General features: G+C 43.3%; 1 long non-coding RNA gene across 1 annotated transcript; it reads left to right on the plus strand.

Annotated features, from left to right (window-relative positions):
• Window positions 1–4,423: 4,423 nt before the first annotated feature.
• LOC136838034 (uncharacterized) lies at window positions 4,424–18,403 on the plus strand. Its single transcript, XR_010852840.1, has 4 exons — window positions 4,424–5,495; window positions 13,695–13,940; window positions 14,846–16,009; window positions 17,257–18,403. It is a non-coding gene; the product is annotated as an uncharacterized lncRNA (long non-coding RNA).
• The last annotated feature ends 39,097 nt before the right edge of the window (window positions 18,404–57,500 follow it).

The following is a 57,500-nucleotide window of genomic DNA, read 5'->3' on the forward strand; positions in this document are numbered from 1 at the left end:
AGAAGCCCTGTACTGTAGGCCTCTGCAGTTCATGCTTGAGCATTTTGTACTGTCAGCTTATAACAATGTTAAAAATGTAACAAGCATCTCAACTATGCTTGTGTGTGCAGGGCTCACTCATTCAAGAAATAGTTAGTATGGCGTACGGAAGTGAACGGATTCTCACATTGTGTTCGTCACATTTCGTTTTGGGATGTTCGCCTTGGCAGATATTGGTCTAAAGTAACTCTGTGTTATGAGAGAGAGAGAGAGAGAGAGAGAGAGAGAGGGAACGTTCAACCAGACCTGGTGTCACAGTGTGAGTGGTCAACTTCCCTCTCATCAGCAGGCAGCGTCTGTGGGACTGGTGGTGAGGCAGGAAGTTCCTCTCTCCCTCGAGGAAGCCACCTCTCTGAAGCCTCGGAACCATTATTGGGTCGATGAGCTGAGGAATTCTGCTGCAATGAATGTGTGAAGACACCAAGCCTTGGCTGATTGTAGCATTATAATAATGAGGATGTAATATGTACTTGGGTCTCCTTATTACAGTTTATCCATTCACAGTAGTCTGTGTATTAGGCTCTGTGTGTGTGAGAGAGAGAGAGAGAGAGAGAGAGAGAGAGGAGTGTGGTTAGTTTCAACATGTTCCTTCTCCACAATTTTCAGAATTAATTAGAAACCTATAAGTTTTGAATTATTTGCGAGTAACGACGTCGATATATATATATATATATATATATATATATATATATATATATATATATATATATATATATATATATATATATATAATCAGAAAGCTACAAACGTCCTTTAATATCAATTCACTCTACCTCCCGGAGGTAATATATTTTCATATATGTTACCAGAGAATTTTTAGTTGATAATAAGTCCACCGTCGTGGGGTCGACCCCTGGACGGTGGACAATATCAACTAAACTCCCCTTCGGCTTCTTATATATGTCTGTATGAGTAAGTGAGTGAATATTAAGAAGACGTTTATGCTTTCTGATGTATATATGAATCACGGTGATGTGATAAATAGTCATATATATATATATATATATATATATATATATATATATATATATATATATATATATATATATATATATATATATATATATATATATATATATATATATATATATATATGACTATTTTTTTATCACACTCACACACTTATAATAAAATTTCTCTTAGGATGGCATTCGGGTATTCTTGAACATTTCCTTAGACTAAGACTGAAGTTGTGGTGAGGAGGTTGGGGGAGGGTTGTGTGGAGGACTGTGGGGTTGGGGGGAGGGTCTATTATTCCTCCATAGTTTATTATTTGCTGATCTCGGCGCCCCGGGACACTGCTCATTCACCCCCTCCCTCTCCCCTCCCCTAATCCACCTCCCAGAATCCCCCACTACCCCTCAAAGCTCTCTGCCTCAAAGTGTCTGGGATGTGACATTTCCGGCCTCCAAACCTTCTGCCCTAAAAATAGCCACATTTTGTTTCGGGTTTCATTTTAGTAATAAAAGATCCTTTCTTGCATCTGTCGTCTCCTACGTTTTAACTTTAGACTGAATTGTTGTAATTTAACGTTTTATCTGTTCAATTCGAGAGAGAGAGAGAGAGAGAGTTGATATACACAGGCTGATTCATCACCATTCGTTACAAGATTATGCTGTATCTCTCTCTCAGGCGGCCATTGTTTGAAGACAAGTGACTGATATGTCTCAAAACACTGTTTCCTTTGCGCTGTGACTCTTCTGCTGCAAGTAGTCTGTCTGGCTGTAATGAATGCGCTGTTCTTGATGTCATCTTTTCCCCGTCAGTTGCTGTTAAAACCTGTTTAACCCAAGTTTTGAAGTTTGTATTTCCAAGTACGCCTACAAGACATATTTACGTTGATGGCTGTCTGAATGAGTGTTCCCTACGTCGTGACTTGAATCCTTCTCTCTATTCATTACGGCAGTCGCTGATTGATTGATTGATGAACTGAATGCCTTTCAATCAGCCTTCCTCCGGCTGAAGCCTCTTCATCGTCCCCGCAGCCAAGATCCGAAAGTCCCTAGCGTTCTGTTATATAAATTCAGGGTTAACCCTTTCGTGAATGTAGCGAAAAAACATTGAAAACTGCAAATAGGAGGAGTCGAATGTTCGGTAAAGCGTAGATAAATGGCTCGAAAGAACAATAAGAAAAGGGGGGAGGGGGGATTCAAATGATCTACATGGTGTTACTGAGCGAAGCGTTATACGATAAATGACTTATGGCGTACGGACACATTAATTTTGTTAAATATAAGAGTATACAGCAGAGTGCGACAGTACTTTAACTTAAAACCAGATATGAAAGATTTCAGATCGTGTCGACAAAATCTTCTGCAGGGTTTTGAAACCTCCTGTCAAGTCCAGTTCAACTGTCAGCAGAGTGAGTAACGTGATTATTTGTGTGAAATGAACTGACGTGGAGACTTCCGCGAGGGTTCTCATTTGGAGAGCTTCTTCTTCTTCTTCTTCTTCTTCTTATTATTATTATTATTATTATTATTATTATTATTATTATATTTCATTTATTACGTGTCTTTTCTTCCGGAGGAGTGCACTGTACGTTGCACCTTTGATTAATTAGATTTGTGGAACTCAAAAGTTTGCTGAGGGTACCGTAGTTAGAAACAAGATATTTCTGAAAGGACTCTTTCTTTGGCGACCCAAACTCCCCACTCAGCACTTTCTTCTAGGCACGCTATAATCTGAACGCGTTTTGTGTGTGTGTGTGGGTGTGTGTGTTTGTTGGGCAAAGCCACTCAGCGCTGAATCAGGTGCCCATGCTGTCCCCAGGGCATAGTGAATCGCTGGATGCCCATCTCAGGCACTGCCTTGAGTCACCTGCCCCTTGTGGCGAGGCCTCGGCAGGGCGTCGGTGAGCCCCACGGCCATATGACTCTGTATATTCTCGACTCGATTGAAATTGCCGTATGAATTCAATCAATGATTTTGTCACAAACTTAACGTCGTTTTAAATAGCTTGGGTAAGTTTTTGTGATCTACAGTAGTTTATTTTTGTAATAATAAAATTTAGAAAATGGACTCGTGTCTTAGTGTATCTGCCACCCTGTAGTGCTGGTTCGAGGCCGTTGTCTCTTTGACTTCGTATCCTCGCCCAGAACACCGGCGCGAACCTCATATTATAATGTCACATCAGGGACGATCTCCGCAAATCACGTCGACGTTTTCGGACGTCGGTACTCGGCCTAGCACTCACCAACTCGCGCATGACCGGCTTACACCGGTTTCTTTTTCTTTTCTTTTTATGATTTTCATTTTAATGGCTTCCCGAATGGAGCAGTGTCTTTTGAAGGCTACAGTAATAGTTGGTGGAAGGAGGAGGAGGAGGAGGTAACAACCTGAAGCGGCCAAGAGCTTTGTAGATGAAGGCGCTTGTCTCCAGGATATTAATTTTTACACTTGGTCTAATTGGGTCACGTGTGCCCCATGACAGATCTTGAGGGGGAGCCTCTTAAGGTACTGAATACAGTGATGAACTCAACACTGCATTTAGTCGTATCGAATAAGAAAAAAAATACTGCATGCACAAAGAATAAGAGCAAGACAAGCACATTAGGCCTATGCACTGCACGTGAGAGTGTCTGTGCATTTGATTTTCAGCAGCCAGAAGCTGCTGCCGTTTTGTACCGTCGTCACAGCTTCTTTCAGCATTAGCGATCTAATGAGCATTTCAGTTATATGTGCATGTGCAGGGCTTATTAAAGATTGTCCAGACCGTCCGAGGCTCGCACGGTAGGTAGGTGGGCAGTAAGTAAGAACCTTATTATAGGCTGCTGTCACGTGACATGGGATGACACACTAGGCAACAAACGGGCGCTTTCGTGCTTTATAGCTACGGACTCGCGTTATTGTGTTAATCCCAATTTAATTTAGGGATGTTCGCCTTCTCAGATATTGGTACAAAATGAGAGAGAGAGGGAGAGAGACAGACAGACAGACAGAGAGAACGAGAAATGATAATAATCTTCGTTTTTGGTCTAAAGGGTTTCACAGCGTACCATGGTTGGGGTTACCGTGTCTTCTGTCTCGGTACCTGGAGGGAGCTTGGTTTGAATACTGGGAAAAGTGAACGGAACCGTACGAACTGATGTACTCAAGTGTATAAGTAGGCACAAGGGGGTGAGGATTGAGTGGTGCATATGAGGCCTCCCGTGCCAATGCTTGAGACGAGTGCTGTTTTGAAGTGTTTTTAATTAAGGACAGACGATGTTTATAAAGTTCAAGCTTAAGGCTGTCGCTGAGAAACCTTGCGGAACTGGTGCGTGCCCTCTTGGGTGCTTGTTGAGTTAATATAGTTTAAACTTTTTTTTTTTTACTGTAAACTTAATTATGATAATTTTGAAGGTGAAATGATGGTGCTATTCCTGCTGTAAAGATTTCATGAATCATTTCAGGTCTTGGCAGTTTGTGTGTCTTTTTCCCGCTTGGGAAAACGCCATGAGATCCACACTGCCTGTAAACTCTACTGTGCAAATTTCGGCCGAAACAACAAGGTTTTGAAAAGAAGGAGTCCTCCTCCTTGGTGGTAACACCTTTTAAGTTTGCCGATTTTTGCGCTTTCCAGCTACTCTATCATTATTCTTTTTTTTGTTATGTGCTGCCATCTTAGATGCGATACATTATTAGATAAATCTCTTTAAATGCTGCAGTATGAAGTACAGGTTAGTTTATCTTAGTAATTATGCAGAATTTCTGTTAGCTGTAAGATGTCTAGAAAATAAGTAAAGCTGCGATAGGACACTGTTGCTTATCAGCAAGCCAGCCAGACCCCAAAGGATCTGTTAAGTGAGAAATGAGATCTGCCTTTGGTTTGGCCCGGAGACAAATTCAGTCTATTAGTAATGGGCTGTGGGCTTGAAGGATCCCTGCTTGCAAGCATTCCTCCCGTTAGTGGTTAAAGTATTTGATTCCTTGTGCGTGAGATGAGCATCCATGGTTTGCTCTACTGTTGAAAAAGGCTTTGGTTTTGTAGAGGCGTCTTTCTTTCAGCATTGCTCTCCTTCAGGTATCCCAGGGTCATCCAGCCTGTTCAGATGTTCTTGAAGTGGGTTTGTGTGGCTCTCGAAACAGACTGCACGCAGTTGTCCACAACATTATGAGGGAAGCTTTTGTCTCTTTATTTATATGTATTTTAGTGTGAAAATGGCCCTTGCTCTCACTTGACCTTAAAAAAAAAAGGATTTCCCTGTGAGGTTTTTTGTTTATGAATATTATAAAGCATTTACGTATTACTGCATTTGCAGCTCTTGGTGGATTAAAAATTTGTGTGCACTAAATGTTTGAATAATGACCTCTGCCTTTTACTGAGAAATTTCTTGAAAGCTAACAAGGGTTGATCTTTTCAGGCGTGTTTGGCCTTCAAATATTTTGGACACCCTCCCACCTTCGCCCGGGCCAAGTCCAAATGAGTACTGGAAGAACAGTGGGGGGAAACTGAAGCAAATCGAGATTTAAAGGTATGTGTCAAGTTTGTCTGGTTTGACTGGTTCCTCCTGTTATGTTGTTATTGCTTGCTGTGCTTCACCATTTGGGATGTGGGACATTTTTAACAGATTTTTCAATATTTGAGTTCAAATTACAGGTTAGTTCAGGTTATGAACTACATGGAATTGCTGTTACCTGTAAAATATCAAGAAATGTTCAGGTGCAGTTGGAGTTTGTTGTGGTGTTGTTCATTTTTGGGAATGTGTGCAATCAAGGAGTCACCTGTTTGCAAGATGAAATTATATAAGACAGTTACATGGATTGCTTTCTGCTTTTGTGTGGGTGTGTGTATATATGTCTATATATATATATTATTATGATTAGCAAGAATTCGCTAGCAAATTACCTCCCCCCCCTCCTTTGTTGTTGTTGGTTGTTCGTTTACTGCCCGCCGGCCGATCGATAGACCATCTGTCTATCGACTTAAAACAAGGGTTTAAAAGATTAAAGACGCTCCCATTTTTTATAAGGATCTTTCCTTCGAGGCAAAAGTAATCTGGCTTGGGTGTTTCTCCTACAGGCAAAACCTCCCTGCGGGCAGCAAGTGCAATGAGTCAAAGCATCTGTGATGGACGCCCCCTGCCCCATAGGAGGGATAAAGGCAAAAGCCCACGAGGTCTCGAACACGCGGGCTGGAAGATGGAGTGAACTTGTGAAGACGTCCCTCAACACCTGGCCCCATCCGATGCCCCCTTGCATCCCTAACCACGTGGCCCTTTCAAAGTATACTTCTCCTCGTGTCCTTCGACCCGTATTCCTCGAGCCCACACGCCATTGCTTGGAGTTTCGAGGAGTCCCCATCGCCTTGCCCCTTTACGGAAGCCCTTGCATCTCACCGCGTGGAAGAAACTCGTCCTCGGAAATTGCAAGTCATCCACGCACCGCCTTCTACGCGCCCTCGGAAAATCTGCTAAGGTAAAGTGCCCTGGAAGAGCCCCATTTCAGTCACGCTTTGTCTCGTAATATTTTCTTAAAGAGAAAGCCAGAAATCACCCTTGTCTAATGTCAGTGCGCCTCTTGTCAGCAGTATTAATTCTTTATTACTCCTTTGGCACCCTCAGTGCAGCTTCAGATTCCATTTATTCTTTTGTCTATTTTTCATTACTGGCGTATAATGTACATCTCATTTCAGAGGGATGCTAGTTCGTGGAAGCTTCTCGGACTGTGGCTGGAATTTCCCAGTTTCATTTAACCTACTGAGTTCCTCTTTCCCGTACTAATGTCATTTATGTAAATACACTACTTTAAATGTGCCCACATGTTTTACGTAATATTTCCCTCAGTAACCAGAGCCCTATGCTCATATGAAATTCTCCTTTGTTTTCCTCTTTTTTTACGTTTTCCCACACGTACCACAGTCAGAATCACAAGGCTAAGTGCTTAAATTGTTGCTACCTCTGCAAGTATCATATTTCAAACTAAAACCTGGAAAAACGTAAAAATGGCGACTGGCCATAGATCTCATTTGCAGTTGCAGTTTCCCCCTGATGTTGCTTTGTGCATTTGCAACTTGCCAGATCAGCTAAATGTAAAGCTAAGCTGGAGTACAGAGACAATTACGAACCTTTTTGGCTGTAAAACCAGCACACAGATCCAGAAAATTCCACATCAAGTAATGTATTTAATCTTAGCAAACCTTTTTACAATCGTGACTGTTTCTAGGAATTAGAAATAGGGACGCATGTAATCACTGAAGAAAAAAGAACCGCCGTATTAGATTCGTTAATGCATGCCTTTCAAGTTGTTAGTTAGGAAATAACCAGTGCTAACCATCCTTTGCTTCGAGAATAGTGCGAAGTCCTCTGTGTTAAAATCCTTGCCATATTCTTGCTTCGAGGAATAGTGCGAAAGAAATTCCTCTGTGATAAATTTTGCGCCATTTCGAATTAGCGAACTGTTATTTAGCGCGAATAAGGTCCCCACGTGGGACCGCAGCGAAGTCAGCTTGCATTGCTAAATTCTCTCAGTGTAGTTAAATTCGAGTTAGGTGTTAGGAAAGCGAAATTTAAACTCCGCTTATAGGGAAATTACTAGGCCGTTGTACTGTTATCCTCTCAGACGACTGGGAAATTCCCCGGAATCCTAGACGGTATATAAATATGCAGGTTCATTCACCAGAATCTAAAATACCTCCGGTGTTGGCCAAACGACCTGCACCCCCACCCCATATGCCCGCGTGTGCATTTTTTCCCCATTCATTTCTCTTTGGGTTTCCCGTTAGTAATTTCTAAGTCCTAAGGGACGAATCGTAATTCCAAGTCCTAAGTGACTCCTAAAATTCTACGTCGCACGTGGCGAGAATTTCTCCAAATTCCAGTCCTCAGAGACTCTAAAATTCTACGTCACACTGGCGAAATTTCTCCAAATTCCAGTCCTCAGAGACTCCTAAAATTCTACGTCGCATGTGGCGAATTCCTCAAACTCAGTCCTCAGAGACTCTAAAATTCGTCGTGGCGAGAATTTCTCCAAATTCCAGTCTCAGAGACTCATACAAAAATTCTCTCGTCTCACGTGGCGAAATTTCTCATTCCTGCCAGGAACCCAAAATTAAGTACTTTTGAGACATTATATAGTGTAGTTCACACATCTAAGCCCATACGGACTGATCATTCTAGTTCGTTAGAACAACTCCTTAACTTCTGCCTTTACAGCCGGCCAGTCGGCGTGACAAAATCAACTCGTCTTCCGAGACATATTAAAATTCGTTCGCCAGAACACCCACGTCTTTCAAGACATATCAAATTTTAACAAAGTCTCCTCAGACTTACTAATCACCTATCGTATTCAGACAGAGCCGTTCGCCTGCAGTGGAACAATTGGGTGTTTTCAGATTCCTGCAGTTGAGTCTTTTCAGACATATCCTGCTGCCCATTATTCCAAGATGGCTAATGCAGGCCCAACAAGGCAGTTTCAAATTCTACATGTCCGCTGGGAAGGACAGTACAGGACTGTCGGGGCAAGATCTGAGAGCATGGGTTCAGAGCCAGTGGGCGATGCCAAGGCCCAGGAAGAGCAAGAGGGCAGTGAGGAGAGAAAGAGAGCGTGAGGAGAGAGGGGCAAGAATTGCCCAAGAGCAGGAAGAAGGAAAAAGAACGTGCAGAAGGATAAAGAACGTGCAGAGGAGAGAACGTGAGGAGAGAGAGAACGCCCGCAGGCTCCAGGTGCTATAGAACGACAGCGCCACCCCCGCCCCTGCCGCGGGGAATGGAGTGCCCTCAGCCAAGCTCACTCGTTCATGCCAAAATGGACAGAGTCGAACCAGTATGGCTTGAAAGGGCCGAACGAGTCCTGGAGTGCTGCGATCTCTCCCCGCGGAACTCTCCCTTGTTCTCACCCCCTAAATTCCTGGGCGGAAGGCCTCGTGCCTACCACGCCCTTCCGCGAGCGATGGAAACTGGGAAGCGATGCGCCAAGCAGTTACGAAGGCGTACGAGATTACCCCAGGTGGAGAGGCGTTGGAAAACAGCCCAGAGAAGCAGGCCAGACTTGGTCGATTAGGCGTACCATTGAAGCGGGCGTTGACAAAATGGCTCGATTCCGAAGGAATACTAACACCGCCCGGGTACTCGGCGGTTTTAAATTCGAGCATTTCCTGCGCTCGCCCCTCCTGCCTCGCCACTCACCATAGTGGAAAAAGCCCCAGCAACACTCAGCGAGTGTTGCCGAATATGCTGAATATGTGAAACTCACCTCAAGAAGGATCCATGGGGCGGAAAATAAATCCCCGCCCCTCCTCGGAGAACAAATTCCCCCCCTAAGGCTGGAAACTCGGGCAAGCCCCTAACGCCATTATTGCAAGAAAGCAGGGCATTCCTCCGAACAGTGCGAACAAGAAACGCTCCTCTCTCTCCCGGAAAACGACAAATAACTCGCCTGCGCCCTCCACAGGGGCAGCGCGGAAAGACTATGAACCTTTTGCGGCGTGCAGGTCTGCTAGCCATTATTCTCCACTTATGGGCAAAATGCCCCGCGCAATAACAAATCAACTACTCCACAATCGCCTTGGCCGTCACAGATCCCAAGTCGTTAGACCTCCGCGGCGAGAAGGGTGCCTGTCACGTGGCCCCTCCCGCAGTGGCGAGCCGGCGTAGTCACTGCTTCGAGGACTGCAGGCGCGCAAATCCCTCATCCGGAGGGACAGAGTTCCCCTACGGGCTATCGTCAATAGACGAAAACTCGTCACAATCGAGGGAGATAAATCCAATTAAAATGATACTCCCTACGGTCAATTAGGAGTCTAAGACCTCACCAATCCAAAATTGCAATCTTGCAGTAGCAAGCCATCTCCCCGGAGAGGCTATGACGTCATCCTGGGACAGGACTTTCCAGTCCCCCACGAGTCACGACAATCCTAGGGTCCCCCATTCCCGAATCATTCATGAGCGCGAGTAATCCCCTCCCCGCTTCTCCCTCAGCCAAGACTGGCGCCCCACAGGTACCAGAAGGACGTGCAGTCCCCACCAGTGCCACCTGAGTACAATGTACATTGGCCCCCTCGTCGGTTCGATCATTCCAGTGCCCTGCCTCAGTGCGATGCCAGGGCCCCAATCAAATCTCCCTCGGGAGATGCCAAATTCCTGCCGGTGCCACTTGCATGCCCGAGCAGGGCCAAGCTTCGTCGTCCTGACGACCCAGGCCCAAGAAACCTCTGATGGCGCCTGACTCTGCTGCCCTGGAGTGCCAGCGCCCAGGCGCTACGCGATCTCCATTCACGGGATCCAACTCAGGACCCCTCTCTTCCCCGGCCTGGCACGCTACCGCGTCGGTCAGAGAGCGGTTCCTCCCGACCACAGCGGAGAAGCTCACCTGCAGAGTGCGGCCTGTAACCGATGCCTGAGCTGGTCGCCGTTACCTGCGAGCGCTCACGCCACCCCCGACCGCCTCCTCTCTGCCTCAGCCGTGCGCCGGCGCAATTGCCGTCAGGATTCTGCCATATCTCACTTGGCGATGAACTACAAGAGCGCTGACGGATCATGGTAGAACCGCCGCGGAACACTCCTCGTCGGCTGTCGCATCCCAGCAGGCCCAGGTGGTACTCCGTGCGCCCTCCCGATCCTTGGGCCCTCGCTTCCCCGGCCGAGGACATTTGCCACATTAAGAAGACTCGAGAGCGAAATTACCACGGGCGTGGGACATTCCAGGTAATTTAAGGCTCTAGGCTTTCCATGGCACCTGTGCCGCCATTTCATTTTCGAAGGTCTTGGCACCCCTAATCCAGAGGACGTCAGACCCTCCTCTATCTTCCTCGTTCCTCAGGAACTTCCCATCTCTTATCACCTTCTATTAATCTTCCTTAAATTATCACCACAAAGAGGAAATTAAATACAGGATACCATTCACACAATGTATAAATCATTGAGAATAACAAGTGAGAAGTGGCGCCCTTGCCCATACCTTAGCACGGGCGTGCGTGTCAGCCTCCTGGAAGGAGTCGCCCTTCAGTGCACTTTCCCGCCCTGGGACTGAAGTGATAGTCCGGGCCGTAATTTATAGCGAAGGCGATAAATTCCGCCTAACACAATAAAACCCTCACTCTTTTTCCCTTAGCTCTTCTGCTAATATCATTTACTTTCTTTTAGTCATTTAGTTATCTTTATTTTAATGAATCGCGAGTCATAAACTCTTGCCCTTGTGATTTAAATGCCCCTTTAAATGAGCTCTGAGGACGTGTCCGCCTTTCATATCTTGGTCAAGTTTTCATTCGTAACGTCTTGGTAATTTCCTTTTGATATTATTATCCCTTTTCCCCCTTCCATTCCTTCAAGATCGCTGGTTGTCCTACCCCACGTCTTTTGTCTGCTCGCCCGTCGCAACATTTAGGAGTAGGCAGTAGGCGCATAAAGTCAGCGTGGTTAAGGTTAGCGAATTAAAACCTCGTGAATACTCTCGCCGCGTCTGGCTGTCAAAATCCGTGTGGGGCCGGCTAAACAAAATGCACGTTAAAACGAAGATAAATTATCAATGCGAATATGTATAGCGTCATTACAGTATCGTAAAGGGATGTCATTTACAAAAATAAACGCTGTTTTCATTTTACACAGCCTGCTTCAGGCAGATTGTACTAACCGCATGCATTTTATCTAAAATTAAGTAACCGTGTATTTTAATTCTTGAACAATAACCATTTCTTTTCATTTGTGGCCATAGCCTCATATACATTAGTCCTATAATCTTAATTAATTCACAATTGTTAGAGTCCTTTATAAAGGATTACAGTGGGTAACCAAATCTAAAGTAATTATTCTTTTGCAAGTGTTTAAATCACTTTGCGTCCTGTTAACGAAATTGTCCCAATGTGTTATTAAAGTAATGTCTCAGCTTCGCAAAACCCTTAGGAGTAAAGTTCATTGCAAGGCAGAATGTAGAGTAACGTAAGCATTGCAGCTCATTCTTGAATATCGTGTACACACCCGAAGGAGGTATGTACATCATCTTGTATGAGGAGAGTATTATGATTAGAGAATTCGCTAGCAAATTACCTCCCCCTCCTTTGTTGTTGTTGTTGTTCATTTACTGCCAGCCGGCCGATCGATAGACCATCTGTCTATCGACTTAAAAACAGAGGTTAAAAAAAGATTAAAGGCGCTCCCATTTTTGATAAAGATCTTTCCTTCGAGGCAAAAGTAATCTGGCTTGGGCGTTTCTCCTACAGGCCAAAACCTCCCCTGCGGGCAGCAGGTGCAATGAGTCAAAGCATCTGTGATGGACGCCCCCCTGCCCCATAGGAGGGGATAAAAGGCAAAAGCCCACGAGGTCTCAGACACCACGCGGGCTGGAAGATATGGAGTGAACTTGTGAAGACGTCCTCAACACCTGGCCCCATCGATGCCCTTGCATCCTAACCACGTGGCCCTTTCAAAGTATACTTCTCCTCGTGTCCTTCGACCGTATTCCTCAGCCCACGCCATTGCTTGGAGTTTCGAGTCCCCCATCATACTTAACGCTACGGAAGCCCTTGCATCTCACCACGTGGAAGAAACTCGCCCTCGGAAATTGCAGTCATCCACGCACCGCCTTCTCGCGCCCTCGGAAAATCTGCTAAGGTAAAGTGCCTGGAAGGCCCCATTTCCAGTCACGCTTTTGTCTCGTAATATTTTCTTAAAGAAAGCCAGAAATCACCCTTGTCTAATGTCCGTGCGCCTCTTGCATCAGCAGTATTAATTCTTTATTACTCCTTTGGCACCCTCAGTGCAGCTTCGAATTCATTATTCTTTTGTCTATTTTCATTACTGGCGTATAATGTGCATATCTCTCATTTCAGAGGGATGCTATTTCGTGGAAGCTTCTCGGACTGTGGCTGGAATTTCCCAGTTTCATTTAACCTACTGAGTTCCTCTTTCCCGTACTAATGTCATTTATGTAAATACACTACTTTAAATGTGCCCACGTGTTTTACGTAATATTTCCCTCAGTAACCAGAGCCCTATGCTCATATGAAATTCTCCTTTGTTTTCCTCTTTTTTTACGTTTTCCCGTACCCACGAAGTCAGAATCACAGAACTAAATTAGCAAATTGTTTTCCTGTCTCACAGAGCATATTTAAACTAAAACCACGGAAAAACAGTAAAATATATATATATATATATATATATATATATATATATATATATATATATATATATATATATAAAGGAGAAGAGAGAGAGAGAGAGAGAGAGAGAGAGAGAGAGAGAGAGAGAGAGAGAGAGAGAGGGCAATCCTATCAATAAATCAACTGATCAAGTCTGTGTTCTGAAACTTAGATTAGGATGTAAGGTGAAGGCACTCTTACTTACACATACATTGTTTTAATACCTTCAGTGGTGAGGAAGTTGTAGTTTGAGGTCATCTGAGATGTATTTCCTTATTCCTTTGTACATTGGTGGTAATACTTGAATGAGATTGCCCATGTTTTTTTCTAGATTTAATAAGGGAAGTTTGAAAGACTGAAATTGAAGCTTCTTGAATTTACTTATTTGTTACAGAGAGCTTTCATGCCCAGTGTCACACCACAAGGCTTCATGAAAGCGACCCTTAGACAGACTTCTTTACAGAGTGCCACAGGTTATTATATGTGTCATTTCTGTATTGGTAATTTCTGTCACGATTAGTTAGTTCTTCTGTGCGGTCAATGTTCGAATGGCTACCGCTAAGAAGTATCTTATATGACTAATGAGGGTTATTGTTTTCAGGCTCTAGTTGGACCTTGAAGATTTCCAACCATGGACCTCGAAGAATTTGGTCCACAGACCTTGAAGATTTTCGACCACTGACCTTGAGTATTTGGACCGTGGACCTTGGAAGATGTTGAACTGTAGACCTGGGAAGATTTTGGATCACTGACCCTGAAGATTTTAGACACCCCACCTCCCAGCCAAGTGAGATTAGAATAGTCATCGTAGCTGCAGGAAATTGTGAAGCATTGTCTGAAATTGAAGGTATGTGTAAATTGTCTGTATTGTCTAGTTTCTACTTAGAATGATTTATTGAAAAGAATGCTTACAAATGTGTGTGGTTCTTTGGTACTGAATTGGTACGGTAGGCTCGTTAAATTTGAGTGATGATCCAAGATTCATTTTTGATGTTAATATTTATTGGTCGTTTTGTTATTCAATACAGACAGTTACAAAGGAGAGTATGTTTTTCAATGAGACCAAAATGGTTAGAAAGCTTAGGAAAGGCCGGCTATTTTGTGGCGTATGTTAGAATGGAATCATGAGGATATTTCCTTTGGGAGGCCCAGAGGAGTAAGTACATTATAGTTAGAGATTGAAAAGTTGTAGTGGATCCTGGGAAGTTGATTGAGTTTTGTCAAATTTGTTTTAAAACATTGTGTAGGGGAAATGAACTCAAAGGAATAGTGATACTGGGCTTATGCAATTGAGGTGATCAGTTTATTTTTAGAAAAAATAATTTTATATGCCAGTTACATACAGTAGCTAGCTGCTTGTGTGTGTGTGTGTGTGTGTGTGTGTGTGTGTGTGTGTGTGTGTGTGTGTGTGTGTGTGTGTAAGCTAGGGAGGGAAATGGTTATAGTAGAGACGCTGAGCAGAGGAGTCAGTAGTTTACAGGGAAATTTCTGGAAAGTGTCTAAGGATGCTTACTGCAACAATGGTATTTTATAGTCACATGTTTTAAAGTTATTTATTAGAATTGATTTACTAATAGTCATGTATGCTGTTTAGTGTTATGCAGTTATACTCTGCAATTTTAAGGGTAGAGCTTATTCTGGTCTAAATTTTATCATAAAATTCATTAACTTTTGAAACCTAAGATCACACTTTTGTTGAATGGCTCATGATGCGTATCCAGAATTCACTGCAAGGTTTTCCCTTCTCCACAGGGTTGGTGTTTGGTGACAGGAGGACTGACTGCCTTGTGTGTTGCTGTAGAAAAGGCACAACAAGAGATAACACTCGACATGGGAGAGGAGGGAAGAACTGACATCGGTGCCCAATGTTTTAGTCCATGATCCACTGTAGGTGTCAAGTTTTTTGCAGAATCCCTCCATTAATATTCTCTTTCCATCTTACTTTCCACCTTCTAACAATTGCTTCTTAGTGCAACTGTGAAGTTTTGCTCCTGTTACACCTATGAAATTTTTATGATCAATTCCCTTTCAGTGTTGAGTGGCCTCATAGGTCCCAGCGATTGCTTGGCTTTTGGCCTAAATTTTACATTCCATTCCAGCCCACGGTGTTAGGCATATATATGATTAGTACCTTTGATGAAGAAATTTGTATTCTTTGTTTTGTGTATGGTAAGTAAAATTTAAGGTGGTTGTAGGCATCTGTAGCAAACCCTTTTTTTCTGCATGAGATAAAGTTATGTTCAATGGCTTTCACATCTAGAGAGGTCAAAACTTTACATCTGGGAGTTTGTGGTGCAACTTCTCGACCCTTGTGGGATCTTTCCCATTTTTTAAAAAGCCTATATATCACAGTGCTACTAAGAATACTACTACTTTCCAAAAGTCAGTTGGACTGACAAGTTTTCCTTTTGTCTGGAGGCAGGGAAACATTGCTACATTACCTAAGGGACTAAGTCCATCCACATACCCCTCTGAATATAGGCTGACTTCATTGACCCCTTTTTTATCTAAGGTTTTTGAGAAGCTACTATTTAAGCATCTTAATAGGCATTACAGTTTTAGTTTCGTAAAGGCCTTGGTGCTTGTGATGCACTCTTTGTCAGTATCTACCATCTTGCAGAGTTATCTTGGTGAGATACATATGCATGCATGATCCATTTAGATTTGGGTGCAGGCTTTGATTGTGTGAATCATGAAGCACTTATCTAGAAAGTAAAGTATAAACAATTGATGGATTTTATTGGGGAGATACAATGAATATTTGACCGGCTTAGAAAACCTAAGGTCAGTGTTAATAGTATAGTAGCTTAAGTAATGTCATTTAAAGTGCCACTCAAGAGATAGTGTTCTTGGACCTTTGCTATTTATGATATATATAGTAGTGAGACGTGGCAAGGTGTGGAGAACAAACTGATTGTATACGCTCATGATGCTACCCTTGTGGCTGTTGTTCTTTCACCACCTTAGGTCTGTGGTTGCAGAATCCTTGAATAGAGATGTTTTTTGCACATGAAGCTTAACCCTTCTAAGTCTCAAAGTATGTTAGTTAGTGGATCTAGAACACGTTTTCCTTTGCATTCAAATTTACATTCAAGTGCGATGGTTTTATATGTGAAAGACTTTAAAGATTATTAAGGAGTAACTTTTGATAAGAAGACTTTTGAGAAGCATGTATGTAAAATATTACTTCCTCTGTTTCTCAAAAACCTGGTATCTCGCAGAAATGTTTTCTAATGTTTCGTGATGAAGCTATATCTAAGTGTTTCTTTTTCCTTATCTGGGGTACTGTTCTCAGTGTGGTCTTCCGGTGCTGACTCTCATCTCAAACTCTTGGACAGAGTTATGTCATCATTCAACCTGCTTTGCCAAGTCTTAATATTGAGTTTTGCTTAGATGTAAAGTGACCTCGTTATGCTTGCTGCATAAAATGTACAAGGACAAAAGTTCTCTGCACTTTTCTCTACCTGACGTAGCTATTTTTGTTGGCAACAGAAGGCAGGCTGCTGTTGCAAACAGTGTGTTGTTTGCTAGTACCATGTTTAGTACTACCTAGGTTGCTGTGAGTTTTACTTTTGCTACAACTAAATGAGGAATAGTTGCCTGGTGTAGTTGCGGAGTCTTGATTTCTGTGTTTAAGAAGACAAATTCATTCTTGCTTTCTAGTGGCGTCTTCTGAGTGCTGCAGGTGTTTTGGCTTTCATTTCCCTCTCACTCACTCTGGTGGCTGCTTGGGCCTCTTGGTGACCCATGGCCGCTTGCACCAGACCTCTCCACGTTCCCCTGCTGAGTGCTGCATCTCTCCAGGTATTCTCAGGATCCTCCTCCTCCTCCTCCTCCCCTCCTCTTCCTTCTCCTCCTCCTCCTCCTCCTCCTCCTCCACTCCCAATTCTCTTTGATCACTGAACACAATCTCTACCCTTCTCATCCTCGGTCTCCCCACTGGTCTTCTCCCTTCTGTTGGTCCTTCCATCACCACTTGAGGCATTCTGCCCTCTTCCATACCAACCACTTGAACTGCCCAACGTATCCTCTGCGATCTTATAGTCATTTATTAGCGGCTGTCTGGCTAAATCTCTTATTTCTTCGTTGTGTCATCTCCAAACACCTTCATTTAATTCGTAAATGGGACTTGTTATTCTACGCAAAATGTTTAAAAAAACCAGTAGTCTCTGTTCTTGACTTCTAGTCAGCGTCCTGGTCTCACAACCACATAGTACTACTGGCCTGATAATAGTGTTGTAAATTCTTCATTTGGTAGACCTTGTGATGTTTCTTCTCTTTAAAAGATGTTGTAGACTGAAACAACATCTATTCCCTGCTGTAATTCTAGCCAGAACCTCTCTCTCCATCTCATTTCTGGATGTTAACATACTTCCTAAATATTTACAATCCCTCACATTCTCAATATCTACCATATTTTGTTGTTGCTGTTATTGGTGGCTGTTCCTTGACAATCTCATTTTGGTTTTGCTTCCACTGATCTCTAGTCCCACTCTGGCAGCAGTTTTTTTGAATGGTACATACAAATGTTCTATATTATGTACATCTGCACCTAAGAAATCAACGTTATCTGCAGATGCAAGAACTTTGGCACTTTTACCTCTCAAGATGACCCCACCCTCAACTTCCTAGATACTCCATACTATTATTTCCTCTAGAATGAGATTAAACAGCACTGGAGAGAGAAGGCATCCCTTCTCAAACCTGTTTTAATTTCAAAACATTCTGTCCTTTTCCTGCCCACCTGGACACAACTCTTACTATTCCTGTAGCACACGTTCAAAGCCAAGCTTAGAAGATCTTCTGGTATATAAGCCTTAATCTTCCATTCCTTCATATTTATTTATTTACCAGTTTTTCTTGCCAGATTGTCTGTCTGTACTGAGCTGATTTCATGGGGAGGCCTCTTGGGTTTGTATTCTGTTGACTGTTCAGAAGGGATTTCAGCTGAGGATTTATAGAAAAAGGAGAAGTCGGAAATAAAATCAGTTTACCCACTGTGACAGGCATATAGTACATGACTGACTAATGCTGTGATGGAAAAACTTATATTCTGTTTTGTGTACGACAGAATATGTATAACTACTCAAATTAGTGTAAATTATGCAAATTTTTGAGTGTCACGGAAAGGGCTGAGTACTTTCAACATCCCGTGAAGGGTACAGAAATTTTTTCTAATTTTTGCTCATACCATATGTATATGCATATCATCACTCTTTCATAATTTTTTTTGTAATTGACCTTTAAATTTTCTCAGTGCTTGCGGTATTGTTCATGTATGCAGACACCACCTACTTATGAACATTGAACACAAAAAGAGTGCAGGAAGCAAGTGTTATCACCTACATATGGCATGACAAGAATGAAAAAATTTTCTGTACCTTCACGAGATGAGTGCCAGCTCCTTCCGTGTTCCTCAAGAAATTTAACAATTATATTTAGTGAGAATATCAAACTGTCGTACGCAAACAGAATAGAACTATTTCATCAACATCGATCATGTCACTGCAGTGAGCAAACGGCCCGACTTCTCTCTTTCAAATCCTCGGCTGGCTCCTTCTGTTCAGTCAACAGAAACTCTACGAAATCGGCTGCGCAGACCAGACTGACTTTTACAGAAAAGACTGGTAAATAAACAAATGAAGGAATGGAAGGTGGAAGCATATACCGAAGATCTTCTAAGCGACTTTTGAGCTGCGTATTCTTCCCCGAAGCGTGATCGTGAGCAGGAAAAAGAGCACAGAATATTTTGAAATTGGAAACGGGTTTGAAGGGATGCCTTCTGCCGGTCTTTGTTTGTCGTTACAGAAGAGAGCAATGGTATGGAATGCAGGAAGTTGAGAATGTGAAGAAGGCAAGGTGCTTGAGGTCTTGCATCTGCGAATGTATTGATTTCTTGGAATGCGGGTATAATATGAAGACATTTATGTGCCATTCGAAACTGCTGCCGAAGTGAGACTGAAGGTCGGTGGAAGCAAACAAGTAATTGATCGAGACAGCCTGCTCTTTGTGACAACAAAATATGGTGAATATTGAAAATGTGGATGTAAATGTTAGGAAGTGCTGTTGACGTCGAAATGAACAGAGAAGAAGGTTCTAACTGAGAAGGCTACGGCGAAGGCTGGGTGACAAATCTGGCGAAGAAACATCACGGAATCACAGAAGAATTTACAACGCATTATCGAGCCGGTAATTTTATGTGGTTGACAGACTCGGACGCTGACTTAGAGAGTCAGGGCAGAAAACACTGTTTAAACATTTTGCGTAAAATAACAGGTCTTGTTACAGGTAGTGAAGGTGTTTCGGAGATGACTGGCGAAGCAGAAGACTGCCGAACAGCCGCTAACTAAAGCGACTATAGATACTTGGAAGAGTGTTGGGCTTGGTTGAGATACTCAGTGGCTGATGAGAACCAGAAGAACGATGGGAATGAAGGAGCAGGGTGTGTTCGGTGATCAAGAAAGAGTGAAGTGAAGGAGGAGGAGGAGGGAGGAGGAGAAGGAAGGAGAGGGAGGAGAGGAGGAGGAGGATACACAATTACTACGGAGGAGAACGGCTTGCGGCACGAAACGCAGAGAACAGTGAGAATGGCAAACCTGCGGCCTCGGTGATGCCAGCTGGAAGTCAGGCCCCGCTCTTCTGTTAGGCGTGAGAAATCACAGACTCCACAACTTACGCCGAGCAACTATTCTCATTGCGGTGGCTGAAGTAAAACTCACGGCAACTGGTAATTACTAAACATAGTAGCAACAAACAGCTTACTGCTGTTTGCGAGAAGCAGCAATACCTTCTGTTGCCAACAAACTCTTCGTCGAGTGAAAAGTACCGGCTGTCTGTACATTTATGCAGCAAGCCTGCTAGTCACTTACGGCATCTAAGCAAACTCAATGACAAGGCAATAGCGGGGCGAGCTGATGACGCAGCTTCTATCCAAGTTCGGATCAGCGTGAAAATGTACTCAAACCAGGAAACACAAGGTATTAACGCCTAAGTCATAAACTGACTCAAATCACGAGCCTTTGGCTTATTTCTGCAGATACTGCTGTTGAGAAGGCAGAGGGGCTGTATTTAAACGTAGTTCATAAAAATGTCTTGGCCTCGAAGAGATTACTCACTGTGTCTTTTAAAGTCTTTTACGCTGCTCAAAACCATCACTTTAGTGCAAATTTAGATGCAGAAACATGTTCTAGGTATCATAACCAACTTTATGCTTTGAACAGAAGGGTTGGCTTCAAATGTGCTCTTTATTCAGGGATTTCTGCAACCACAGACTAGGTGATGGCGAGCTGGCGGCAAAATGGCATCATGTTGTCTTACAATCGGTTTGTTCTCCTGCCACGTCACTGCTATATATCGCCAAATAACAGTCAGGCGTGCTAAGCTACTACTATTAACGCGACGCTGTTCTGCCGATCAATATTCATTGTCTCTCAGTAAAATCCATCAGTCGTTTATAATTTGCACTGAAAATAAGTGCTCGTATTCGCACAATCAAGCACTGCATAGTCTAAATGGATCATGCGTCACGCTGCTGTATCTCGCAAAAGACAACTTTCTGCGAGATGACACTGACAAAGTGCATCACAACGCAAAATTTTCACGGAAACATAGGCTATTATTGCTGAGGCCATTCTCTTTATTAGATAAATAACAACTTCTCTTATAGATAAAGAGATCAAATAGTCGGCTTATATTCAGGGGTATATGGATGGACAATCCCTTAGCTATGTGTGTTTCCACCTCCAGGCACAAGTAACATTTTGGAAAGTATCAGCATGCTCCACTGATACTGGAAAGATCCCACGAAGTTGGAGCTGCTTAACTGCCAAACTCCCAGATGTAAAGGTTGACTCTCTAGTGTGGCTCATTAGTGCAACTGTACAAAACAAAAGAATACAGAACTATTCATCAAAACGCAATCCTTCTGCCTGTGCCCCAACACCAAATGAACTGGAAATGAAATGTAAAAAATTTAGGCAAAAGCCAGATAGCTGAGACTATGAGGGCACTCAACACTGAAGGTGATCATAAAAGAAGTGTAAAATATGCGAGAGCAAAACTTCACGGTTACTACTGAAAGCATGCCGAAGATGAAGATGAAAGTATTGTCGGAAGTTACGAAAAAACGACGCACAGTAGATCGTGAACTATTACCGTGAGCTTCCCTCGATTCTTCCCTCCTCTCATATCAAGTATTATATTTGTCATACCAACAAGCACACAAGGCTGATCGTCAAATACTTAGGCTACCAACCTATTGAAGAGAAAACGCGGTAATTCTGGATTACGCATCATCATTCATTCAACTAAAGTGTGGTCTTAGGTTTCAAGGGTAATCGAACGTGACCAAGAGGCCCAGACGAAACAACTACCACACTAAAATTGCGAATATCATGACAAACGTATATGACTATTAATAAATCATTCTATGTCAACTTTTAAAACTGTGACATAAAATACCGTTGTTCTGATAAACACCTCCTTAGACACTTTCGGAAATTTTCACTGTGAGCTGCTGATATAACGCTCGGCGTCTGCTATAGTGTTTATACAGGCTTTTTACATTTTTTTTTTTGCACAGCGCAACAACTACTATGTATATTGGCATATTTTCTAAAAATAAACGATCACCTCCAGTGCATAAGCCAGTATCATATTCGCAGTTCATTCCCCCTACTGTGTTTTAAAACAAGCGACAAACTGTCAACTTCCCGAGATCACTATTTCAATCTCTAACTATAATATGCTTGCTCTCTGAACCTCCTCTAAAGGAAATATCACTAAATCTATTCATTATATATACAAAATAATGGCCTTTCCTATTTCTCTAGAATCTTGCATTCATGAAAAACATACTTCTCCTTGGTAACTGTCTGTATTGAATAACAAGAACGACAATAACACAAGAAATGAATCTTGAATCATCTTTCAAATGACCTATACCAGTCGTACCAGGCTCACGCTTAACGTGCTCAGTAAAATCATTCTAGTAGAGAAACTGAACAACTGAACACGATTTACACGCTGCCTTCGATTTCGAACGATCTTTCACATTTCACGTACGATGTTCTCGCTGGCTGAAGGTATGAAGGTAATAAAATCTTCGGAATCGTGTTTATCGAAATCTTCCCGGTCTGCAGTTCAACATCTTCCAGATTTGGTCCAATACTCAGATCGTGGTCGAAAGAAGCCTTCGAGATGCAATGGACCAACCTAGGGTCAATATTTGAAGGCATCAACTAAGTCACAACTGAAACTGCGAAAACAACAACCTCGTGTCATATAAGACTCAAAAAGCATATTAGCGGTAGCCGTCCGGTGACCGCAAACTAAATCGTGACAGAGAGTACTGTGCAGAAAATGACATATAATAACGACTCTGTACAAGAAATGCTGTCTGAGATGCTTTCATGAGCCTTGTGATATTGTTTTGAATACGTAATATACTAACAATATGAAATAATTCCGAAACTTCAATTTCGTCTTTCAAGCTTTTCCTTATTAAATCTGAAAAAATGTGAACAATCTGTTAGTATTACCACCGGTCTTGAATAAAGGAAATACATCTCAGACGACCTCAGTAACTCTCACCGCGAAGATCTTTAATTTAAAACAATATAATAACGAAGTGCCTTCATCTTACATCTATCTAGTTTCAGAACGAAGAACGATCGGACCGGTCTGTGCGACAGGTTGCCTGCTATACTCTCTCTCTTTCCCTACTCTCTCTCTCTCCTATTTATTATGTATATATATATATGTATATGTATGTATATATATATGCTATATATATTTTACGTTTTTTCCATTGTTTAATTTGAAGGCATCTTTCTGTGTGGTAACTTTAACTAATTGGATGGCCCATTGTATTCTGACTTCTAAACAGTACAGAAAACATGAGGGAAAACAAAGGAAGAGCTCTATGGTATGGGAAGCTCTATTCCTGAAGGAAGTGTACATGCTGCGTGAACTGGCTCAGTCAACTGTTGCAAATGACGATAATAGGAAAGGAGGCTCGGCAGGTTAAATGAGCTGGAGAAATTCCAGCCACGATCCAGAAGCCTTTCCGCAGTCACTACTGGCTCGAGACCATGCATACACCAGTGTGAATGAACTGAAAGTAATGAATTCAGCTACTGAAGTGAAATGATGAGGTAATACTGCCGATGCGCTGCTGGCACAGAAAACGCGGACAAGATATTCTGCTATGGCAGATTTTCGGGCGCGTGAAAAACGGTGCGTGAATGTTTTGCGATTTCGGGCGGTTCTTCCGCGTGGTGGTGCAGGGCGCTTCCGTGGGGAGCGAGGCGTGAAGGGCTCGAAGCAATGTGATCAAATCGGTCGAGACGAGTACTGCTTTGAAGGCGCGTGCGAGGCGAGACGTCTTCGCAGTTCACTCCACATCTTCCGGCCGCGTGATGTCTGAACCTCGTCGAGCTTTGCCCTCCTGTGAACGAGCATCACAGGCTCTTGACTTCATTGCACCACGAAAGGATTTGGCCTGTGAAGACGCCCAAACCAGCCTTTGCCTCGAAGAAAGATCTTTATCAAAAATGAAACGCTCAACGCACAACGTTTTCAAGTCGATAGACAGATGGTCTATCGATCGGCCGGCTGTGGCTACCGAAGCCAACAACGGCCGAGAGGGGAGGAGCGGTGCTGGCGAGCTGCTGTCATAATGCCTCCCCAGCGAATGATGTACCTGCTTCGGTGTGTATCGACTATTCAGAATGACGGCCAAAATGCGCTGCGATACTCTACATTCTGCTGCAATATGAACTCTAAAGATTTGTAAATACTGGCAACACATTGGGACAATTTTCGTTAACGAACAAGTATTTAAACGCTGCAAAGATAATTGCAGACTGATTACCATAACTAACACTATAAGTGACTCGAACAATTGGCAATTGAGCCAGATTATGGGACCCATTTGTGCTGTAATAACAATGAAATGATTGACCATTCAGAACAAACTCTGCGATTACTAATTTTTAGACCAAAACAAATAGCGGTAACACAATCTGCCTTGAAAGAAGACTGTGTAAATGAAAAACGGCACGATTTATTTGTAAATGACATCCTTTTGCGTGACTGCTGTAATGACTATGCATATTCGCATTGATAATTTATCTTTCGTTTTTAACGGCTGCTGTAGCCGGCTTACGGGTGACTGGCCGTATGCGGGCAGCGTATTCGCGAACACAATTCGCTAACCTTAAACTACGCTAATTTTGCTGCGAGAACTCTGCCTACTCTGTGTTATGACAGGGCAATCAGGCAAAATGTGGTGAAGGTAACCAGCGATCTTGGAGGAAAAGATGAAGAAGGAAAAGAAGTTAATAACTAACAGTACAGACATTGCAGTAACGACGCATATGGCGAGGACGCATCCTCAGAAGAACTTGCGAAGCATTTAATCACGAGGCTGAAGTTTATGACTCGCGTTCATGAAAACAAGATGACTATGACTAAAAGTAAATGATGTTGGCGAAAACTGAGGAAAAGAGTGAGGGTTTTGTGTGTTGAGCAGGCTATGCTTTCGCCTATAAATACGGCCCGGACTATCACTAAGTCCCGGGAAGCGAAGCTTCACTTTCGGCAGCGACTCGGGAAGGGCTTGTTCTGCGCCGATTAACTGGAAATATGGGCGCAGGCGCTACTCTCGCTGTTGATACTCGACCAATTTTACTCGTGCTGAGATGATAATCCGTATTTGAAATTTCCTCTTTGTGATGATAATTTAAGGGAAGATAATGAAGGTGATAAGGGCCGGCGTGCGACGTCCCCTTCTGGTGGGTGGAGCTCGAGAAAATGAAATGGCGGCACGGGTATGGAGCTCTGGAAACTCTTTATGTACCTGGAATGTCCCACGCCCGTGGTAATTTCGCCTCAGTGCTCTTAATGGACGGTCGTCTCGGCCGAGAGCGCGACGGAGGAGCAACGCGGTACTGACTGCTGATGCGGCAACTGGCGCGAGGTGATGCGGGTCGCGATAGCTGTGGTTCGTCGGCCAAGGAGTGGCGTGGCGAATCTGACGCAGTGCGTCGGCTGGCGGGCGCGCGAAGCGGTCGGGTGCGTGGCGGCGCGGTAACGATGACCAGCTCAGCGGGCACGGTTGCAGGCGCACCTACGAGTGGCTCGCGATGACTCCGGAAGGTGTCCCGACCGACGCTGATGTGGTGAGCGAAAGAAGTCTGGTGAATCCCCGTGATGAAGATGGCGTCAGCGCTCACGGGCGTTAGCAAGCGAGTCGAAGCTATCGAAGGTTTCTTGAAGCTCGTCGTGAACGAACAACCAACTGCTCGAAGACGTACAAAGTGACACCGGCACCAGCGTGTCTCTGAGAGAAGACGATTGAGACTGGCGCGGCGGTGGTACTACTGGTGGATCGGGAGCCGATCGAGAAGACACTGTACATTAGCTCGGAAGTGGCACTGAGACTGCACGTCTGGCCGAGGCACCGGTGTGGCTGAGAGAAACGGGAAGTCGCCCGGCAGTATTCGAGAATGAGACTGGGTGTCGTGATTCGATGGGGACTGAATCTGTCCCCAGGATGTCATGGCGAGAAATAACGCTACTGCAGATTGCAAGCCCTGGTTGGTAGTCTTCTTGACTCTCCAATGAACCGTGAAATATCATTTTAAATTGATTTATTCCCTCGGTGTGACGAGGACCACTATCTGTTAACGACTTCATCCGTGAGAACTCTGTCCGAGAAGACTGTGCCTTGTCGCGGCGACTTCGACGCGCGGCTTTCGCCTCGTGGAGGAGCCGTATACGAGCAGCTAGGCGGGAGAAACCCTGGCTGACAGGTCTGTGACGACGAAGGCGACGATGAAGCGAACGAACTGACCCGGTAGCGTGGGCGACCACCCATCAGTGCGCCGTGCTGATGCGGCTAAACCGCGCGCGGCACTGAGCAGCTAATCATTTTCGAGGAGAAGGGCGATTTCTTGTTCGGCGCTGATGGAAGGAATGCCCGTTTTCTTGCAATAATGGCAGAGTTGGGCTTTGCGAGACTCAACGCAGAAGGCTGTTCCTCCGGCTATCGATCCTTTCTTGGTGATGATTTCATATCTGCTGTTCGCGCAGCACTCGCCCCGGTGTGCCGAGGCTCACCGCTATGGTGGCGGTGCGGAAGGGGCGTGGCGCCGAGCGCTCGGTAAACCGCTCGGTACTCGGCGGTGACGGTGGCTCGCTCGGAATCGGCTGCGGCGCCGCTCCGGTGTCTGGCCTGCTCTGGGCTGCTCCGGCTCTCACCGCTCGAGGGCGTCTCGTACGCCTTCGTAACTGCTGACGTACGGCTCCCATTTCCCGATGCGTCTGCGGAAGAGCGTGTTTGGCTTTCACCAGAGAAGCCCAGTGAACGAGGAGGTTCGCGGAAGATCGCGGCGCTCCGGGACTCGATCGGCGCTTTCAGAAAGCCATACTTCGGAGTTCGAACTCTGTCCATTTTGGCATGGTGTGAAACGACTGAGAACATATTCCGCGGCGAAAGTGGCGTGCTGTCGTTCGCTGGGCTCGTGGGCGCGTTCTCTGCTCTCTCTCGCGTTTGCTGCCGCTGCTGCGTTCTTTGTACTGCCGCGTTATTTTTCGCTTCTGCTGCGAGCAATTCTTGCCCTCTATCACTCACGTTCTCTCTCTCGCATTCTCTTATGCTCTCGCCGCTGGCGCATGTCACTGTCTTGAGTATGCTCTCGAATATTCTTGATAATCCATGTCCTTCGGCGGACGTAACAATTTTGAAATCCTCACTGACGGGCTCTGTTAACCGCTGAATAATGTTGCTGAATTATGTCTGAAAGACTCGGCTACGGAGTCTGAAACGCTCAGTGTTTGCTGAAATGGCTCTGTTTGCAGTGCGACAGTGTTCAATGGTCTGGCTGTTACGGAAGGCGTGGTGTTAACGGCGAACGGAAATTTTAATATGTCTCGGAGAAGACGCTGGTTAGATTTTGTCACGCTCGAGACTGGCCGGCTATAACATTAGTCGTTGTTCTGTGTTCGGTCCCGTAGACTTTAGATGATAGTGGTACTACGCTATATAATGTCTCAAAGAAAATGCAATTTTGAGTTTCCGCAGAATGAAATTCTCGCCGTGAACGTGAATTTTGTGTAGTGAGAACTAATTTGGAGAGAAGGCTACTTGCGATCTGTTTGTCAGTAGAGTCTCCCGAACTGGAAACTGATTCTCGCCACATGCGGCATCAGGCTGAGTCTCTGAGACTGGAAACTGGAGAATTCTGCCGTCTGTTTATCATTAGAGTCTCTGAACTGGAAATTTGGAGGAATTCTCGCCGCGTGTTGTGAAGTGAGAGTCGCAGGACTGGGTACGATTCGATCCTGGGACGCAGAAACCGCAACGAAGTGAAAATGAATGAAGGAAAAAATGCTTTACGCACACGAACGACATTGAAGTCATGGCCAACTGGAGAAGTGTTCAGATTCTGGGTGGTCATTCCGTATATTTAACGCCGTCTGAATTCCGGGAATTTCCCAGATGGAGTGCGGATATTGACGACGTATTCCCTATGAACTGGAGTTTAGGCCTAAGCTCCGCACTAACTCGAATTCACAACTACGCTGAAGATTTCGGCAATGCAACTGTTTAAAATAGTGATGCGATGAATTTTATTCGCCTAAATATTTGATTCGTAATTCGAAATGCGGTAAATTTATCACGAAATTTCTTTAGCATCGCTATCAAACAATTTTAACGCAGAGGAATTTCACTGTTCCTCGACGAGATGATTGGCACTGATTGTTTCAACTACTGTCTGAAGACATGTCAACAGTCAGCCTGCGACGGTTCTTTCTTCTCGTGGTATGCGTCCTATTTCACAATTCTGGGTTTGGTCACGTTAGGAGTGGCACGTGCCGTGAATTTTCTGGACTGATTTGAAGGTAAATGGCGTGCCCAACAGCTTTGTAATGTGATGCCTGACGAGATTACGGAAATGCGAAATAAGCCCAACGCTGAGAACTGCACTGGCTTGAGGATCTATGTGGCCCGGTCATCAGTTTGAGGCTGTAACTCTGAACGAGTGGCGCAATTTAAGTTGGTGTGTTCTGACGCTCGTGAGCGAGAAAACATGAGAGGAGGAGGCTCGCTATGAGCATAGAATACGGTGTCGCCACGTAAAGGCTTGCGTGAGCATTTAAATGAATATTGTTTACATAAATGACGATGTGTACGAAGAGCGGCAGGGCCAAATGAAGGCTGAAATTCGGCACGTCGAAGCTTGCGAAATAACATCTCTGTGAAGACCAGCACGTGCTACTGAATGGCGAACGAATAATTCGAAGCTGCACTGAAGTAATACTGCCGATGCAAGCTTTGGGCTGGGCTGAGGTGATTTCTGGCTTTCTCTTAAATGATACGAGACAAGCGTGACTGTCTTGAGGCACTTTATGTCCGAGGCACGTGGGCTGACTTTATTCCGAGGCAATTTCTTCCGCGTGGGCAATGCGAAACTGCTCAAAGGAACACGAGGAACGATGAGACTCCTCGAGCTCCAGCTGTGGCGTGTGAGCTCGAGAGGCTTGCGAGGAGAAGCTGCGAAGGGCCGTGGTGGGGCATCGATGGCCGAAGTATTGGTCTTCTGAAATTCCGCTTCCATATCTTCCGGCCGTATTATCATGAACCTCGTGGGCTTTGCTATCCCCCTCACATGAAGGCGAGGCATCCGGCTCTTTTGACTCATTGCACCTGCCCGCGAAAGGACACGGCACAACGCACAGATCTTTTATCGAAATGAGGAGCATATCTTTTAACCTTGTTTTTAAGTCAGACAGATGGTGTCGATCGGCCGTAACGTAAATGAGCAACCTTTAACAACAGAGGAGTAATTTGCAGCAGTGCTAATCTGTATATATGAACATGTATACTTACACAAAAGCACGGCAATCCATGTAACTGTCTTGCTAGAACTGTCTTGCAAACGAGTGACCTCACTTTGTGCACATTCCCAAAATGATAACACACAACAACTCAACACTGGCTATTTCACCAGACCCTCTCACAGCTAACAACGAACTAACCTGAACCAACACCTGTACTGGCTCAACGACAATTCATTATGTCACATCCCAAATGGTGAAACACAACTGCAGCTGGCTGGCTGGAGGAACCGGCAACCGACACGCTACGCAAATCGATTTGCTTCGTTTCTTGCTGTTTCTTCAGTGGAAGTGTCTGTGTTGGAGACCAAACGCACGAAATTTGCTGATACTTGAAGCATTTAGTGCACAAATGCAATCACGCAAGCCAAGCGTGCATTGTCTGTGAGTAGCTTTATGTGCATGAAACAGAGCACTGCGAGAAAATCCTTTTTTTAGGCAGAAGTGAGGAGCAGAGGCCATTTTCACACTGAAATACATATGAGCTAAGCTTCCTCATGTGTTGGACGGCAACGTGTGGTCTGTTTCGAGTACACAAACCACTTCAGAACATCTGGGCTGAGCTGGATGACCTGAGACCTGAAGGAAGAGCAATGCGAAAGACGCTGCAAACCAAGGCCTTTTCAACATGGAAGCAAACCATCGGATGTCATCTCGCACGAAATCAAATAGCTGGCCGCGGCTTATGCTTACTGACGAAGATCACTCACGACGCGATTGCAATGCTCCGGGCCAAACAAGGCAGTCTCATTCACTGTGAGTCTTTGAACTCTGGCTAACTACTGATAAGCAACAATCCTGTCGGCCTTTACTTGAACGTCTTACGGCTGAAAATTCTGCCATATTAAGATAAACGGCCTGTGCTCGCTGCTGCGGCGACTAAAAGAGATTTATCTGTATTAACTGTCATCTGAATGACAGCGCAGAAAAACAGAGTAGCTGGAAAGCGCAAAAATCGACAGGCATAAGGTATTTTTCAGGAGAGGACTCCTTCTTCAAGGCGCTTGTTGTTTCGACGAAAAATTACACGGTAGAAATTTACGAGCGATATTGGATCGTGGCGTTTTCCCAAGCGAGCATTTACGCAAACTGCGGGACCTGAGCGGTCGTAGTATCTTTGGCGAAATAACGCCGTCATTTCACCTTCAAGTATCATAGTCGTTTACAGTAAAAAAAAGTTTAAGCTATATTAACTCGGCAAGCACTGAAGAACGCGCGCCGGTCCGCAGTTCTCGGCGACGGCAGCAAAGAAGACTGCAAACGTCGTTCTTGACTCATGGTAAAAACGCTGAAACAACGCTAAAATCTCGAAGCGTGACACCGGAGGCTCATATGCCATAATCCTCACCCTGATGCCTACTTGCCGCGAGCCATCGGTTCAAACACGGACTCGTTCGCCCGGTATTCAAACCACCAGTACCGAAGACACGATAACCATGAATATTGAACAAAAAGCGAAGGTATTATCATTCTCGTTCTCTGTCTCTCTCTGCTGTAAATTTGTGCGATGTGCGGAGGTGAACCTCCTAAGTGAAATTGGGGATATTTGTAACGCTGGTCCTGCTGTAAGACATGGGTGTTGCCTGGTGTCGTCATGTCGCGGCGACGGCAGCTATAATGGATTCTTTACTTGCTGTACCACTACCGTGCGGTACTCGAACGATCTGAACAGTGTAAGCCCTGCGCGTACGCATAACAGTGCTCGTTAGATAAGCGTGCTGAGAAGGCTGTGACATTGACACAAACGACGGCGGCTACGACTGCTGAAAATCTACCGAACAAATGCACTTTTACTCATGCAGTGCATGGGCTAATGTTAGCTGTCTTCTTTCTTATTCTTTGTGCGTACGTATTTTTCAACATTCGACACGACTAAATGCAGTGTTGAGATTCATCACTGTATTCTGGCCGCAAGAAACTCCCCACTCCAGGCGTCACGTCGTAGAACACGTATTGGTCTGCATCTGGAGACAAGCGCTGTCGTCTATGCTGGCCGCTTTCAGTGATACCTCCTCCTCTCCTCCTTCCGCCAACTATTACTGTGGCCTTCCAAGGCACTGCTCCATTCGGAAAGCCGGTAAATGAATCATAAAGAAAGCCGGTGTAACCTTTTGGCACAAGCTTGGTGGCTGAAGATGTAGGCGGCGTCGACATTGTTTAAGTCATCCTGATCGCTGTTTGACCATAATATGGTTCGCGCCGGTGTTCTGGGCAGATCTACGAAGTCAGGAACAACGACGCATGAGGTGGCAGATACACTAAGACGCAGTCATTTTCTGGGGCCACGGTATTACAAAAATAAAACACTGTGAATGCAAAAGCTGCCATGTTAAACGACGTTGGTGTGACAAGCTCGACCCGATTCGTTGGCCGGTGATATGGAAATGATAGCTGACCGTCGGCTCGCGACTGCCGCTTCGCCACGAAGGCAGATCAGGCAGTGCTGGATGGGCATCGGCGATTCGCACTCGGACAACATGAACACCCGATCTGGCGCTGATGTTTAACAGATGGCGACGCACACACACGCACGAAAAACGTCAGATATGGCGTTGCTTACACAGAGGAGAGTTTTGGTCGCCTGAAAAGGTCCTTTTCAGAAAATGTCTTGTTTCAACTGCGACGCCTCAGCAAACTTTTGAAATTCACAAATCTAATTAATCGAAAATTGCAACATGCAGTGCTGGAAAGAAAAGGCGTGATAATGAAATATAATAATAATAATGTAATGTGTAATAATGTAAGAGAAGAGAAGAAGAAGAAGAAGCTCTCCGAAGTGAGCCTGCTTGAGAGATCACGTCCTAAATTTGCTCGCCGCGTCAATGCCGTTATACTGCCAGCGACGATTGGTGACTTGATAGGAAGGTTTCGTTGAAAATCCTGCATTTGTCGTGCGATTCGAAATGCTCGCTTATCAATTTTTAATTATTATTGATGCTGCGCTCTGTATACTCTTTGTTAACGAATTGTCAAATACGCCATAATGGCATTTAATCGTGTAACACTCGCTCAATGTACTATGTGAGTGTTTAATTTCTTTCGAGCCATTTATGCAGCACCGAACACTCGATATTGCAGTTTTCAATGTTTTCGCTTCGTCACGAAGGCCTGAATTTGCTATGAACGAGGCATGAGAACACTTTCGGGTAACTGCGAACGATGAAAGAATCGGCCGGAGAAGCGATTGGCATTCGATTCGTAATCAGTCAATCGGCGACTCTGCTGATAGAGAAGAAGGAATTCTGAATGCGGCGTAAAGTACTCATCAGTCCTCAACAAGCTATGTCTTGTAGGCACCGCTGAAATACCAAACCCAAAACTATTAAGCACAAAAAAGCTTCGAGGTTTCTTTGGCGCAACGACGACGACACATCAGAAACAACGCGGCAGCCAGACAGGCTACTTGCGGCAAATCACGGCTGAAAACTGGTGTTTGAACGCCATCGATCGCTGTCAACTGTTTAATGACTGCCTGAAGAGATACGGCATAGTCTGTAACGAGATGATGGTCGGCTGTGTAACTCTCTCTCTCTCTCTCTCTCTCTCTCGAGGAGTGAACGAATGGATAAATTACAACAGATAAAACGTAGGAAGACTGACTGAATCACAGAAAGTTCTGTATTGCAAATGAGCCAGGCTAAGCTGCGACCTTTAGGAGCAGAAGATTGGAGGAGCGATCTTCATCCCCAGCTGCGAGAGGAAGCAGTAGTGAGATTCTGAGTGGTGGAGGAGGGGTGAATGAGCAGTGTCGAGCATAGTCAACAAATAATATGGAAATAATGAACCCTCCCCCAACCCACGGTCTCACGGCCTCCCCCAGCCTCCTCACACAGCTTCGGTCTTGGTCACAAGAAGTGTTAAAGTGCCCGAATGTTGAATAGCAACCTTATGTATGTATATATGTATATATATATATATATATATATATATATATATATATATATATATATATATATATATATATATATATATATATATATGACTATTTATCACTATCACCGTGATTCATATAATCAGAAAGCTACAAACGTCCTTTACAATATCCAATTCACTCTACCTCGGGAAGTAATATATTTTCATATATGTTGCGAAGGAATTTTGATTGATAATAAGTCCACCGTCGTGGAGATTAGGCCCACGGGACGGTGGACTGAATATCAGCTAAAAATTCCCCTTCAATAACATATATGAAAAAATACTCTTACTTTCAGTAGAAATAATTGAATATTAAGACGTTTAACTTTCTGATTAACTATATATATATATATATATATATATATATATATATATATATATATATATATATATATATATATATATATCGACGTCGTTACTGCAAATAATTCAAAACATAGGTTTCTGAAATTTTATACGTGAAAGTTTATGTTGAAAACAGACAAAGAATCTCTCTCTCTCTCTCTCCCTCTCTCTCTCTCTCTCTCTCTCACTACTACCTGATTCAGGCTGAACACTGTGAATAGTAAACGTAAGAGAGACAATGATGACATTATGTTATCCTCATTGTATAATGCCAGTAATCAGCCAAGGCTGGTGTGTCTTCACACATTCACATTGTAACAATTCCTCGGCTATCATTACACAATTCCGAACTTCTCGAAGGCTACTCGGGGAGGAGAACTGCTCCTGCCCTGAGTAACTGCACTGCTGATGAAGGGAGTTGACCACTCACTGTGAGCACCAGGTGCTGATTCTCTGCTATACTATGTCTCTCTCATACTCTTCTCATAACGCAGAGTACTTTAGACAATATCTACCAGGCAAGCATCCCAAAACATGTGACTGAGCACAATGTGATCGACCCTTCAGTACGCCGCTCTGCTATTTCTTGAATGAGTGAGGCTTTGCACACAGCATAGTTGGAGGAAGTAACTTGTTATTTTAACATTGATACGCAAGCTGTGGGGACGCAAATAACACATGTTCTGAAAGCCTACGAGTGGGGGCTTCTTTACTGCTATTCGTGGGCACACAGTCACTTCTTTTATCATTGAATATGAAGCCTGCATGTCGCGGTCTTGCCTTGTTCGGCGGCGACGTGAGCAAATCTCGAAACTGATAAAAGCTGCACATATCCCACCAGACACCGGCTTTGCTTTGTCAGAAAGCGTGATAGACGCCGCTGCTCGAGAGAATGCGACCATGTTTTAATCTGCTGACGACGTCGAAGCCGTTCTTCTTCAAACTCGCACTTACGGTATGAGTGCGTTCTGCAAAAAACCGTTATTCAGGAAGTCGAGTCAAAAAGGCGATATTGATCGGAATTCAGGAAAGTCATGATCCAGAAACCCAAAAGTGCTACAAGTCAAGTCAATTGAGATGCGAGTGAACCTGAACTCTTTTCGTAAATCACTCAGAGTTGCCGAATGGCTGAATGATCTTCAGGCAGTACTATATCATTATTTTGCAGTGTGTATTATTATTATTATTATTATTATTATTATTATTATTATTATTATCATTGTTATTATTATTGACTGTTAATGATAGGAGACTGGGGCTGACTATTCATAAATCTTTGTGTGTGTGTGTGTGTGTGTGTGTGTGTATACCTTTATTTATGTTTATATACAATGTGTGCAATTTGCTTTACGAAACAGTCTTCGGTGTAAATTGATAAAACGCTAATATCTATATCCAAAATGATGACAATGAGAACAAATAAGTGTGAAGGCATTCTAGCTACATCTGTAACAATGCTATCACCAGAATGAGGGTTGACGCATTTCTCGACACGAAACTGTTTTTGACTAGTACAATATTAATGAAAATAACGATAAATGGTGTTTTGTTAGGCGTGTTGTTGTTTCAAAATTATTAACGACGAAGTTCGTCTGGTATTTTTCGCGACACCTTCGTGGGGTGACTTTCTGGCATGTTGACCAATATAAGGTCGTTTGTGCTGTGCGGTAATCAATAGACAAGCATTTTCGCATCAGGCGGCAAACAAGGAAATATGGTGAACTGCTGACAGGACCAGCAGCTGAACCAGATCACTGAAATTACGTCTGCCCGGTGCTTATACGGCACAGAATCGATTTTCACTCTTCTGTCCCATTCTGCGTCTGTATCACCTCCGCTTCTTTATCGTTCGTACTACTCGGGCTTGTCAGGCGAACGTGGCGATGAAGGATTGAGCGAAGAAGAGATCGATTGACTCTGAGGTTGTGAAAAGCAAACCAACCTGTTTAATGCGTGGAATGAACTGCCGGTCTCGAAAGTGTGACCATGGCCGGGTCGAATGCAGAATCAGAGCGGAAGCTGCGGTAATGTCGTCACGCAGGTATAATGAGAAGATAAACGAGAAGAAGAACTCGCATTGCATTATTAACAGAAATGTGAAGGATGGAAGTGGGACAACCTGCACGGCAGAAGGCTGCTCGACGCTGCGATGGTTAAAGCTTCTCTCGCGTGGCGGCAAACAACAACATCGACTTTGTATTTACTGGTGCTTGCTGGCCATATTATGACGGCTTGCAGGAAGCTCAAGGTGTGTGAAGAAGCGTTTTGGGAATTCCCGTAACGGTGCCAACTCTGCTGGTTTCGTCTCTGCTGCTATTGCAGTTTTATTAATCGGTGAAAAACGCTACGCCGGCTGATGGCTCGGTTATTTTCAATACAAAGCGCTGAGCTGTTGTAATGTGCGGTTTTTGACGCAAATTTCAACAAGCGAAAGAAGATGAACGCTTCGAGCACGCTATGACGGCGCTTGTGACAACGCGAGCAACTGCTGTCTCAGCTTCGCCTCTGCTCCTGAACGTTCAATTCAGCTTTGCTTCTAGGCTGTTGCCAGCGCCATTTGGGTGACCATAACGGGTTAAGAAACCTAGGTAATGTACGGTGTCACTTATATTACATGATTTCATATGAATGAAAATATGCTTCTGCCAGTATGGTTCCCGTACAATAACTGTCGTTGTCGAGATTATATGTGTATTTGTCGATGTCATAGACAAAAATTGTCGAAAATAAAAATGTTTAATTGTCACTGATTTTTCATTTCCTCTTTAACAGTGTTCAGTATTTCTCTGATGACCCGACTGGAAGATTGTCAGTCTGTTTTGAAAGATGGTCATTCTTATTTTGGCATTGATAAGAATTTCACGTTGTCAAAACAGACATCAAATGTCATTCACATATGAGAATACTAAAGTAAAATAAAACATTTATAATAAATTCAATACTTTTATATATATATAATATATAATATATATATATATATATATATATATATATATATATATATATGTATATATATATATATATATATATATATATAGCACCTAACATGCTTTTAATAGAAGTTTTGATAAGAAAAACAACAGTAACTTACCTACGCAACGAGCTACTATTTATAATTTCAGAAATAATATTACAACGAAAAAGCCTCTGGGCCAAACCAGAAAGTATAAAACGTGGGCTATGAAATCGATCTGATGAATCTAGGCTTACCTCTATTTTCGTGAAATTTATACAGTCGTGATACTGGAGATTGCGAAGATGATATCAATATATTTGCCCATTTGAACTGGCTTAATTCAAACCCATAATAATAACAATAATAATAATAATAATAATAATAATAATAATAATAATAATGAACGCCAGTGATACTTATCGAAGGGCGGTATGAGGCCATGCGCTGAAGTCATATTGTTTCTTCATTTTGTTGCATGTGAGGCTGAACAGAATCAAATCTAACTATGAAAGGGAGGCTGGACCAGCAGCCATGCCAGGTCGCTCAGCTGACGCAACGCCAACTTCTTGGTCACAAGACACCGTCAACGAAGGTTAACGTGAAATATTTCGTGTTGCAATATACTAGAAACGGAAGGAAGATGTACCATGCAGAACACATTACTGAAACAAGCACCATTTATATTGCAAAATCATTCAAATCGTGCAAATGAAAGAAAAGTCTCAATTCGTTAACCGCTCAATGAAGTCTGGTGCAAGCCGTTCAGTTAAACTTCGAGCCTACTCTCTCTTCTCTCTCTCTCTCTCCTCTCTCTCTCTCTCTCTCTCTCTCTCTCGTCTGTAGATTTTTCAAAGGACTTTTGTATTTCTTAATGAAAAAGCAATAAAATATTTGTATTTCTATTAACCAAATTTAAGAATAGAAAATACAGTGCTCTGCTAATAGTATGGTCAATATCATATTCTTTGAATGACAAATCATTTCTAAGGCTTTATCTGATGACAACTCAGGCTAAGCGAACAAATCATAAGAAAGGTAAAGGAACAGAACACAATTTACACACAATTTACTACACACACACACCTACACACACACATATATATATATATATACTATGTATATATGCTCTTTCATATGTATATATATATATATATATATGTATATATGTATATATATATGCATATTTCAAATGAGAGAATTCAGAGTATGAGAGGATGGCGAGGAAAGAAGAAGTGCCACAGTAATATTTTGATGAATAGGAATATATCACTAAGACTGAGGCTGCTATTTTACAGGCCTCAGAACTTCGTCCCGAGAGACCCAGAAAGAAATCGGCCTCTGCTCAGAGAATCCAGAGAGAGGAGGAGAATGCCTCCTCCTCACCTCCTCCCTCCTCCTCCTCCTCCTCCTCCTCCTCCTGGCCCAGTATCACAGCAGCAAGCACCCGATGAGTCCATCTCTGGACCTTCAAGGTCCCGGTTTCGTGACGAATTTTGATATGGAAATTTGTTAATAATGGAGATGATGACATTGTTAAAGTAGAGATTTGCCTGTTATTAATTACACAGTTTTCTTGTTAAGAAAAGGGTCTTGGAATCAGCGTCACATTGTGTGTGTGTGTGTGTGTGTATTATTATTATTATTATTATTATTGATATATGAAGAGCGTTCATAAGCACCAGAAGTTATCTTTCGAAATAATCGCAAATATCGCAACAACGACTATTTTAAGTTGAAATCGAATTATTTTGAGGTGAAAAAGTAATGTTAATGTAACAGTTGTGCGCATGTTAAATAATTGATGACTCTTGTTAAGTAGTAAACAATTTTAAGTGATGAAGCAGGAGTTCAGCCTGCGGCCTATGCACGAATATTTCCCGTAAGTGACAACAGATATTCCTTTCACGGCGGCGAAATCAACGATCACAGCTGGAAATGAAAACTTGTCAATCGAAACGGAAATTGAATACACGCTGGCAACTTCGATTTGAATTAGCTTTATTTTGCATTGTTTTTGTTCCATGCTCGAACGAAAGGATGAAGTAACGCCATTTATTCATTAACAACTATCTAACTTTTAAGGTGCCATGTCGACACAGCTGCCCAAATGTGTAGCAATGATTAAATATCGCCGTGTAGCCCATCATCCAGACACGACCAAACGCCAGCTCGCCATGATCGACCACTCTAATGCTATTTCTTCCTTCCTTCACAACCATGCAATGTGCTCTCCTCCTCCTCACTCAACTCTTTAATATTCATCGGTAATAAATGTCAGTGGCGATTATGACGCGATCGTGGCGCATCGGAAGAAAATGTTTGGCTGACCTCAGCGATGGTGACTCTTGTCTATTGACGAATGTTGGGCATGTAGTCGTGGTATCGTGAGGAAGAGAGGAAGAGAAGAGAGAGAGGAGAGAGGGAGATCAGCGTTGTCGGTGACCAGAGTAAATTAAGACCTGTTTCAGGTCCCCCTTCTTTTTGAAAATCGGTCCTCTGGAATAAATAGACCTATTGTCTCTTCCGCTCTGAACGTAATGTTTATGTAAATAAACAGAATTCACTTATTTTTCGGCAGTACTGATCGTATTCGGAAGCCAGTCTCTCTCTCTCGCTCTCTACTGACGGTATGATGAACGGCAATTTCCTTCATAAATCTTTCTATGTTCATGTTGCGCAAGACCAAATGAAAGTGTTGTATTCTATCGGCATAACTAGTGGACGTTGTTTGTCTTGGTAAATCGATGTGTTAAACAATAGGCATAATGAAGACTGCGTGAGTCTAGAGATGAGCTTCAGAGAAGTGACGAAGAGATCGAAACACCCATTCGCTCGACCTTTGACTTCGGGAATGAGGCAGGATCTTGTTGAGGAAGAGTATCAAGTGTCTCTCTCTGCTCTCTCTCTCTCTCTCTCTCTGCAGTTTACTCACAGCTTTTGTTTTGTGTTTTCATAACGTAACCTTCAGCGCAAAGAGTGTGATGCAACTAGCATTATGCTGACACTTATTTTTGTTATTGTCTTTTTGAGCAGGGTTCTGTGTCCTGCGGCGTCATTTAGTAAGGTCCAAATCTTCTTTGAAGGACATTTTGATTTTGTACATTAATTTTGGATGACAGAGATGTCAAAAGTTTCGAAGTCAGCCGCACCTTCTATATACATGCACTGCATATATACATGCAATATAGACAACCTCTCTATAGTCTAAATAAAAGTTGATCGCACACACAGACATGAATGTGTATTTGTGTATATATATATATATATATATATATATATATATATATATATATATATATATATATATATATATATATGTATATATATATATATATATATATATATATATATATGTACATATATATGAGTTTGAGCGTGTGTGTACATTCCCGTACCAAGGCACGACACGGTAATCATTACAATAATTATTATTGTAATCAAATAATTATAATAATAATAATAGTTATTATTATTATCATCATTACTATTATTGTTTCTTTCTCTGGCATCTGAAACAGCAAGACACTCTTCAATAGCGTGTTTTGTAAACGTCCATAGCAACAGAAAGCACAAACTCAGATCGGGTCTAAGAGGAGGCTTGAACATTATTATCATCACTCGGCCGCTGGCGCAGCAAATGTGCTATAACGGCCATTGCTCTCAGCAACACGACAAATAATATTGATGCGAATGCACCAACTCTTTTTGCAAAGTCACAACGTTTAATCCTTTTGGCATTGTATCAAGGGTCAACATTATAATTGCCACCTAGCTGTGATTGGAGAAACCGCTGGAGTGCTTTCGAGAGCCTATAAAACGTCTTCCATTCATCGCTAGTCGGGAAGACACAGGCCTGTATTTTTGATGGCCCCTGCCTTGCCCTCCAGCCCCCGAGACTGGTCGCTGTTCTGCTATGCCTGCAGCCTGGTGAGGACATGCACGTTGATGTAACACTGCTGGCAGGACACTTGTCGCGCTGCGGTATTATCGGCGCCTTCACACTGTTTATGTCGAGCACGCTAAGAAGACACTCGTCGTGTTAATCACTATGATATTCTATGGCAAATAATCACGGCAATCGACTACAATATCTTATCAATTACCAGCATCCGAATAACGAACGATGCATTTTCATTTGCTTATTAACAACCCAGTGATTGAAATGTCAAAAAACATGGTATTTCATGCTATTCGCTATGCTAAATGGTCCCGTATTTGTGTCATCAACAGGAGAAATTACAAAGAAATACGAGGACGCAGTTAATGGTGCATGAGACAACTTTATTGCATATTGTCTTCTCATTATATATAAGAATGATTTCGGCTTGAAGAAATGCTCGGCGAAACTCTTTCTCACCGACGAAAATGAACGATTCCACTCGAAAACACGACGACATCTTGCTAACTGCTCTTCGTTGAATTGACACCAGTAAAACTCGGCAGTTCGTAACTGCAACACGCTGTTGATCAAACTCCTGAAGGTAAAGATTGAAATCTCACGACACATGTTTCCTAATATAGTGATTCAAACTAAACGCGATAAGCGTATGAAGAAATGAAGCTGCAAATATTACTGTGTTATCTTCAACGAAATGTTTTGTAAGTATATAAAAACAAGTTGGGCTGCACTGTATTCAGAAGTACCATCGATAATCATTACAAAGCGAAATTGACCATTCCTCTGAAATCCCAGTGGTGTCTTGGTATCGCGATTCACGAACACTAGAAACTACTGTGAAGAATGAAGCAGCATAAATTTTCATTCTGTGAATATTCATACTGGCAAATCAACTGCATGACTAAAACATAAACTATAACAGATATATAATGAATATACAACCTAACCGCGAATCTTTTCGCTATCGTTGACTCTGGAAGGTGCAGTAATGTTTACATGAATAAGTGACGCTTTGACTCTGGCTGTGCCGTTGTTTTATCTTATCCTGCAAAACAATTTCACAAAAGATTCGTGCCCGTTAGGCTGAGGCGAGGCCATCTTGGCTAATCATCACGAAATGATAATTTTAATAACTGGCTTGTCCCCACTGAACCTTCTTCTTTCTTTCGAGGATATGCAGCACGAGCGATGTCTATTGAATAAAAACGCACACACACACTGCACACATCGGGTAATGATGAACTTGAAGTAGTGATAGACGCAAGCAAAAATTCTGCATTTTCATCTTATGATATGGAGAAATATCACGAGAAGTTGAGGGCAGTGATGATGGCGAAATAACGAACATTTCATATATTCTGATCGAACGGAGTAACTTTCCAAATATTTTTATTTTGTTCTGTTCGGCTAAACACTGAGAATATAAACTTCTTTTCAGTCGGTATATACTATATATATATATATATATATATATAAAGCCAGAGCGCCCGGACTTTTCCTCCGCTTTTTGCCGTCTGCCCGAGTCTTCGACTTCGCAACAAAACTGTGAGCATTCAGCGCATTAATATGAATATATAACGGCTTATCTGCTGAACCGAAGAAAATCATGAACGATGAAACATTCATAAGCTATTACGTACATTTATGAAACCACCCCGCTGTCGCTGCAATGTCATTTCTATGTATTCTTTCAGTAAAATTAAAAAAAACTTTATGCTGGTTAACGATCAGTGATCTCACGCTCGTCGGGAATCTTAACCCCGTCACCAATCGTAGTGAATTAATCCCCTGGAAGTGAAGGTAGTGGTCACTTATAAAGGTGGTCGCAATGAACAGCTCGAAAAATTCCATGATTAACATCGGGGAAGGAAATGATAGGCGACGCGAATGCCTTCCGAAGCTCCAATCGTAAGCTACGGCAGTCTGTTTGAAAGAAGATTAATGTTTAAATGAAGACAAAATAATAAAAGTATGCTAACAATGAAGAAAGGCGCTGCATGTTACTGTCGAAATGATTATACTAGTCGTTGACGTTTAACTAAATAACTGCGATATTGTTTGGAGTGCTACTAAAGCGTTTTATTCACAATGAGCGTCCGTATTGGTCATAAATGATCGCATTGCTACCATAATGTGTTTGTGACCTGAAGACTGTTTGTTTCCTTTTCCTGATACACGGACAGTGTCGTTTATGTTTGGAAGTATTTAAATCTGAGAAAATATGAAAGCTACTGGAGTCTGCGTCGACTGCTAAATGCCAAACGTTTGCGTCCTTTGATCGAGAATCGTGCATTGAGACTGAAAAATGAGAATAAAATAAAGGCAACTATTTCAACCGCAATTTTATGAGTAAAAAAACTCGGATTTGTAATAAACTGACTACAACTAATTGTTAAAGAGATGCAAACAGAACTGCAATGAAGTAAGTCAGTAGAGAGGAGAGGAGAGGAGAGAGAGAGGAGAGGTAACGATGTCAGTGGGCCTGAGCTGATATCAAAGAGAGTGTGGAGGAAAAGTCGGTCGGGGTGAAGAACACAAACTCGAACCTGCTGCGTCAAATCACGTCGACACTGTGCATACGGCTTCCCGGCTTGCGCAACGCTGCTGACAATATGAGTCGATCGATGATCGCTCTTTCGCTACGGCGAGAGTGGTTACAAGTCGAAAATCCCCCGCACTCTGGCCGCGCCATAAATGTATATAACGTGGGGTTCTCCTCCGCCTCAGCGGCCGCACTCGGTTTCCGGAGTTGATCTGCCGCTGTCTGATCTCTGCTGCTACTGCTCCTCCTCTCTCGCTCTGTGACGGCTGAATCGCGATGCTACAAACTCGGAGAGCTTCAAAGCATTCTTTCAAGCGACGCGCGGTTTCTGCGCGAAGTGCCGGTTTTCGAAAGCTTGCATGCGTCTGACACAATACAACAAAAAGGAAAAAGCTGACCAGGCTATGCAACTGCTAGGCGCTTTTTCTACAACTGTAGCAAACTCCAACGAGAAAAAAGCGCCGGAGCAATCGGTTATACTGCAGCTGCTGGCCTGTGTCAATGCGTCAAATGCATGCGGTAGTTTCAACTATGATGCTGTCGGCGCGACTATGCTTTACAATCACGGCAGTGTGGCTGACCTGTCGCCGGAACAGCGTATTGGCCAGGCGGCAAATAAAGTACGAGACTGGGGCCGCGGTGGTGTGTTTCATGATTAGAGGGGTGGATGATCGACATGCTGTGCAGCCTCTAACTACTCAGTAGTTTAGATCTGTGGGCGAACGAGACAGGCTGAATTTTCTTTTACGAAAACTAAAACGATGTTTTCTATGGAGTGAAAATAAATCAATTATAGGACAAATATCTACAACCCAACTCTATTAACACACCCATCTATCCACCCCCAACCCCATACCACAACCTACCCCACAAAAAAAAACACACACACACACACACACACAAAGGTAGCTCGAAACAATCTGACTGAAGTACAAATCATTCCTCTCTGACACCGAGTCTTCCTCCCTTTCTTGCACGCTCGAGAATTTCACTGCCCCAAATAATTCACGAGGCGATCGAATGAACGACCCTTGCGAAAGCGCCATCGAGGAGGAATACGCTATCGACGAGAGAGAGAGAGAGAGAGAGAGAAAGAGAGAGAGATTTTGGTGTGGGACTGGGAATTAATGAATGATGAAACTGGGGCTGCTGTGAAAAAATTCAAGTAGTACATCACTCACCGAATATGCTTCACAGTCAGTGAGTCAACTGCCTGGGTTACAAAAGATTACAAAACCTGTTGCGTCGTTAGAACTGTTGGACGAGGCTGCATGCTGGCCTGTCTCTCTCTCTCGCATTACGTCAATATTTTGCAGGTGGAAATACAGATGAACCAAAGCTCAAATGATGCTGGTCTTCCTCTATCAGGGTGACCTGAAGTCTGCCATTTCATACGGGACAGTCAAATTAGTTGATAGTGAAGCTCGCTTGCAGCTTGATGAAGATAGAAACACTGGCTTGCAATCTTTTGTCGATCTGAGCAAAATGCCAGACACTCAACAAACACACATGCTGAAGGACTCATAAGCTGGCTGAAATGGATCAAAGCAATCATACAGTAATAGAAATATGCACTTTGAGCGTTCAACTCTGTTAGCATTAGTATACAAGAAATGAATGAGTTTTAGTTTATTATCATTTTGTATTTCAACTTCACTATGTACATAAGCTTCACAGTCTTATTCTATATTTAGAAAAAAAGTCGTCGGGTTTTGCACGACACCCCTGCAGACTTTGAAAAGAATACGCTGCTCAGCGCTCATGGTGGCCATCCCGATGTAAATTGCGTTGCTGGTTCTCAGCCAATTTTCTGAAAATGATTAATTTTCTGTAAATTATTCCTGGTTCCTGTCAAGATTTGCGTCAGTGAGGAAACTTGAAGAAAAAGAAGGTGAACGTCATTCCTTCAAATGAGATCTTTATGACAGCACAACGGAAACTGGAGAAATGAAATCAATTCCCAGAAAGGTTTCAGAGGTGAAGAAGAAAATTAATAAACACTTTAATTCATTCACCAAGTGCTGTTCCGTTTCTGTCTACCCGAACTCAGAATCATTCTTAACGAAACACGGGAACAAAGAGAGAGAGAGAGAGAGAGAGAGAGAGAGAGAGAGAGAGAGCGGTTTCAAAATAATATGGAATGGTCAGGGTATGAAATCAAACGCCGACCACCAGTAGAACATTTATCCGGGCCCCTAATTCATTGATTATATATAATAGCGGAAATTTCCGATTCTCTTCATTTCCGTTAATAACAATAAAAGAAAGACATAAAAGGATGCTCAGTGTCGAATCTCCCAAGTGAAAATAATCGTTGAAGTCTTGAAAGCATTAATTACAAAAGAAGAAATGAGCAATCCAGTCAGTGTAAAACTAAGCCAAAGTTTCATTTATGCAGGAGTTGCAATAAACACAAAAAGAGTCATAGTGTTTATAAAACAAACCAAGATATTAAATGATCCCTCTATTCTGTTTTTGCACATCATCAGCGATCAATGAATCTGTATCTCTGATGAGGATGTACTGCAGCCCAGAGTATGAAGTGGGGGTGAGGAGAAGAGGTCCTACTCAACGTATCATCACATCATATGGACTCAAATGAAGAAAAGAAGTGAGGAACAAGGCGAGGGTGAGATGAAACGACCTCATGTGCACATTAGAGCTGCTTTCCTCAGTCCCTTTGCTTACTTCAGTGCTGTTTCGTGAGGAGTTCTGGCATGAAAATGAGAACACTTGACTTACTTTTGCCGCCCCCAAAAAAAGGGAAATAAATTGATGGTAGTAAAGTTGTAAACTTATTGATAATGAAGATGGAAATGGGTTGAATGCAGACCAGATACATGGCGGAACGCTGATGGCCAGTGTCTGTCTGCTGGTCATTCCTGGCCATAGAGAACAGTTTGGACCTCTTTGATCGAAAGCCTTCGCGCTTCCATTGGGTGGTTCCTGCCTAAATTGCTCTTCGTGTTATTCGACTTCATGCGGATTATCTAACATGATACCATCCGTGATTTGTTAACCCACGGTGAGATACATGAGGAAAAGAGGCGTCAGGTGTTTCCAGCATAAATCTCTCAGAAGACACAGAACAGACAGAGGCAGACAGACGCTCTGCTTCAGCAGCATTAGGACACACACACACACACACACACACACAAAGGAAAAAGCATCGAGTTTCATCAGGGAAGAACAAGAGAAAAACGGAGTTTCAGTTGACTGAAAAGTGAACGGAACAAGATACAAGGACTCCAGTTGGGATGAGCTTTTCGAGAAGGACACAGAGGGGCGAGGGCGGGGCGGCTACAAGATAGAGAAGACACGCTGTGATGCAATTTGTTCTGTTCTTTTGTCGTCCACAGTGATATCAATACCACTCATATGCTCTCTGCCAAGAACATAAAAAATTGACTCTCTCCACTCTGTTTCTCTCCTTCATTATCTATGTAGAATGGGAAAAAAGGAAAAAGACAAGGCAGATTCAGGAACGAATGACACGCAATGGCTGCTGAAAATTCAGATCTGAAGGAATTAATTCCAGCTGAAATACTCAGTCCGTTAAAAAGTGCCATCAAGCGACGTTGAAAGGACTGAAATGGACAACACAAACTCAGAAACTCGACTTCCCCTTTATTCCTTTAATGGTAGTGGTAGTAACAGTAGTAGTAGAAGTAGGTTCATTCCTGAAAGGAATTATTGCACTTCTTAAAATACATTGTCAAATAATAATGCATATTACTCAGTAAATAACAGTGACATAATATACCTTGATACATCTCACAAAGTTAAATACACCTTTATAATTGGAGAATTTCATTACCATTAAACTTCTTTGATTATATCTGTACTATAATTATGGAATAAACAAATATTGAATATCATAAAATAAACAAATTTAAGTCTTACACCTTAATGAATATTGAACAGAGCAAATATAAATAAGGATTCGTCAAAACTTACATCTAATGTGCCCAATAATATCCTTTAAATCACGATATATATACAGCATACTCCTTGAAGACCTTGCTTGAACTACCAAAGAGCACAGAATCTTAAGAACTGAACAAGATTACGTAATTTGTTTACTTCGCAAATTTTCAACCTTAAAATTAACAGCATGCACCAAACTAAATATATTGTATTTCTGCATTAACAAGGACATTATTCAATTCTCCTTCATTCTAATATTCTAATGCCAAAACGAGATGGGTACTGGGCATGACCTGTAGGGTAAACAGCATCCATTCTCAGTAACAGTATATCACACCAAGACCTTCAATTACGTTTAACTCCGATACCACGGAAAGAGTTGATGTTGTGTCAAGGGCAATCTAACCTTCCTCATAGCATAAGCAAAGAAAGCATCAAGAGGCAAGCAAGCTCAGTCACACCAGGAAAGAAATGTACCTGAAATATTGCACAAAATTAAAATGATCTGCTACAAAACATAGGCAGGATATACTATACAGCATTAAAATGAAAGCCACCGGCACTTTATTCTTTTGCTTGATTAGAGAGAAGGTGTGCAAACACTATTCTATGTGACCCCATTACCGTTTCTCATAATTAGGACAGCAAAAGAAAAGCGAAGTTGTGGGATGTCAGTCATGACAGGTATTCAGTGACTTTAGATATTTTAAAAACAAAATGATCCACCATCATTAACATATGCAAAAATACTTTACAAGGTGTTAGAGTGAAAAAACATTTGAACATCATGAATGAGAGAGAGAGAGAGAGAGAGAGAGAGAGAGAGAGAGAGAGAGATAAGCTGTTATCGTAAAGTGGAAAGAAAACATTCAGTCATGAACGTGATGAATGTCCATATATTCTTTTTGCGACGTTGCAGCATTTCACTGAAGAAGAAGAAGAAGATCATCAGGAAGCGAAATCCAGAGTTCTAGACTAGGTGCTTCGCAATCCTCCTTCAGATATCTAAGAAATAACTTAGCGTCAACATACAGACAAAGTCTCCTTAAACCTGAGAACTAAATGGACAGTTCAGTAAAGGAAAAAAAAAGAGACAAACAGAGCTGGAATAAACAGGTGGCAATATCAACTGATGGAAATCTAACATCCTGCAAACAGTGTAAAAATATCGAGTTTGTTGTCAACAGATCAGCTTTGATGAGGCAGACTGAAGACAATAACTTCTAATGATGTCCATAATTCCCGGTTTCAGTGTCTCTTTCTGAAGACAGGAAAATGAGCTGGAAAGAAATAAAGTACAGTTGACAGAAGTAAAGAAAGACAAAGCATAAGGCAGGCAGTCGACTCTCACCTCCTCTCGCCCTCCTCAGTAGCTATTAGTACAATGATGCTCCTCATCCCATCAGGGGATGAGAACTTTATGGGGAGAGAGAGGACTCGTACTTTTGACGAGTTAAATATGAAGACGATATCGGATCACCATGTAGGTAGAAAGCAACTCCAAACGGCGGTGCTCGGTCTTGGCGCAGCTCGTTCTATTCCAACAGATGCGTGCATGGCTTTCACTTGACACCTCTTGTGCTACGTGTAATTCCAGGGTTTCAAGATTCCTAACGCGTTCTTTCCAGTCTGAACACATAGACACTGTACTGAGTTAATCACAACTAAACTTTCAGGCGGCTGTGACGGGTACTACAAGATCATGGAGAGAAACGGATTTCAAAATAATTCACTGTCAGTTTTAGGTTATGTAACTATAAATCATTCCTAACATTCAACTTTGGTGGGGAAGTATTCCCAAAATGAAGTTTCCTCCTCTCCACTAAGGCAGGGCACAAACTGAAATCATGACACAGGATTTAGAGATGGGGGCAGGGGAGTCAGGTGGGGGACAAAGTGCTCTAGCCTTTGGAACAGACTGACAACAGTGCCACTTATTAATGGTGGGTAGAGGAGTCTCAGAAGCCCTTAGGGTGAGGACAAAGGACGCAAGTGGCATCTACCAGTCTCAGCTCTCAGAATGGAAAAAATGAGGAAAACTGCAATCCTCAACTTTACCACTTAGAGCTTCAAACTCGAGGGCTTTTGAAGAGGAATAAGTTGCGGTTAGTTTCACTTGTGAGTCCAAACAGATATCGCGGATATGAGAATTATCGAATAATATTCTGCACATCTTCTGTTTTCTTGCAACACCTCAATATGATCGCCAAGAGGGAAAATGCTTCCCTTAAGACCAACAGACGCTGAACTTCCTCAACAGATTTGGGAAAGCGGCTGAAACCCACAACTTTATTTTCCTTCATCAAGCATTCTGATTCTAACAGAGTTCAGAAACCATTCTTCAGTCTTCCTTTATTTTCATTGATTGTTATTGCAAAGTGAAGCTCATTTTGATTCATTAAACTTGTATTTTCTGTTTAAAGGATTTTTTTTTTTCATTTTCTGTTGACCTTTTGTGTTTCATCTTTCACTTTTTTCAGAACTTTGGTTCATTTCAGAGTCGACTTCATCTTGCTTTTATTTCGTTATTACACACACACACACACACACACACACATATATATATATATATATATATATATATATATTATTATGATTAGCAAGAATTCCTTTAGCAATTACCCCCCCTCCTTTGTTGTTGTTGGTGTTCATTTACTGCCAGCCGGCCAGTCGATAGACATGTCTATCGACTTAAAGCCTGAGGTTAAAAGATTAAGGCGCTCCCATTTTTGATAAGATCTCCTTTGAGCAAAAGTAATCTGGCTTGGGCGTTTCTCCTACAGGCCCAAAATGTCACGGGCAGCAAGTGCAATGAGTCAAAGCATCTGTGTTGGGCGCACCCCTGTCCCATAGGGAGGGGATAAAGGCCAGCCCAAGGTCTCGACACACACGCGGACTGGAAGATGTGCAGGTGAACTTGGCGAAGACGTCCCCAGCACTGGCCCCATCGATGCCCTTGCATCCTAACCACGTGGCCCTTTCCAAAGTATACTTCTCCTCGTGCCCCTCGACCGTATTCCTCGAGCCCACACGCCATTGCTCGGAGTTTCGAGGAGTCCCCATCCTTGCCGCTTTACGGAAGCCATGCATCTCACCACGTGGAAGAAACTCGTCCTCGGAAATCGCAAGTCATCCACGGACCACCTTCTACGCGCCCTCGGAAAATCTGCTAAGGTAAAGTGCCCTGGAAGAGCCCCATTTCAGTCACGCTTTTGTCTCGTAATATTTTCTTAAAGAGAAAGCCAGAAATCTCCCTTGTCTAATGTCCCGTGCGCCTCTTGCATCAGCAGTATTAATTCTTTATTACTCCTTTGGCACCTCAGTGCAGCTTCGAATTCATTATTCTTTGTCTATTTTCATTACTGGCGTATAATGTTGCATATCTCTCATTTCAGAGGATCTATTTCGTGGAAACTATAAGACATGTCTGGAATCCCCCAGTTTCATTCAATCCCATGGAATACTCCTTCCAGGATAGTAATCTACTTGGGATTCCTCTTTCCCGTACTGATATCATTTATGTAAATACACTCCTTTAAATTTGCCCACGTGTTTTGTAATAATACACCTCAATGTAGAGCCCTATGCTCATGAAATTCTCTTTGTTTTCCTCTTTTTTACGTTTTCCCGTACCCACGAAATTCAATCCTGAGCTAATTCACTTAAATTGTTGCTACCTGTCTCACAGAAACCATATTTCAAACTAAAATAAACATAAAATGGCAACACAGCCATGAATCTCATTTTTGATTTGTTCCCTAAGTGTTGCTTTATTGCATTTTGCAACTTGCCAAGATCGCTAATGTGCTTAAAGCTAAGCTGGTACGAGACAATTACGAACCTTTTGTGTAAAACCAGCACAGATCCAGAAAATTCCGTAAGTAATGTGTTAATCTTAGCAAAACCTTTTTTACAATCGTGACTGTTCTAGGAATTAGAAATAGGGACGCATGTAATCACTGAGAGAAAAGAACCGCCGTATTAGATTCGTTAATGCATGCCTTTCAGGATAGGTAGTTAGGAAATAACCAGTGCTAACCATCCTTTGCTTTGAGGAATAGTGCGAAATTCCTCTGTGTTAAAATCTTTGCCATATCTTTTGCTTCGAGGAATAGTGCGAAAATTCCTGTGTTAAAATCTTTGCCATATTCTTGCTTCGAGGAATAGTGCGAAATAAATTCCTCTGTGATAACTTTTACTTCGCATTTTCGAATTAGCGAACTGTTGTTTAGAGCGCCGAATAAAGTTCACGTAGGACGACGAAGTCAGCTTGCATTGCCAGAAAATTCTCTCAGTAGTTAAATTCGAGTTAGGTGTTAGGAAAACGAAATTTAAACTCCATATACGGAAAATTACTGGAGGCCGTTGTACTGTTATCCTCCTCAGACGGCTGGGGAAATTCCCGGAATCCCAGACGGTGCCTCATCAGAGTTCATTCACACAGGATCTAAAAAATACCTCAGTGTTGGCCAGTGGCCTGCACCCCCCAACCCCGCCCATGCCGCGTGTGTGTTTTTTCCCCCATTCATTTCTCTTTGGGTTTCCGTTAGTAATTTCTAAGTCCTGGGACAAATCATAATTCCAAGTCTAAGTGACCTAGAACCTACGTCGTACGTGGCGAGAATTCCTCCAAATTCCACAAATTCCAAGTCCTACGTGACTCCTAAAATTCTACGTCGCACGTGGCGAGAATTTCTCCAAATTCCAGTCCTCAGAGACTCCTAAAATTCTACGTCGCACGTGGCGAGAATTTCTCCAAATTCCAGTCCTTAGAGACTCTTAAAATTCTACGTCGCACGTGGCGAGAATTTCTCCAAATTCCAGTCCTCAGAGACTCCTAAAATTCTACGTCGCACGTGGCGAGAATTCCTCCAAATTCCAGTCCTTAGAGACTCCTAAAATTCTACGTCGCACGTGGCGAATTTCTCCAAATTCAGTCCTCAGAGACTCATACAAAAAATTCTACGTCGCACGTGAGAATTTCTCATTCCCTGCAGGAACCCAAAATTGAAGTCCTTTTGGACATTATAATTAGTTCGCATCTAAGCCCTTCTGGGACTAGTCATTTCTGAATTACGTTAGAACCTTCGCCCTTCACGCTACAGCCGGCCAGAAGTCCGAAGCGTGACAAAATCAACTACGTCTTCCGGGGACACATAATGAACCGTTCGCCAAGAACACGTCTTTCAAGACGCCGAATTTTAACAAAAGTCTCATAAAGACTTACTAATCAGCATCTTATTCGGACAGATCCATTCTCCTGCAGTCTGAACAGCCCAGGTGTTTCAGATTCCTGCAATTGAGTCTTTTCAGACAACCTGAGTCTTCTCCAGACATATCATATCCCATTGTTTCCAAGATGGCTATGCAGAGCCCAACAAAACGAGGATTTCAAATTCTACATGTCCATGGGAAGGACATGGACTATCGAGGCAAGATCTGGTATGGGTTCAGGCGAGTGGGCGATGCCAAGGCGGAGAGGCAAGAGAGCGTGAGGAGAGAGAGAGAGCAGATTGCCCAAGAGCAGAGAAAAGAGACGTGCAGAGAGGAGAAGAGCGTGAAGAGAGGAGAGAGGGAACGAATGGCTCCAAGAGCAACGGGAGTAAAAAGAACGTGCAGAGGAGAAGAGCAATGAAGAAAGAGAGAGACAGAAATTGCAAGAGCAGAGGGAAGGCGTGAGAGAGAAGACAACGCCCACTGGAAGCTCCAGATTGCTAGAACAACAGCCCACCGCTCGCGGGATGAAGTGCCCTCAGGCCAGCTCATCGTTCATGCCGTCGGACCGGTCGAACCCAAATATGGCTTGAAAGAGGCCGGGCAGGTCTGGAGTGCTGCGATCTATACGCGGAACTATCTCACTTGTTCTCTACTTTCAATTCCTGGGAAGGCCCTGCGTTGCCTACGCCCTTCCGCGAAACGATGAAACTGGGAAGCCAATACGCCAGCTTAGTTACAGCGTACGAGATTACCCCGAGCAGTGGAGGGCAGAAGGCATGAAGCAGGCTGATTGGTCGATTGGGCGTACCATTCGGGCAGGCGTTGACAAAATGACTCGGTCAGAAGGAACGCTACTTTACCCCGCCGGGTACTCGGCGGTTTAATTCGGCTTTATAGCTGCAGCACTCTGCCCTCTGCCACCATATAGTGGAAAGCCCCCAGCAACACTCACCGAGTGTTGCCGAATAGATAACGGAAACTCGCACACCTCAAGAAGGATCCATGGAATGATAATCCCCCGTCCCTCCTCGGAGGTTCGATTCCACAGTGAATCAGACGAAGCCCTAACGCCGTGTGAAAACGGGGCATTCACTCCGAACCATTGCGGAACAAAGAGCTTGGCTCCTCTCTCTCCGGAAAACCGACAAATAACTCGCTGCGCCCTGCACAGGGCAGCGCGGAAGAACACAGCAGACCTTTTGCCGGCGTGCGAGGTCTATGGCCATTCTCCCACATGGGCAAAATGCGCAATGTCGTCAAATACCCCGCGTGCCTTGGCCGTCACAGATCCCAAGTCGTGCGACCTCCCGCCGAGGCCTGTATACGTGGCCCCTCCACGGAGTAGCGAGCCCAGCGCTTGATCACTGCTTCGAGCTTCGGGCGCGCAATCTCCCTCATCGGAGGACAGAGTTCCCTACGGAGCTATCGTCAATAGACGAAAACTCGTCACGATCGAGGAATAAATCAATTAGATGATACTCCCTGATTGAGTCACGACCTCTGCGTCCAAATGTGCAATCTTGCGGTGGCCATCTCCCCGGAGAGCTGCTGGCGTCCATCCTGGGACAGGACTTTGGTCTGCGAAATCACGACAATCTGAGGGGTCACATTCCGGAATCATTCATGAGCCCTTGATAATCCTCCCCGCTTCTCCACCAGCAGACTGGCGCCCCTGCGTGCCAAGGTGTGCCAGTCCCCACCAGTGCCACCTGAGTACAATGTACGGTGGCCCCTCGATCAGTTCGATCGTTCCAGTGCCGGCCCTGCCTCAGTGCGAGTACGGCCCCAATCAAATCCTGCGGAGATGCCAAGAATTCCTACCCGGTGCCACTTGCATGCCCCGAGCAGGGCCAAGCTTCGTCCGGCCGGCAGGCAAGAAACACTCTGATAGCGCCTGGCTCTGCCTGGTGCCAGCGCCAGAGCGCACGCCGATCTCCATTCACGGGATCAACTGCAGGACCCCTCTCTTCCCCCGGCCTGCTTTACGCTACCAGCGTCGGTCAGAGAGGCAGTTCCTCCCGACCACCGCGAAGCTCACCTGCAGGTGCGGCCTCGCAACCCGTGCCTGGGCTGGTCTCGTTACCTGCAGGCCGCTCACGCCCCGACCGCCTCCTCTCTGCCTCAGCCCATCGCCCGGCCCTGGTGCAAGTCAGGATTCTGCCATATCCACTTGGCCGATGAACTACAAGAGCCGCAGGATCATGGGTAGAACCACACAGAACCTCCTGCGTCAGCTGTCGCATCAGCAGGCCCAGGTGGTACTCCGTGCCTCATGGGCCCTCCGCTTCCCCGGCCGAGGACGACTGTCATTAGAAAGACTCGTGAAATTACCCACTTGAGTGGGACATTTGAGTAATTTACAAAGAGCTCTAGGCTCCTTAACCTGTGCACGCCCTTTCATTTTCAGAAGGTCTTGGCACCCCTAATCCAGAGGACATCAGACCGCTCTCCCTATCTTCCTCCGTTCCTCAGGAACTATCTCTTATCACCTTCTATTAATCTTCCCGTAAATTATCACCACAAGGAAATTAAATGCAGGATACCGACCCACAATGTATAAATCATTAAGAATAACAGAGTGAGAGGTGGGACGCCACTTGCGCCCTTACCTTGGCACCGGGCGTGCGTGTCGGCCTCTGAAGAGTCGCGCCAGTTGCACTTTCCTCGCCAGGACTGAAGTGATAGTCGGGCCGTGAATTTATAGGCGTAGGACGATAGAATTCCGCCTAACACAATAAAGCCCTCCTCTTTTTCCCTTAGCTCTTCTGCCAATATCATTTACTTTCTTTTGGTCGTTTGGTTATCTTTATTTTAATGAATCGCAGGTCATAAACTCTTGCCATGGTTAAATGCCCCGCTGGAACGTGTCCGCCTTTCATATGCGGTCAGTTTCATTTTCCGCCAACGTCTTGGTAATTTTCCTTTTTATTTATTATTATCGTTTCCCCTTCCATTCCTTCCAAGATCTCTGTTTGTCCTACCCCACATCTTTTGTCTACTCGCCCCGTCATAACATTGAGTAGGCAGTGGGCGCATAAAATTAAGCGTGGATTTAAGGTTGGTCACTCATGAATACTCTCGCCCGCATACAGCTGTCCAAAATCCGTGTGGGGCCGGCTAAGCAGAAGTACGTTAAAACGAGATAAATTATCAATGCGAATATGTATAGTCATTACAGTGTCGCGTAAAAGGGGATGTCATTTACAAAATAAGCGCTGTTTTTCATTTACAGCCTCTTCAAGGCAGATTGTATAACCGCATGCATTTTATCTAAATTAAGTAACCATTAATATTTTAATTCTTGAACAATAACCATTTCTTTTCATTTGTTGTATAGCCTCATATACGTAGTCCTATAATCTTAATTAATTCACAATTATTTCGAGTCACTTTATAAAGTTACAGTGGGTAACCGTCTAAAGTAATTATTCTTTTGCAAGTGTTTAAATCACTTTGCGTTCTGTTAACGAAAATTGTCCCAATGTGTTATTAAAAGTAATGTCTCAACCATAAAACCCTTAGGAGTAAGTTCATTGCAAGGCAGAATCGCAGTAACGTAAAGCATTTGCCTCATTCTTCGAATATCGATGTACACACCCAGAAGGAGTATACATCATCTTGTATCAGGAGAGGTATTATGATTGTAAGAGTGCTAACCGTTACCCCCTCCTTTGTTGTTGTTGGTTGTTCATTTACTGCCAGCCGGCCTGATCGATAGACCATCTGTCTATCGACTTAAAGCTGAGGTTAAAAGATTAAAGGCCTCCCATTTTTGATAAAGATCTCCTTCAGGCAAAAAAGTAATCTGGCTTGGGCGTTTCTCCTGAGCCAAAACCTCCCCTGCAGGCAGCAGGTGCAATGGAATCAAAGCATCTGTGTTGGGGCACACCCCTGTCCATAGGAGGGATAAAGGCAAACCCAAGGTCTCGACACACACACACAGGCTGGAAGATTATGGGGTGAACTTGTGAACGTCCCCAACACCTGGCATCGATGCCGCCATCCTAACCACGTGGCCCTTTCAAAGTATCTTCTCCTCGTGCCCCCCTCGACCATCCTCGAGCCCACACGCCATTGCTTGAGTTCGAGTCCCCATCTTGCCGCTTGGAAGCCCTTGCATCTCACCGTGGAAGAAACTCGTCCTCGAAATCGCAAGTCATCCACCCGGACCACTCTACGCGCCCTCGGAAAATCTGCTAAGGTAAAGTGCCTGGAAGAGCCCATTTCAGTCACGCTTTTGTCTCGTAATATTTACTGCTTAAAGAGAAAGCCAGAAATCTCCGCTTGTGCAAAGTTTGCTTTATTGCTCCTTTGGCACCCTCGTGCAACAATTCGTGTTATTCTTTTGTCTATTTTCATTACTGACGTATAATGTATATCTCTCATTTCAGAGGATCCTATTTCGTGGAAATATATAAGGCTGTGTCTGGAGTCCCCCAGTTTCATTCAGTCCCGTAGGAGTCTCCTTCAGGATAGTAATCACTTGAGTTCTCTTTCCCATTACTGATATCATTTATGTAAATACACTCCTTTAAATTTGCCCACGTGTTTTGTAATATTCCCTCAGTAACCCAGGCCCTATGCTCATATGAAATTCTCCTTTGTTTTCCTCTTTTTGTTTTCCCGTACCCACGAAGTCAGAATCACAAGGCTAAATTAACCAAATTGTTGCTACTGTCTCACAAAATCTATCTTTCAAACTAAAACCACGGAAAAACGTAAAATATATATATATATATATATATATATATATATATATATATATATATATATATATATATATATATATATATATATATATATATATATATATATATATATATATATATATATATATATAACTTTCTTCACTGCTATAGTGACTGTGAAATATTTTCTGTTAAACAGAATTCCATCAGAGATAAAGGAGCCCTAGAAACCTTAAAATGTAGAAAAATAAAGGCTATAATTCAGAGACCGAACTGTGTCTCTCTCCTCAGGCAAACAATGAATGAGAGAAAGTTACAGAAAAGCGGTATTTATACCAGAAGATCCATAGGTCGGCCACTAAGTCACTCTAGTTGACAATTTCTCTTTAATCTTCTTAATCACTGGTTGGGGGAAGATTTTATCTATAATATCTGAATCCCAGGCGCCTCTTGAGAGATTCATTGCATTTCTTTGTTTAACCAAGGCTGATTCCACCATCTGGCTTTTGAACCGACAATTGCTGCTATAAATTATAGAGACATATTCCAGTTTATTATTCTGTGGCTATGGTTATTTATGTGGTTAAAAATAGCTGAGTTCTGTTGTCCGTACCTAACAACGTTTATGCTGTATTAATCTTTGGGGGAGTGATCTGCCTGTGAAACCGATATAAGATTGGTCACAGTCAAGGGAAGGGATTTCGCAAACTCCTGTGTCTTTGGGGACTGGTTTTTGTTGGATGTTAATCGGGGATCTGGCCAAGGTATTTGGGTAGGTAAAAGCAAAAGGGTTAGAGCTTCCAAATGTCTGTGTCAACGTCTTAATCTGTTTCTTTACTCTCGGTTAATTGTAATTAAGATTTTGCCTTCATAAGTGCTTATTTTTAAGCGAAGTCAGGTTCGAGGTCTCACATACGATTGCAGAGTTTGTCCCTTTTGGGCCATTAACACCCTTCAGAAATGTCTCCACACAGACCAAATAGTACGCATGGTTTCCAGCTCCTCACACTCCAGTC

Source organism: Macrobrachium rosenbergii, unplaced genomic scaffold, assembly GCF_040412425.1.
Source record: "Macrobrachium rosenbergii isolate ZJJX-2024 unplaced genomic scaffold, ASM4041242v1 13908, whole genome shotgun sequence".
In the NCBI taxonomy this organism is placed as follows: domain Eukaryota; kingdom Metazoa; phylum Arthropoda; class Malacostraca; order Decapoda; family Palaemonidae; genus Macrobrachium; species Macrobrachium rosenbergii.